The sequence below is a fragment of the Maylandia zebra genome, linkage group LG7 (genome assembly GCF_041146795.1).
Source record: "Maylandia zebra isolate NMK-2024a linkage group LG7, Mzebra_GT3a, whole genome shotgun sequence".
In the NCBI taxonomy this organism is placed as follows: domain Eukaryota; kingdom Metazoa; phylum Chordata; class Actinopteri; order Cichliformes; family Cichlidae; genus Maylandia; species Maylandia zebra.
Genome location: NC_135173.1, coordinates 14,289,782 through 14,350,729, shown reverse-complemented (window position 1 = coordinate 14,350,729; position 60,948 = coordinate 14,289,782). Strand labels below are relative to the sequence as shown.

Here is a 60,948-nt window from a genome sequence, read left to right as displayed (position 1 = left end):
GAAAAATTCAACTTTCACAAATTATTATGTTGGCCAAAGTCTTAGCCGTGTCTCTAATAAAACTTGTGTAAATTCTGTTGTTGTTGTTGTTTTACAACGACAGTTTTGGTAAATGAGCTTCCAGAACTTTATCTGCAACTTTATTTCTTACAATTTAAGTTGAAAGTGTCTTTCTGACAGATGTCTTTCTTTATCACAGAGGCTTTTTCGTCATCATATAGAAAAACCGTTAAACATCTAACTTCTTTACACTGACAGAAAGGGGAGTTTTACTCGTCTGTATGTGGCCTGCCATGTAAAATGATTCTGACACCTCTGGTCTAATGCACAGATTTCAAAGACATACTAAACATTTATTTAGCAATAAGAAGAATATGAATATGAAATAACAATGGTAAGGAGGTCTGTGTACAGAAATGGTTAGGATTCCTAAACAGTTCATGTAATGAATGTCTGCACTTCAATCACATCTTGCTTGTTTGATTTAAATTCCACTGCCATGGTGGACAAAAGCAAAATTACAGAAACTGTATCACTGTCCAAATATTTGCAAACTGGAGCTTATCTAAGGAGGCAGAGTACCCCCTCAACACATGTACGGGCAATTTAGAATCATCAATTAGTCCAACTGTGCATGTCTTTGGACTGTGAAAGGAAGCAACAAAGGGCAAAAGACAACCTGCACAAACTTCACAGGAAAAGCTCAGCCTGTACTGCTATGAGGCAGAAGTGCTAATCACCACAAAGAGTTTAAATTCCCCAAAACCTCTTTTTAAAAAACAGGTCTGGGTAGTGTTCATTTTCCTATCCAGGTAATCACCTGGAGATTTATATTCTTCCCTCGACCCTGTCACGATTTGTTTAATTGTCAAGTCTCAATATAACTTGTCTTTTGGGTATCAATTTACTTTTTTTTTTTTAATTTTAGGTTTTGTTTTGTGTCAGAAAGTAAAATAGATTCTGATACGGAACTAACGTACTCTCTCTTCCCTTTCCTCCTTCTTGGCTGCCTGCTCGGCTGCCGTACAATTTCCTGCTGTATTCGTGATTCAAGTCCCTGCGGTAAACCATCTAGATTTCTATCTTCCTTATTTTCCAGATGTCTTTTTAAATGCTTTAAACATTTACTTTAACTGTTAAAATCTCACCAGCTCTTTGCTCTGAACCTGCTTCTGCTCCCTCTCTTCACACCACATTTTGTTTCACACCTAATGGAGTACATCCCCAAAGTATTTCCAAACGTGTGCACACTGTAAATTTGTACAGCCTTTCAGATCATTTTCAAACGTCGTCCAGAGTATGTTTATTTAGAAACTTCACAACGCTGTGTTGAGACTTCTCAAACAAAAGGCTTTTGGAAACAATGTGATTTAACTCAGTGTCACAAATCCTAATGTGGCCCTGGAGAGGAGTGATCATTTTAAGTGATTTATTTTAAGATTTAATTAAACACAGCAGTGGAAAATGTCCAGTACAAGCACAGCTACAAACAACTTTTTAAATTATACAGAATATGTAAATAAATAAATAAATAAATAAACCCATCTACTTGTCCTACTAGGGATTAAGTTAGGAAACAAGAGGACACACAGATGTTCCCAGGTGTCACTACTACCCCCAGTGAGCATACTGGCTACCACTAATCCCATGAAGATGACAGAAGGACTAGGGTTTAAAATCACTAGGACAATATATTTAAAAAACAAAACAAAAATACAAACAAACCCTGGAGAACAAAAAATAAAAAAAATAATAAATTGAAAGGTAATTTATTTTAAATTAAATTCAAGAAAAGTACAAACACTTAAAACATAAATGGATAATAATCTGCACTCGACTGGAATTTCAAAAGGAAAACAAAGAACAATTCGAATCACTCACAGCATGAATATGCCTTCTCTTATACATAAACACACATGTCGAGTAGGCTAATTACCAAAACATTCAAGTACCCCACAGCTCAAGCAGCTACAGGTTTAGGATTTATGAGGAAGTACTGTACAAATAAAATCAAGCAATGGCTCATCTGGTACTTTGTTTATTTTTTCCTGCTCTTTTTTTAGGTTGTTTTGTCTTCTACTTCAAAGGGAAACCGCCACACCCAAATTATCACGGAATCATCTGTCGTGACTCTCAGACCAAAAGAGAACGTTTTAATTTTCATGTAACACACCAGCACCTACTACAGCAAGTGCAAACAACTCAGAAGTGACAAAATCACAAACCATACCATAGTGCACATGCATACCTTGGAGGATTGCACTGAATCACCCTCCAAGGCCTATCACACCACGCATGTCGCATTTCATTTGTTACCCAAGGAATTCACGCTATTCTGAGTAATGTCGACTCCCCGGGGACCTTGGAATTGCCATACACTACACTCTGAGATAATCATTTTCAGGGTGAAATGGGCATGCGAGTATTATTCTAAGCCTTGGCTTGTAGGGTCAGGTTAGCCATGGATTTGTGTTCAGTTCAGGGTAGGCGTTGAAGCGTGAACCGATGTCGGGTCTGTTGGATAACAGCGACCTCTGCTGGCAACGGATTGCAGTTACAGACAGGCGTTGTAAATTCATGTCAGGCAAAGTATCGTGCGTGCTTAGAAACTTTAAACAACATGACGCACATGTGAAAAGCTACATTTATGACATTTGCTTTCAGTTCTAAGAATTTCCTTAATCGGAATTTGTGTTTGTTTTCCAATAATTTCCTTCCTGAAGTCTTCCTGTGAGAAGAAGGACAGGAAAACTTGGGAGCCGAGGTCCTGAATGAAGATTTACTCTTATCAGAACAGAACAGAAACCAAAAACATGTTTGTTAGTCACCATATCTGTGACCTCAGACACCAATGCAGCACCAGCTTAGTCCTGTGATACCGTAAGTGTTTCTTAACATAGTCCTAAAGTAAAGCCTATCAGTGATGCTTAGCTGTAAGTCCTCTATAACACCACTTGACACATTTCTACAACTTGATGAGTGACTCAGAAAAGAACCCAGACATAAACAAAACATGAGTGCATGCAGATGGTTTACCAAAGGACAAACCTAGTTGTTAGATCAGGGATTATGTAAATTCTGTCTTAAGCAAAAGATTTAGTAAGCTTCATTATAATTATAGTAGCCTAAGACAGACAGAACAACATATGAACCATAAACAGTGGAAAGTACCATCTCCTTCTACAGTGTTAAATATTTGTGTAGACAGTGCAGATCAAAACAGTTAAAACCATGTGGCTGTAAATCAGAGCCCACAACAACATAGTGTGTCACTGGCTGAAAGGGCGTGTTTTCCTAGAATGAAACTGCAACAACAGGGTTTGGTCAGCAGAGTGTGGCCAAAAGACTGAGACCACTACTGTGAGAGCCAAGTTCAGAGTCAAGTGTTACACTATAATGGATGCTGTGTTATCTCAGATTTGGAGACAGGATGAGAGAAGCATAAACAACACTAGGTTTCCATGGAGTTTCTGGACTTCAATTAGTTAATCTGAAAGAAAATCTTACAACCTTATCGGACTCCACCCAAATTCCCATTTGTTTTTGTCTATGCACATACACTGTAGTGCCCCCCTTCCCCCAAAAAAATCTCTTTACATAAGCAGGATGTACTCTGTGCAGTCATTAAGAACGCTGAGACTAGATCTAGGTAAAAGACAGCTTAAGCTCAAGATCCTTGCTTTGTCATCTGCCCTCTTGTCATGCTGAAAGTTATTTACTGAGTACTCTGGCTGATTAAAACACAGCCTGCTAAGATTAAATAATAATATCTTACCTAATAGGATGACTCCTAGTGAACAGTAAATTGTCACACTCTTTTTATGATGAAGAAATCATTACAAGACATTAGCAGGTTTTCTTATCTCTTTAAATATTTTGTGAATAATGAAATAAATAATACTTTTCATATAAAAAAAACTTTTTTTTTTTAAACATTCGGGATTAAATAATTTAATACCGTACCAAAATACATGTGTGTAAGGCAACATGATGACACAAGCTGTAAAGAGACATTATGTTAAATTCATAGAATTAAAGCAACACAAGGCACAGCTTACTACATTCTGGTGTAAATAAAGTTTTAAGTGGTTTATTAGCTACATTATTGCTCTATAACACTCTTTATCAAGGGACTAAAGCAATAATTCAGGTAAGGAATCTGACTCCATCTCAGGCTACTGAGGCCAACTCTGTGTTCTTTAGAGGTTTTCTCTACAAGGTGATTGCAATAATTCATTTTAACAAAATATTATGTGCACAATATTATGGGGGCAGCAGCACTTGCTTAGGCTGCTGCCCCCGCGACCCGGCCTCGGATAAAGCGGATGAAGATGGATGGATTATGTGCACTATTTTATTTGTATTATAGTATAGGTCATGAAAAAAAGAAAAAAAGAAAAGTGCTATCAGTGCTATAATACTGTGTACAAAAATAAGATTTTTTTTTTTTCCCTTATGGAGGTACTCCATCTTTAACATCCTTTCCAGTATAATAATACGCCTCCTCTGCACTTCCCCAAACCGTCTCAGCCGAGCTGTCCATCTGATCGACTCATTTCTAATCCCAACAAAACAAAATCCCTACCACCTCCAGCTCGGCCTCCTGTCTTTTTTGTCACTGCCGCCGTCTTCAAACCGTACATCATAACAGGTCTCACTGCCATCTTGTAAACTTTCCCTTTCACTCTCGCTGTTATCCTTCTGTCACAAATCACCCCGACAATCGCTTCCATCCGCTCCACACTACATGCACTTGCTTCTTCTCCTCGTTTATGCATTACCCCTGCTGTGGATGAGCAATGCCAACTCATCCACCTTCACTATCCCTACTCTGCGCCGCGTCAGGAAAACACATACCCAATTTCAGTGAGTATGTGTTAAAAATTATAACACTACAAATAGGCCAACTTTTTGCATGTTTTGGAGTATTTTTGACATAACTGCTTTTAAATACTGAGAGAAGCCATTTCCCAATATGCAAAGCCAAATATTTTCATTGTGCATTTTTAAGATACCTTTCTGAGCACTGAGGCAAAAAGAAGGTGGAGACACATTCCTAAATTATCGGGTCAGCAGTGCAATGTCAAAACAGATAATTTACATTTTTTGGTTCTATATGGACCAGAGTGGAAAGAGCTCTCTTCCCTTCAGTTTGTATAAGACTTACAATTAAGCAGACTTACTGTTTAAAGATTGTCTGTGGCCCTTTGACTGGAAGCTTTCCCACTTACACTCATAGTTTAATAGTGTTGTTGACTTGAGATATACATTCATGTAAAGAGGAATTACCTCTGATTACTTTCTGTGCCTTCCATTTCATTGATTGTGTTAAAAGGAAGAAAGGTACTCAGCTAAAGTGTTTTATGTAAGATGCTCCGATGTTTTCAATCACCATTGGAGACCATTCAAGCTGTGCACTGCTGACCGGTTGTACTGCTTTCTTTTTTCTTTCCCCTTCCTGTTCAAGCCCCTCTTTGTGTTAGGTTCCGCTAAAGGCTTGACATGGATTTCCGTTAGTGCTGCATGAGTACAGAGGGCCTGACATTTTGACACTGCAAATTAAAAGTAGCGAGTAACAGAGAGTCAGTTCAAAAAGAAATTATTGCTACAAGCAGCGTGATCCATGTCATCTCTGGAATAAGAGCTGGTGCAGCGTTCCAGTTGTCAGGTATATTGCTTTTTGAGCACTTTTTTGGGTCTTGGTTCTCTATGAGCTCGTATGTTCCCACCACTTTGATGTAGTCTTTCTCTTCTGAAATACATCTGTACGTGCCATACTTCTCCTGTGACATGGAAGGAATGAGGTGCAGACAGTTGGTAAGCATCTGCAAACAAGGACTCTTTTGGCCTTTTTGCTCCCATGTATACTCAGCGTGGTAGGAGTCTATAGGACAGGACAGATAGAAAGGCACACCCTGGGGGACTGAATGAACTGTCCTCAAATGCACTGATGATAGTGGAGGTATCTCACGTTTGGTCCGGTTTCTTGGCTCTTGGAGAAAAGAAAGAAAGGGGGGGAAAAGGGAAAGAGAGCGATCAGAGAGATCAGACTAAATTTGTTCCTGGAGTCTACAGCAAGATGAATAAATGTCTCATCATTAGCTACCTTTAACTGTTAAACTGCATACGTTTGTTTTCCCATCCACGATATTCTGAATGCTCCCTCTGCAAAGACGAATAAAACACGTTTCAGTGAGTGATGTTTCTGCAAGATTTTTTCCCTCTTTGATTATCTGATTCATTTCTACAGCTGTTTCAGGTATTGTGCAAAACATAATAAAATGTGCCAGAGGGTCTTGGTAAGACTGCTGCTCGCACTTACGGGACAGTCGAGGTGCATCCATTGTTAGTCCAGGCACAGTATGGATCCCGGGCCAGAACACATTCTTCGCAAGACTTGCTGTACTCCTGACAACTCTGAAGGTTCACTGCAGTTATTCTCTCAGCAGACCCCACAATTAATGTTTTCTGAGCAAAGGAAGACAAAAATCTAAATTTACTTTAAACCTGAATGAAAAGATTTTCTTTTTGGGGAAATTGTAGACTCTATAGCCTGCTTATTGATAGATTTGGCTTTTCCTGGCGCAAGACAACTAATGCACACGAGGTGTTTGTCAGCTGAAAATAGCTGCATGTGAAGCACAAAAGCAATGACCTGACAGATAAAATGCGACGCTCTGCAAAAAGAAATAGCAACATCATGTTTCACTGAAGGTGGGCGCAGCTGAGAAAAACACTGATGCCAGAACGGCAAAGCACAGTGCTCTGCACTTAGTATGGCATTTTAAATGAACCCTACCTTTTTAGAGTCAAGCTTCATTGACTGTATGATTGAAGAGTTGGAGAGCTGCGTTTCAGATATGATAAAAGGTTCTGACCCAGACTCCAAGACTTTATGGATCTTCCCGGAATCTGTTGGAACAGGAATTTGATATTGTGTTATTTTTTGCAAGTGATATATCTGGCTAGGTATTTTTAGCTTATTGTTCCTAACAGATATTACAGACAATGCATTCTTAAAATGTAAGACAATTGAAAGGCAGTGAAGGCACTAATGACAAAACAAGATCCCAAGGACCCTGTGCTGTTGAACAATGACATACCAGTAGCTAGAAGCAGAATGTTATAAAATCTTTGGTCTGCAGCCTGAACTCTGTCCACGACTATCTTGGTGTAGTTGTTGGTGCTTATATAAAAAGGATCTGAGTCAACCCAGTCGGCCATTTCTGAGTGATCCTTCACAATATTGACTGTGTGACGTGGCAAAGCCTTGCTGTTCGTGGAACACTGAAAAATAAATGCAAAAATAGTCTGTATACTGCATGAAAGGCAAAAAAAATAGTCCAAAAACAAAGCACAGACAAACTTTTCCACATCGTAAATTACAGGGGTGGTTTTATTTACAAAATATAGCAACATGAACAGAGAAAGGACCGCGGTCGGTGTCAGCCCCTTTTTGAAACTTGCATTATGGTTGTGCCACAATGAGGGGAAACTGCAAATACAAAGGGCCTTCATTTGTTCCATTTAATCTCAGTGGATGTCAAATAAATAACCACAGTCTCTATGATGGAAACAATGAATGTGATGAAACAGTCCATGCACACAGCTGTTTCCATGTCTTTTTTTTTTTTTTTTTAAACCACAGGTCGTACTCATGCACATGATATAGAATAAACTGCTTAGACTGCATGTGAGCAAAACGAAAGTAGAAATGTAAAAATAAAACAATTTAGAGGAAGTTGTCTGTAAATTCTGTTTCTGTAAAGTAACATAGCAACATAATAAAGTTCTTACCGTTCCTGGCCTTGGTGTGGGAAGGTTGTCGTTGTAGCCCTTGAATTTGGAGTTCTCAAATATATTTTCAATCATTTTTATTGTATAGATGCAGACTGCTGTAGAATTCCTAGAGTGGATATAAGAAAGAAAGATTGCCAGAGTGTTCATCATAGGTTTAAATCATCTGTGAATTTGTTATTGCCTCAGCTCATGGGAGTGGAAGAAGGGCAACTCCCTTGAAAATGAGGACAAACAGTTGATTGTGGTGTCACTGTCATGTTTGCATGTTGCTTAGATATTAAAAATGAAGCATCTAACCAGTTGCTCGTGAAGAGGGCATAGACCCTGGTGTCTTGCCAGTTGTCTGCGTGCATCACATAAACATCTTGGAGGCGGTTAAAATACAGCGACTCCTTTGGAATTCCACACACAAGACGGGCCTTGAGAAAAGATGTCCACATGTTCTGGAAGAATCGTTTTGATCCGCCTTCATCCACCTGAAATATGATACCGACAGGACGAAACTCATTAATTCTGCTTCGGCTGAAGGTTATTCGATAGTTTCCATTACGTTGAGCTGTATTAGAAATGTGAAACGAGAACACCTGAACACTTTTAGGGCAAGTCTCGTTTTGCACAGATGTCAAAGTGAGGATCCCAAAAACAACATTTTAGCAAAATGAAAGCTTTTCGCGCTGGTTAATGTAAAGTAGATGAAGTCCAATTTTTTGGTATTGGTGGTGGGTCAAAGGTTTGTTTGCTTTTGCTTTGTTGTGCAAATGAATATTTTCTTGTGATGGTTTTAAACTAACATGACTAATGCAACATCCTGATATAAGAGGAAATACTGGGTGAGCATAACTACTGCTTCCATAAAAACATAAAGCCTAACATCAACATCAAGCACCTCTGAGCTGACAGACTTTAGTATCTTGTTTCCTCTTTATGGAAAATTATGCAGATTATTACGGTAAAAGAAACATGGCAAACCATCACAAAACAATATTAGAATTATTCACAATTGCTGCCTTTAATTTAGATTCAGTACAGCAGGCGGTGGTAAGCTGAGTTTTTAAGATCATCTCACAGGTTTTGTGTTTTTTTTTAGCTGTGTCATTTTAGGCAACTGTACTGTTGATGTGTCCAAAAAAACAAAAAAAAACTGAACTGACTGACTCAACCTTCCCTGTGCTGTGCTATTATCACACCCTCTCACACATACTGAGCCAATAATGCCTCTCCTTTATTTTAATGGGCATGATCGCATTTTGCCATTCATTATGAATATTGTTGTTCTAAAGCTTACAACATTATTACAACATTTCCCAACTGTGTGGCAAGTGAACTGAAACCCACTTCAAATTTGCTTCAAGTACTTTGGTATTGGACATACTCTGTCAGTGGCAGAGCCTTGTACTCATGCCAAACGCATTCGCAAAACTTTATCCAATTGTAGATCAAATTAGACTGAAGGCCAAGTTCAAAGGTGGGTGTGGTCCATCCTATGAGGACGGGGCACAAAGGGTCCCAGAATGAAGGGGCACAATCCACCTTCCAAAATGCTTGAAAAAGGTTTGCTTATGTAGTCACAGCAAGACTTTTGATTGTTCCTAATTCTTGAAAGTGAGATGAAGATGTTTTAGAGAATTTATCTGTACGCAAAGTTGAGTTTCATTGATGTTAGCTCAGCTTTTTTCACCATACCTTACAAACTCTGGCAATCCTAGATATCAGTGGGTCAGCCTCTCGGTTGTGGTCTGAGTTCTTCTCACGGAAAAAGACATAAATTTTCTCATTGTCTGGGTCGTCCTTCCGCTGCACCCATGACGCAGAGACGAATGTGGGCTCTGTGAAAACATGATAAAAAGATAAAAAAAAAAAAAAAAAGTGTTTACAGTGTAGCGCGAACTGAAAAAACCCCAAAACAAAACAGAAATCCTGCCACATCAAACTTGAACCAAAGCATAATTACCCTAAAATGAGGTGAGGAGTGAACAAGACAAACTTTTAAGTCAAACATATTCTGATTATACGACACCAATGTATTAAATTACAGTAGTTTTCCTCCATTATAAAATAAGAGCAGGTATTTATTTACCTGAGACCCAGCTGTCATACATCCAGACATTAGTCCTGTGGCCAGCTTGTCTTCTGAACTGCAATGTACTTCCATCAGCATCCAAAGGTGCTGCTGCATACAGATCCCCTTCTAAAAATAGCCGATACACCAAATTGACAGGGGCAAAAATGTTGAATTTTTGAATAATCAGTTACATTAATCTGCACACTGATAATTAAAACCTTGAAAACATGGTAACTACAAAAGCGGCGCGTAACATACCTACTGTGAGCGATAGGGAGTTCTGTGTGGAGATAAATGGAGAGATTCCTGTCCCGTCACGACTATCGAATATTTCAAGAGACTGATTGTTCACTGAAGGGCGCTGCAGGGTCACAGAGAGTCAACAGAACACAGTGACATTACTTCAAGAGAACTGTGATGGGAAACCACAAAACACCAGACACCCAGCACCTTCATTAAATTATAGATGAGGGCGCCCAATTAAAGTTTAACAAGAAGCACCAGAGCTCCACTCCTTAATTGGCTTTTCTCTGCTGCTAGTTTATGGAAACTAGTTTAGTTTCCATTAACTTGTCACAGAAGTGCAGAAAGTCACACACTTTTAGTCTACGGTTTAACACATTTAACACTTTTTAGAATCACTCACAAGTTGCCAGCACTCTGGTTTCTGTCCGTTCGTCCCGCAGACAAACAGGTTGTTCTGAAACTTCTCAATGACAGTGATAACATTTTCACAGGGGTCCTATGACACAGAGAGAACTTTGTTATGGAAACCGATTCTATATTTCATTTTCACAATGCATTTATTAGCACATCTCTGATCATTCTGTAATCACCGACCTCTTGGCATTCCTCTTGCCCCGTTGCATTCAGATGAAATTTCTGTCAACACATTGATTGTAGACAGATTAGCCATAACTTTAGCAACATTTCAAAAACATAAGAAGCATCTGAAACAATCACTAAGAAACTAATTACAACACTGTCCACTGAAATAGCTGTCTGATAGATTAATAAAAGGATAGACTAAAACCAGTTCCCTTAATTCAAATGTCTTCTTGATTCCCTTCAGCTTCTCTTCCCACAGCACGACATCCATTAGTGATATCAATGATAAGACCCATTTCTTCTCTTATGGTCAAGAATCATTTACTTATTAAAAATTTAACATTAAGATTAAAAAAAAAAAAAGTCATACTGAAATTTCTGGTTTATTACATGTTCTATTCTTAATGATTCTGTCGGTGCCATGAGCTCAGCACCTGGACCTCTTAATGAGCACTTTGAGGCTACAGTACAAGGTCTTGTATGGCAGACAGACGCTTATTAGGACTGTCACAACCATCTGTTGGTTTTAATGGCTACTGCTTAACCCCACAGGAATTGAGGGGGAAAAAGAAACACCACCAACAACATAATAAGAAAACATAAATAAAGAACATCGTTAGTTTACGATATGTTGCTCCAACCCACCTCTATGACGTGGAAGTCGTCCACATTGAGTTTCAATATAAAATCATTGCCTCCCAGGTACAGTTCATCTGAGCCCTCCTCATAGAACAACACACTGTGGTTCTGATTAATTTGGTATTCAAGCCCAACGCTTATATCTGGAGGGTGAAAAAGCATCTCATAATCACGCTTTAATCAGGAATTACGGCATTCTGCACTTACATCAAAACACGAGAAGATGAATCGGATTTGTCCTTGCAGTGTTTTTGACTAAAGTGAATAGGAAACACACACTAGAGCTTTCGTAATGTAATACTGCCACTGCGTCGATGTTAACGCAACCTACCTTTGCTTAGAAGTCGAGGAGTATTTTTGGACCCGAGAGTCGGTGTATCCTTCAAACCAGCAGAAAGAGCTGGCTGTAAATGCCCGACAAGCCAAAATAAAGAGAAAAGAAAACGCTTCATATTGCGCCTTAGCTGCTGAGCTGCACTACAATCCCTTTGCACCCTCAAAATCAATCTGCTCTACTCGCTCCATCCTCTTGACTATAAAAGCCTCGTGGGCGTGGCATGCTGTTCTGCCTTATATAAAACACAAGTCTTAGAAATATATGGATTGTTTCTTGTGTTAATTTAATATAAACATTTCTTCTTTATTCGTGGGGTTTGCGTCACCTATCATATTAAAAACCTCGTATAGATGACGTTATTTATTGCACTGGGCTGAGCCTGTAGCCCGAAAAAAAAAGTCGATTGGATAGTGATAGTCTTATACTGCAAGATCAGACTGACTGTAATCCTTTTAACACCGACTGCTTCACTATTAAATCCTTTCGTAAATCGACCTTACTGGAAGCGAAATTCTGGACACCCTTTAGGTCCATTGTTTTAAATGAACCTTCTTCCTCGTTACAAGATAAATAATGTCGAGGAAAAAATCTATCACCAAAAGTCATTTGTTTATATCACGTTTGAATGAAGTTTCTACGAGGATTACAGGTCTGTGGCATTGTAAATGCTGTTCAGGTAGTTTACCTGCAAGCAGCTCCCCTGCTTTGAAGCACAGTCAGCTGCGCGGGTCTAATGGCGTTCTCACGAGATCAAGATGTGAGATATGTTAACAACTTCTTTTTTATGGAGAAAGGAGAAAAATTGCCACAAACAGAACACCAATGCGTTCCCAGGCCAGCCGAGAGATATAATATGGAACACCTCACCAAGGAGGCGCCCAGGAGTCCTTGTCCCTTGTCAGATGCTCAAACCATCTCAACTGGCTCCTTTTGATGTGATGGAGCAGCGGCTGTAGTCTGAGCCCCTCCCGGATGGCAGGGGATCTCTAATGCTGGGCTTACACTGTTTTGAGCCGATTTTTGAGTTGTGCGACCGTTTTGGTGATCGGCCCAATTTTGGCCTTCATCGTGCAGTATACGTGGGGTAACGAGAAGCGATTAACACCTCACGACCAGCTCCCGATCATCAATCGCTTGGTCGTGAGGATTTCAAACACGACCGTCGTGAGGGTGTCGCCGCAGCCGCTCACACTGCGCACGCGCAAACACATAAACGTCGGTGAAAAAGTGCAGTGCAGCGTGTGAACTGGACACAAGCGATGGAGGCACAACTTGTAGAACTTTGGCAAGCTCATCCGAGCCTTTTTTTGATGTGGCCTCACAAAATCATCACGACCACAACAACCGTGAAAATAGTTTTATTTACATTGCTGCTCAATCACAGCTGCCTGATCAATGTTTTTCATTAGCAATTTATCAAAGGTGATGATGGTGGTGTGTGTGTGTGTCTGTGTGAGTGAAAGAGTGAATGAATAGTGGCATTGTAAAGCACTTTGGGTGCTTTGAAAAGCGCTATATAAATCCAATCCATTATTATTCTTTCACTCACACAGACACGCACACCACCACCATCAACTTTGCTAAATTGCCAATGAAAAACATTGATCAGGCAGCTGTGATTGAGCAGCAGTGTAAATCCAACTATTTTCACGGTTGTTGTGGTCGTGATAATTTTGTGAGGCCACACCGAAAAGGCTCGGATGAGCTTTCCAAAGTTCTACTAATTGTGCCTCCATCGCTTGTGTCCAGATCACACGCTACACTGCTGTGCTGCGCCGTCTTTTTCGCTGACATTTGTGTTTGCGCGTGCGCAGTGTGAGCGGCTGCGGTGACACCCTCACGACGGTCGCGAGGATTTCAAACAGGTTTGAAATCCTCGCGACCAAGCGATTGATGGTCGTGAGGTGTTAATCGCCTCTCGTTACCCCACGTATACTACACGATGCACGACGCACGATGAAGGCCAAAATCGGGCCGATCGCCAAAACGGTCGCACGACTCAAAAATCGGCTCAAAATGGGCCAAAAATCGCACAGTGAGGCCAGCCACCCTTTGGAGGAAGCCCATTTCCAGCGCTTTTATCCGCGATCTCGTTCTTTCGGTCACTACCCAAATATAAATAGTAAAGACATCAGGATAGATAGCAAAAAATAAAAGATATACAGTCTAGAGGAACATATACAAACTAAAGTAATATATACAAAACAACCACTTTGCTTACAAGCAAAGTGGTTGGAAGCACTTCAAAGGGACTTATGCGAGTGGCCTGAGTGATGAGGGTTACTCAGACCAGATTGGTGAGGTGGGCAGCGGTGGGTGTGGGGAGTGTTTGTTTATAGTCACAATGGCCCACCGGGAAAAGCTGTTAGTCAGTCTGGAGGTGTGGAATCTGAGTGACCTGAGGCGGTGACCAGAGGGCAGCGGGTCACACAGGTGGTATGCAGGGTGCAAGGGGTACCCTGTGATGGGTCTGGTTTTTCTGAGACAGGTGGAAATGATAATGGCCTATAGGGGTTGCAGAGGGCAGCCAATAATTTTTTTGGGTGGTGTTGACTACCCTCTGTGCAGGCTTCCTGTAAGCAGTAGTGGCCCCTGCATACCAAACACCCAGGCAGTAGGAGAACACTACTCCTTATATTTTAATGTTAAATCAAATACTTGCTGGGACCAACAGAGGTAGTAGATAGTGCAGTGGTAAGCAAGGAGGTTTTATACGGAAACTGATTGGTTGATGTTCACTTTTTAGAGGTACATTTTAAAAAGTTTTTTCTGCCTTTGCAAACTACACCTCTACCACCATCTCTGCAGAATTACCCCACACATTTTAATTAGGTGGTCCTTTTTGGAGTCTCTGGGTGGGTTTGCTCTCACTGGTTCCACAGACTAAAAACCAGCAATTAACTTGGAAATGCAAAGGGGAAAGCAAAATATCCTTTTAGAGTTCTTTAAAGTGTAAAAATAAGAAACAATGTAGAAAAATATCAAGAAAAACAAAAGTTACATCTGGCAGATCCTTTGAAACAGGAGAAAGGGCGCAGCAGCATGAAGTTATTTTGGATTAGCCTGTTCATTCCAGTAAAAAGCAGAGATTAATTTTTATATACAGTGAAACATGGAAGTACCCCAAATAGTTATTTTTGTATTTAATGTGGCCTAAAAGCTGTTTAAAGAATCATGTGTTTAAGTGTCAGGCAGGTTTTCCAGCTGTGGTATTTCTATATTTGCTTTTCAAGATGACCATGTGTCTTTTTCCAACATAACAACTTGAAGCTGCAGTTTTTTTTCGTTCTATCATTGTGGCTTTTTTTCTGTACCGGAACACAAACAAGATGCTTTATTGCATACGAACACATCCTTTTTTACATTTTCCAAATAAACTTATTTGTCTGAAATTGTAAATCTAACTTGTGGTTCCCTGAAGGGTGTCTCACAATAAAGCCCTGTGTTCAAAATGTCACCAACTCACTCATAGTTTTATTATATTCATATGCACAGAAAGAGGAGTTAGAGATTACACAGAGCATTGAGCTTAACAAGCAACAACATTTATGCCCCTTTCTGCAACGAAGCTCAGTTTTTAATCAGGTGGACAAACCGCACAGAGATCACAACGAGGGCACTGGGAAAACCTTCCACATTTCACTAATATTCACATTTCAGTTACACCCTGAACATTTTTCTCTTTTGTTTTACTGCTGCTTATTGTGTGCATTCATGACTATGTAAATATTTTGCTCAAGTCCTCTTAGCTCTGTAGAGGTTGTCCACAAATGCTGGAGTCTGTGTGATATAAACTGGTCATGCTTGCCGAATGTAGTTACCTTTTTCCTGTTGGTCATTGCAGTCTGGATAATCCACATAATTGTTGCTATAAGCCATTAAGGGACTGCCACACAATTCCTTAGTTGGCCCCATGTGTTCAACACATCAATAGCAAACACATATACACCTTCCAAAGCAACAAACCTGTTCTTTATTGATAATCTCTTACATTTATAATATTTATTTAATAATATTTCTTTAAGAGGAACCACACACAGCCCATAGAGACCTGCATTCACTCAAGGAGGCGTGTCCTGATTAAAATAAAAGAATGGTAAACCAATAATGGTTAATGAACTGGATTTACTGTCATCACAACCCTCCTGTTTCTACTGGATAACCTCTGATGATTGCACCTCTACAGGTTCAGCACCTTAGATTTTAATTGCTGATCATCACGCAGGTCACTTCAATATCCCTTAGACCAGGGGTCCCCAATCCCAGTCGACGAGGGCCGGTGTCCCTGCAGGTTTTAGATGTGTCCTTGATCCATCACAGCTGATTTAAATGGATAAATTACCTTCTCAACATGTCTTGAAGTTCTCCAGGGGCCTGGTAATGAACTAATCATGTGATTCAGGTGTGTTAACCCAGGGTGAGATCTAAAACCTGCAGGGACACCGGCCCTCGTGGACTGAGATTGGGGACCCCTGCCTTAGACTGATACCCTGCTATACCATATAAATAAGTTACTCAAATCTAACTTAATCAAACATATTTTTTCACTGTATTACATAAAAAATAAAGTAAAAAAAAATACAGGTTGTAAGGTATGTTTGTGTCTCATAAATGATATATTTGCCGTCTTCTTCGCGTCACAGCACATGACACTGGAACGTTCCGCATAGTTTTTCATACTTTTTAACAGACATATGACTATGAGGTGGCTGAGGTCTAGTGGTTTGTATTTTATTTTTAAAAACAAGACCATAAAAACTGGCATGAATCCCTGTGTGACCGGGGAGTTTTGGTTTAAAGTATTTAAATGAAACATTAAGAAAATGGATTTACTCAGATTTTGGATGCACAATTTACTGCAAATGTGTGTGAATTTGGCACTGAGAACACATTTTGTGCTAAATGTGGCTCTGCTGTGTTCTGTTAGAAGTGTTCATGTTTGGAATTGGGTGGGGCAGATGTTATCAGTAAGTAATCCAGGAGTGTACAACTCCAGGCTTCAAGGCCGGTGTCCTGCAGGTTTTAGACATCACCCTGGGTAAACACACCTGAATCAAATGATTAGTTCATCACCAGGCCTCTGAAGAACTTCAAGACATGTTGAGGAGGTAATTTGGCCATTTAAATCAGCTGTGTTGGATCAAGGACCCTTGAGGCCTGGAGTTGGACACCCCTGGAATTTTACAATAAGCCCCGTCCATTGGCCCTTCAATGCGGTAAAGACATCTTCTTTTTTATTATCTGTTTCTCCTGCTCCTCCTCATCTTTCTCCTTCACCACTGCTTTCTCAACTCAAGATTCATCTGATGAACTGACATCACGGCTCTAACACAAGACAATGTGCATAGATATGCTAATTTTTCCAGATATTGCCGTAATTACTTATTGTCAGCAGATTAGACATGTGATCCTCCCATCTACGGACAGCTGACAATCAGCCGGCTAAACCACAACAACAGCTGGTTAAGCTAACATTATGCAAGCTATAATGTTAGGCTCAAGTGTCCTAAAAGTCACACTCTCCCTATACATAAAAGTTACCCTCTGACAAGCAGTTTGATTACATTCTCACATTGTATGAGAGAACATCACAGAACTGGTTCTAAGAGAGTGTGTTGGAGAACTCACTATGACATTGACATCTCTCTTTCCCAAGCTGTGTTGCCTGTCTGTTTGTAAGAGGTCCATTATTTCCCCTGTGCCTAGAGACTCAGCTGTGAAAGGCATTACCAAGAATGGCTGATTTTATCCCACATTAAGGATTCGGTTGACATTATGTGGATCCACAACAGTATGAGTACACAAAGAGTTTTTTCTGATGCACTATCAGCTGTTATCAACCCTGCTCTAACTCATTTCCAAGAAGTACTGTTGGCAGAGAATCATGGGCTTATTTGTCTGATTAGAAACATAAAACATACTGCACAGGAAAAACTCCCTTTTAACAGGAAGAAACCTCCGGCAGAACCAGGCTCAGGGAGGGGCGGCCATCTGCTGCGATCACTTGGGGTGAGATAGGGAAGACAGGATAAAGACATGCTGTGGAAGAGAGACAGAGATTAATAACAAGTATGATTCAATGCAGAGAGGTCTGTTAACACATAGTGAGTGAGAAAGGTGACAGAAAAGTCTGGGCTCGGGAGAACCCGAGTGCCCTGGAGGGACTTTCCCTGCCGGATACACGATGGATGGGTGGCAGAGGATCGTGTGCCTGGCGGGACTGTCGATCGAGGACGCTGAAGATATCTACCTATTCGGAACCATGATGATCGGAGCTGGCTTGGCCCTGGCTTATCGGAGAATTAAGAGAGCGGAACCGGCTGTTCAAACCCCCACAAGGCTGCCCGCTGGGATTGGAACGACAGGTGCGACTTCTCAGAAAGGGCTCACTGAAGGCAGCATGGTTAAGAGCTTGGAGGCGCTTACGACTGCAGTGAATGCTCAGAATAACACCTTTGAGCGTATGTATGTTGGATTACATCAGGAAAGAATCAACTCAGAACAACATCTCTGGGCGGAAGCTGGATTACACCTCGGATCAGTTGGCTGCGGTCGTGAGGTCTCAGAATCTGCTATGTGAGCAAAAAAGAGTGACAAGACCACAGAATCGACAGCTAATAACATCACGGAGAAGCTCGCAGCTATTAACGGGAGATTGAGAGACCAGTGTTGGAGTGTTAAAAACAGCTTGAAATTCTCAATTACCATCATAATGCGGCTACCCCTTTGGTGCCAGCTGTGGGCTCAAGGCCGGAGCTCAAGGCTGGAGCTGAACAAAAACTCCCTGATAACGACTGTGTTGAGTCTGTTCCTTCCCATTCCCTACAAGGCCACCTGGGTTGGCTGGAAGACTGTTTACTTAGCCTGGCAGGGCGAAGGACACTGTCTCAGCTGAACTATGGACACGCACACACATACATATACTGATACTGATAAGCACTCACCGACGCATCACCCTCCCTACCCCGGATCCAACGCCACCTCCAACGCTTACCTCCCCCCATGATGTGGACATCGGGTCAGCTGGAGGCGCAGTCGAAAGATTGCAGCGGTCCCAGATCAGATGTACACACTGGAACTCTTTCCCATGTTGCTTGTCTGTGTTTATTGTGTTATGGTGTGTTGATACCTGTGCATTCCTGTATTATCCTTTTGTGTTGCACATTTCAATGTTTTTTTTTTCCTCGCTACCTGGCCTGACCTGTCTCCCCAATGTGATGTTTGTATTGTATGTACGGTCGGCAAGGTCTGTCATCTCGGTTGTGGGCAAAAGACTTGCAACTGACAAATAAAGGCTATCTCATCTCATCTCATCTCAAAAGGAAAAACTCAAAGCATCATGGGAGTCCTCCAGCAGCCTATGCCTATTGCAGCATAACTAAGGGAGGATTCAGGGTCACCTGATCCAGCCCTAACTATATGCTTTAGCAAAAAGGAAGGTTTTAAGCCTAATCTTAAAGGTAGAGATAGTGACTGTCTCATGAATCCAAACGGAAGACTGATTCCACAGAAGAGGGGCCTGAAAACTGAAAGCTCTGATTCCCATTCTGCTTTCAAATACTCTAAGAACAACAAGTAAGCCTGCAGTGCGAGAGCAAAGTGCTCTAATGGGGTGATATGGTACTACAAGGTCATTAAGATAAGATGGGGCCTGATTATTTAAGACCTTATGTGAGGAGCAGGATTTTGAATTCATCGATTTTTAGGACTTCCTGATAATAATGAATTACAGTAGTCCAGCCTAGAAGTAATAAATGCGTGAACTAGTTTTTCAGCATCACTCTGAGACAGGATATTTCTAATTTCAGGAAGTTTGCAGATGACACAGCTGTTGCTTATCTTATCTCCAACAAGTCTAGAATAGAATAGAATAGAATAGAATAGAATAGTCCTTTAATTGTCCCACAAGGGGAAATTTGGCTGCAACAGCAGCAAAAAACCACATATACAAACAGAACAGGACACGGAACCAAAACACACACAGTTTTCACAGAAATAATTTTTTTATATCATTATATCATGGACAATAGTAACAAAAACAAAGTACTGTACAGAGTCTATCTAAAGGAGAGAGATGGAAGAACTTGTTCTTGATCAGTGGGGTGAAGATGAAAGAGATGGTGGTAAATTTTAGGACGGGCTCACATGCCTCATTCCCTCCTTAGAGCAGAAGCTGTGGAGTTGGTGACCACAGTCAACTACCTGTGTACACATATGTCCAACAATTACTCACAAATACAGACAATATTATTAAGCTCACCAATGCTGGTGAGGCTGAAGCAGGATGTCATCGGTGCAGCTCTACTTTCTTTGTCGGATTGTGTGGTTGAAAGCATCCTAAACTCCTCTATGGTTAGAAACTGCGTAAGCCAATAAGAAAGTGCTGCAAAGAGTGGTTTAATCTGCCCCCCCCCCCCCCCCCCAAAGAAGGCTGCGTAGCCTCACACCTGTACAACAAGGCTGAGGTGCAGCTTTTTCCATGAGGCTGTGAGGTTAATGAACTTGGAACTAAAAAGAAAGACAGAGAAATTGTCCAGGGAGAAGAACTCTGCTGATGAAGATGTTCAGACAGGTAGAGATGAACATGAAGGTGTGCGTCATAACTTTATGAGGGTGGCATAGAAATCAAATAGGGTGGCAAAATCAAAGCCTTTTTAAACACATGTGCAGGTGTTACATATGGTTAAATTGATTCAAATGCAGTAAGTATAAACATGTTTCATATAAATATAGTCTGTAAGTTAATTATTTTCTGTAGCCCACATAATTAAACTTTTCAGTTACACTATACATTTTGATTTTCTGTAATGTACAACCTCCATAATAAATACAAACAGCATATCTGTCTGTCTGTCTGTTTACGTACCTATACGTACATATACGTATATGTATGTGTACCTATATGTATGTATACGTGTGTAGATATATGTATAGATATATGTATAGAGATAGATAGATATCATGATTCCGAATTTACTGGCCTGTCATTAAAATTTTCAAACCTTGAAGTCCACTCAACACAAGCTGAAATACAGAATCAACGGGGCTGCAGCTTGTTGCTATGTCAGCTTAATCGCATGCTGGTCATGTGATTTGGAGGTGTGGCACACAGAGTGATAATGACACTCACCTTCATTCCATCTTCAAACTGTTAATGCTATTTTATCTTAATAAATGGCACCATCATATGCAAAATTAGGGTGCCACGTGCCACCCCATTCCACCCCTCTAAATACGCCCCTGGTAATATCTGAATATGTGATCAGTTATAGCTGACTAATTTATGTTAACTGTGCACGCTTACGTGCTCTACCATGCGCATGCACGTGCATAAGCGTCACCTGCGTGTACTTTATGATATAGTACTAAACCTCTGATTAAATGAAAAAATAAATACGGACCTTACATCTAACCCACACTAAACTGTCTAACTCAGAAAGAGAGAGAATGGGAGAGTGAGAACAACCTGCAAAAAAAGGAGGAACAAGGGTGCTGCAGCCAGACCGTCACGTGACCTAAGACGTCGTCCAATTAGATGCAAAGAAAAAAAACTCGTCTTCCGGTTGTCTTCCTTCTTCAACAACCATGGTAAGCTCGTTCGCTCTTTATCTCATTATTTAATGCTGTCTAATTCATTGATAATTCTGTGAAATTGTCCGATTATATAGTCGCTTTACGTATTAACGCAATGACGGATAATTTACCTCAAAGGCGTCGAGGTTTAGTGCTGCTGCTAGTTAGCAAGCAGGCTAAGCCAGTAGCCCATTTTTTGAGCCTTCTGTGACTGTAAATACTGTAGTTTTTGCACAGTGTATGAACTTATGAGTGACCCTCTTTGTCCTAGCGGTTCCGTTTCTGTGGAGACTTAGACTGCCCAGATTGGGTACTTGCCGAAATCAGCACGTTAGCAAAAATTGTGAGTAAAAGAAACCATAAGAGATAAAGTTGTTACTGGCACCAGTTTATTGATTTTATTATTTTTTTTATAACGAATATATTTTCTATTCCATTAATGTAACAGTCAAGTGTCAAGATGAAGCTACTTTGTGCTCAAGTGCTGAAGGATTTGCTTGGAGAGGGCATTGATGTAAGTTGTTGGACATTTCTACAGGCTCGTCATATGTAGACTGTAGTTTTGAAACACACACACATCTGTGGTGTCTTCTCTCTTGCTTCATTTACAGTATGAAAAAGTCGGAAAGCTTACTGCAGATGCAAAGTTTGGTAAGTGTCTCTTGTGTTGTTTCTCTGAGAGAGATGCAACAATTACATTTCAAGGCGCTTAACATTTCTGTCTGCAGACATATGACTGGCTCTTTCTATTTAGATTTAAGATTCTAGAAGTTCCAACTTTATATTTTTATAATATTTGATCTTCGTGCATTTGATCAATCATAACATCTGCCTATCCTAACTGACCAGTAACCCTCCCTGTGGGAATACAAGTATTTGTTCACTTTATTCATTATTGTTGTTATTATTATTATTATTATTATTATTATTATTATTATTATTTATATTTATGTATTAACTGTAAAGATGTGTAATTACTATGTAAGATAATGTACTTAAAATGTGAAAATATGTACTTAAAGTATGAAAATATATAAAAAAGATATGTATATAAAATCTCCAAACTATGGATCACAACATTTTTAGGCAAATCTGGCATGATCGATCAGAAAATGTTACATGTATTTGATGATTTGAGATGGAAATTATTTATTTATTTATTTTTGTTAATGACGCAACATTTAACTGTTGTGGTAGTTAGGGGGGAATGATGGCTGGGGGTGGAGCTGGTTTGATTGCAGAGGCCAACCAAATGGCCTCTGCAGTTACTATGTAAGTTAATCTCTCATTTGAATCAGTTAGCTTGTTGAGTTCTATTATTTTGTTAAACACTATTTATAACTAGCGTTTCATTAAGTTGACTTTTTTATGAGCCCACTTATTTCTTAAAATAGTGTTAAAGCAACTCCAAAACGACACAGCAGACACAGTATTTGTGCAATAAACCATTGTTTGTGGAAAGCAATCTTGACCTATGGCTATTGTTTGAGCTTCCCTGGACAGGTCTAGCTACTCTGCCACTAACTCAGACTCCTCTCTCCACACACCCTCCCAAGATGCTAACGCATAAAATACAGGAGAGACCTAATTAGGTGATCACTGCCAGCCTCCTGTGGCACTGCCCCCTGATATTGCTGCATCACCCCTACCCTGCAACTGTTGCAAACCACACCCTGCCCGTACAAGCTTATTTCCATGAATGTGTATTTTTGATATTATTTTGAATCTTTTTGGGGGAGATATTGTAACCCAGATTTTGTAAATTACACATGTGCCTCTAAGTCTTTGGCTGCTTGGTCCTTGATAAAAAGGTTTTGTGACTATGCCTGTTAAAAAGCAGTAATCCTACCTCATTTAAATTTGAACATTGTCAGGTTCAGCTTCAGGTTAATTTCTCTGGAAGTAGTGCTGTGCAGCTTCTAACACTGTCTAAAAAAGCAGCAAAGTCCACCATATTAAAATATTGAATATCTTCTTAAACCTTAATTTCATATTAGAGAAGAGTACAAAGCTACAAAAAACAAACAAATCTGGTTGCTGGCCTGAAGCTGGTCTTGTTGGTGTGGAAATAAAGTTCTGAGCTTTCATAGTGTTGTTAGTAGTTGCTAAAAGGCATGATAGCACAACCCTGAGTTCACATCATTTGTGGTGAGTTTTCTTCTTCTGGGCCCTGAGAACATTACAGTAGAATAGTGTCTTAACAGTTTAAACATTTGGGGGTTGAATTCAGTGGCCAGGCCTCATTCTCATTCATTCTGTCGTTTGTGCTCCTGACTTGACGTGTGACCTTTGAGCTTGGAGCCTGCATGTTTTTTCTGTTGACACCGCTGATTAGACACATGGTAGTAGCCAGAGACCCAGATCGCATGACAAGTGATGATCTTGATGATAACAAATGGGTCAGTTTGACACAAGTCTGTTTTCTCACTGTGCCACTTTGTAGTTTATCATGAATGAGTGGCTGGACAGGTGAGTTATTAGAACAGGACTTCATGAAAGTCATTAAAACATAGCAAGAGCACTCAAAGGGGTTCATAAGTGCACAAGAATTGGCTTTAAAGCATTAAAATTCTTTTTTTATGGAAGAACAGAAATTGGTGATTACACATTGTAAATGCACTAAGTTGTGCGGCATTCCTGGTCTATCTAATTTGCCTTACACATAAGTCTTTAACACTGTTCAACTTAAACTTTGTTTTTTTGGGTTTTTTTTTACAATTTCTGTCAGATAAGCTGTTTTGTGTCAATAAACCATTTTGCAGAGAGCGGAGACATCAAAGCTAGTGTGGCAGTGCTCAGCTTTATTTTCTCCAGTGCAGCGAAGCATGATGTTGACAGTGAATCTCTATCCAGTGAGCTACAACAGCTTGGCCTGCCTAAAGGTAAGCCTGTGTGTTTGTGTCCAAAGGTTGGTGTAAAAATAAATGCAGTCTACAACTTGATATGCACCGATCTGTTCTCATGCCTGAATCTTTGCCAAGAGCAAGGACAGCCAAACTTTCTAACAAAAACACAAGTGACTAGTTTAATCTAATATCCTGGGGAAATGTCTCACATGGGGATAATGTGGAACAAGAGCAGCTAAATGTAGAGTTTATGTTACAGGATTTTAATATTTTATTTCTAGAGTATGAGCACAGAAGTATAATAGAGGAAGGATTTTAGAAACTCCTGTATTGCATTAGTTCAAAATCATTTATTGTGTTTTTTAACAAATGTCCTCAGGATGATGTCAGAGGATATTATAGTTATTAAATGGGTGTGTAAGGGATCATTTTTGCCAAGTGAAACTGGTATACTGAAAAATGAGAAGCTGTAATGTATTTCTGTAATTATTATTTTTTTAACGTGTGCATGTGTATGAATGCATGCTGATTGTTATCATTGTTTTTCATATTGTGAATTGATTTTTGACTTAGTGAACCAAAGACAGTTTTCCACTAACATGGACAGTAAAGTTAGTCTGTTCTATTGTTTCCTATTCATGGCCTGTTGTGTTGGTTCTTTCCTTTTTAACTACATTCTATGAATGTGGATTGACAATAAAAGAAAAAAGCAGTACATCATGAACAACAAAGGCGATGCTGATTTACAGACTGGGTGGTGCATTGCTGTATCAACAACTCTATAAAAGTGGTGTTAACACATTTGCCTTACACATGGACAATCCCCCTTTTGAGGTTGAGTGGAGACACAAGCTAGCACGCTTCCAGTGGTCCCTCCCTGCATAAATCACAGCTTTGTGTCAGGAAGGCCATCTGTGCCACATCAGTCCACCCTTTGGAAAATAAGAAGCCCAAAGTTTCACCATGATTTTTGTGTGTTTCATTATAAATAAAAATGACAGATGGCTTTCTGCCTGAGATTTTGAGATTGTATGTTATGTTTCAGAAATAGTAAAAGGTTTATTTTATTTGATAAATATGAAATACTTCTAAGGACTTTGTAACTGTTAGATTTTCTTTTTAGTCGTCTGGTAATGCATAATTAGTTCTTCAGCTAATCGTCAGCTGAAACACTCAAATTATTTTTTTCTACTCAATATTTCTTTAGAGCACACTACAGGGCTGTGCAAGTCCTACGAAGACAAGCATGTTGCACTGCGGGAGAAATTAAGAGAGACAAGCCTGAGATGTAAGTATTTCTGCCCTTCCTATTCAAGAAAGAAGAGAAAATTAATGATGGCTGCTGCTGGGAAGTTGATGACTGAGCACTGGCATTCTGCTTTGTGATCAGTGGGTCGACTGGACTCTGTTTCTTGGCGAGTGGACTACACTTTGAGCTCCAGTGAACTGAGGGAGGTGAATCAACCAACAATTCAACTTAAACTGCAGAGGCAAGGAGCAGAATCAGGTGCCCCAGAGACAACTGTGGTGTCTGTTTCTGCTGACAAGTTCAGAGTGATGCTTGCTGGTAAGTTCAGTATCTTTTAAAATACTTCCCTTTTTGTTGTCTTTTAATTTGCCAGACCTGTGATGTTATTTTTTTGTCTCTGTACTTTTTCAGAGCTCAAACAAGCCCAGGTTCTAATGAACTCACTACAATGAACAACAGACGTGACTTTCTGAAAATCGACGATAATGATGATTAACTGCCTAAAGTGCCATACTTACAAGTTGTACAGTGTTATGTATTCTTCCTAAAAAAATGTAATTCCTTGTGTCTCTCAACTGATATTTAGTTGTATTTTTCTACCATTTTAGTAAAAATTAGTAGAAATGTGTCCAGATTGTGTGATATTTGTTACTGAAGTAAAAAAATAATGATCATTGTTTAAAAAAAGATGTTGCTTGTATCACTCAACACATTTAATTATGTTAATTATTTGTGTTTTACCTCTGTATGCTTATAAATAAAAACAATGTAAAACGTATCCGTCAAAAAGTGATGGCCAAAAAAAACTGGATTGATTATAATGTAGGTACAATAACACAAGATACTTGTGACACATATGATTTATTTAATACATAACGCCTCCGTAAATCATGTTGATTACAGCCAATTTAACAATGTGATCAAAGATATTAGACATTTTAAAAAAGTTGGAAATCACTTCCTGGTTTCCGCAGCGCCTACAATTCCCATCATGCATCGGTTTATTTGCTAGGAAACCCAAGTCTAGTATTTTATTTTAGCCGTTTTAAGTGAATAATAACAGCTAAGAATGAAAACCAAACAAACACACGTACACATTAGACCAAAAATAAATGAGAAATTGTGGGTTTTGTCACAGTTGTGCAGGTCTCGCGACATTTTAATGACTGGCGCGTGGTGATTGTACAACTTGTTTTGTAACACTGTTGGTTACGCATGCGATAAAAGCATTGGTCAAATGTTTAGCTGCACGGTATTTCAGCACAAAGACATATCCTCTGTAAATTTATATCAGCAGCTGCTGCCGTGCAGACAGTAAACGCTACAAGCTGAGTGCACTTAACGCCGAGCTCCGTTTCCTGGTTTCGGTGAGTTATGTACTTCTAATTTGATAAAGATGCAGCATTGCCATTTTTTTTTTTACAACATGTTTTGGTTTATGCAAATACACAGAGCAGTATTTTGCTGTAATTGGATTAAGAGCATATTCAGGAGAACCTCAGGTTTGAAGTTTAATGTTAAAGCTTTGAGTTTTTTTTAGATGTGCATTGTGTTATTTTTTTGAACCCCAAAGCTGTATGTAAACATTTACAGTCATGATTGCAAGTGAGAAGGTTTTACCCATACTCCTGCACTCTATAGAGGACACAGGGTTCTGAAACATGCGTTATTTGGAAGTAATGTTATAAGCCTGGAAGTGACATTTTTTGACATAAGCTTTGACCTAATATTTGATGACAAGTTTTATTTCTGGAAGTTTCAGCCCAACCTTATTTGTTCAGCCAAAATGCCCGAGGGACCAGAGCTCCACCTGGCCAGCCTGTATGTGAACAGAATGTGTGAAGGAGTGCTGTTCAGGGGTCCCGTCATAAAGTCAGAGGTCAGCAAGAACCCTGATGTGCCCTTCACCTCTGAGGCCTATCGCATCACAGCTGCTTCCAGAGGGAAGGAAGTGAAGCTCACGCTGACGCCCATAAAGACAGATGAACCAAAACAGCGAGTGAAAGCGGGACAAGTGGAACATCCCATGGACATAGTCTTTCGCTTTGGGATGTCAGGCTATTTCCGCTTCACCAGCGAGGATGAGCTGCCCAAACATGCCCACTTGCGTTTTTATTCCAAAGAGAAGCCCTGCAGAGTACTTAGCTTTGTGGATCCTCGCAGGTTTGGGAGCTGGGAGCCCAACGGGACCTGGCAGCCTGGCAGAGGTCCCTGCGTTATGTTTGAGTACAAAAAATTCAGGTTAGTGATGCTGAGTGTCACTTGCGTCTTCTGCCTCAACGCAATACAGTAGCACGGCCACACTGATCAGTAAAAAAACATTTTCAGGGAGAATGTTGTGACACACGTGTCTGACCGAGCCTTTGACAGACCCATCTGTGAAGTCCTGCTCAATCAGAAGTACTTCAACGGTATTGGAAACTACCTGAGGGCTGAGATCCTTTTCAGGTGATGCGCAAAGACAACATTACATAGATTAGCATGAGGGCCGCACTCATACTGACCTAATTAGACAGTAGCATCTTATGAGGATGTACAGCAAGATCTTTGCACTTGACCGGTAAATTGTTATCTTATCACCAAATCTGAAGTAAGGTGCATATCTCTACCCCTCGAAAGATTTACTCTGCTCTACCATTTTTATTCTGACTGATGTGTAAACATTCATAAAAAAATCATACAGGATTTTTGAAACATTTTAATTTTACTAATACCCATTATACAGATAATTGAAGACCTTAACTATGGCAAATGGATTGTTTCATTAGTGATGACTGAAGGTAGAAACAGTAACAGTGATATCAATGGCTTAACTACACAAGGTTTTGTTGAATCAGAGAGCTAACAAGAGTGTTTTTGTTTCCTAAAAGAAAATACCTTCAGTACTGTTCTTTCCCTTTTTTTTTTCTAGGTCTAACATCCCTCCCTTTGTGGCTGCCAAAACTGTGCTGGAAGGTCTTGGGCCGGACGATTCATGTCAAAATGAGAATCCTGTGAAAAATGAGTCAGACACGAAGGTGAAAAAAGTGATTTTTTTTTTACATAACTTTCCCAAACCCTATGGCGTTATTTTTGTGACTCTATTCTGAGCTCACATAAAAAAAAATGTTGCAAGTACAAATGTTGCATTTTGAGGAGAAAATTATTTTGAGCAAAGAAAAGTTTAATTTGAGCGAAGAAAATTCATTGCTGCGTGAAAGAAATGTATTTCAGTGTTTGCTATTATCCATATACACACACACAATAACAGCCCTGTTGCCCAGTTGTTGGCATTTGCTGTTGCTCAGATCTCTGGTCTGTGTGCTGACAGGCATCTGCAGACCTGCTCTCAGTGTGTCGCTCCCACTCTCAACATCTCTGCTCCCTGTATGCTCAACTCTTTCTCTACACCAGGGGTGTCGAACTCCAGGCCTCAAGGGCCGGTGTCCTGCAGGTTTTAGATTTCACCCTTAGTCCACACACCTGAATCAAATGATTAGTTCATTACCAGGCCTCTGGAGAACTTCAAGACATGTTAAGGAGGTAATTTAGCCATTTAAATCAGCTGTGTTGGATCAAGGAATCACTAGAACCTGCAGGACACCGGCCCTCGAAGCCTGGAGTCCGACACCTGTGCTCTACACTTTATATATGTGCCACAAAATAAACCAATCACAGACTTGGATGCAGCTGCTGTTGTCTGTTCCCCTTGTCCGCACAGAGCTGGGTAAGAAAGCCTTTGTCCACTCTGCGCCTTTTTCGTGGAACATGTTACAGAAAGACTGGAAACTAACTGAATTGTTGTCTTTAAATGTTTTTAAAACTAAACTCAAAGGCCTACAGGCTGCCTCAATAATGTGTAATTGTTTTGTGTAATTTTAACTTTGTTTGTTCGTATGTATTTGTCTTGAAATGTGCTGCCTCTTGGCCAGGACTCCCTTGAAAAAGAGGTCTTTGATCTCAACGGGACATTCCTGGTTAAATAAAGGTTAAATAAAAAAAAAAATTCTGATAGGCTGTTTTGGTCTCCAATCAGCTCGCTAGCTACTGCATTCCAGAAACACTGTCCAAAGTGTAGCTAAACCCAGTGTAGTGGTTTGTTTTAACCTAGATTAAAAACAAAAATGGTCTTTATATTATATTCTAAAATAAAATAATTAAACATACTAACCAAAAATGATTTTAGCTACACTCTGGACAGTGTTTCTGGAATGCAGTAGCTAGCGAGCTGATTGGAGACCAAAACAGCCAATCAGAATTTCTGTATCCAAGTCTGTGATTGGTTGGTTCTGTGGTACATTTATAATGGTGTAGAGAAAGAGTTGAGTGTGGAGGAAGCAGACATGTTGACAACGGGAGCAACACACTGAGAGCAGGTCTGCAGATGTCTGTCAGCACACAGAGCATCTGAGCCAGAGCAAATGCCAACAACTGGGTGAGAAGGGCTGTTATTGTGTGTGGGTGTGTGTGTATATGAATAATAGAAAACAATGAAATGCATTTCTTTCACACAGGAATGAATTTTCTTCCCTCAAAATAATTTTCTCCTCAAAATGCAACATTTTTGCACTTGCAAAATTGTTTCCGTGCACTCAGAATAGAGGGACAAAAATAACGCCATAAAACCCAGACTCTTTCTCACAGTGTCTTTGTTTTATTCTTCTCAGAAGACATCGGTAAGAACAAAAAAGAAACTGATGACACACCAGACGGATGACTTGCTCAGTCTTTGTCATACAGTCCCTCTGGAAGTGGTGAACCTCGGTGGGTAGTCAAGTGTTTACAGTATGAGTTGCTCATGAGATGAACGCAGTGTTTAACAACTCGTGGTTTTTAGGTGGGAAAGGATATGATCCAGCCAGTGGGGACTTCTCCGACTTTGAGGCATGGCTGCAGTGCTACTATGTGGACGGGATGAAAACACTCCGGGACCATAATGGGAGAACAATATGGTTCAGAGTGAGTTTAAAGGAAATGCAACATAACAAAGCCAGATGATTTTATTTGTCACACAATTATGTGTCTACCTTTATAATTTTAGGGGGATCCAGGGCCCATGGCACCAAAAGGTAATGTTCTCAAGAAGTTTAGCAGCTCAGGTGAAATGTACATGAGAATGTCCATTAATTAATTTTTATTTATTTTTTAAGATTCAAAGTCACCCAAGGCAAAAAAGTGGGCAAAGAAAGATGATGACCATGATTACACAAACAAGAAAAAGGTGAGCATGAACTGTCTTTTGACCAACAGTGAGCTCCATGTTACTGTGCAAGAGTCTTGAGCCAACCCTCACTTTTTTTTTCTTTAACTTGCTTGCTAAAAGCAAGAGCAACAAGAAAACATCCAAAGAAGAGCTTTGAATGTTCCTCAGGAAGTCTGAAGAACTATTCCTGTAGACTTCTTAAAGAAACAACAAGAAAGCTTGCCTAAGAGAGTTCAGGCTGTGTTGAAGAATAAAGGTGGTCATACCAAAAAAAATAGAAACAAGGGGTGGCTCAAGACATTTGCACAGTCGTTTGTATCTAACATCAGTTTCATCTCACCAGGGGGCCAGAGAAAGGAAAGCAAGGATCAAACAGGAAGGTGGGATGAAAACGCCAAAGAAAGAAAAGGATGCAGGTCTAGAGGAAGCTGAATCAAAGAGAAGGAAACCTGGCGAGACGCATGAAGTAAATACACCCCAGCGTGAAACAAGGTCAAATGCACGTAGGAGAAAGACCAGTAGTGTGGGAGTGACTGCAGGTGCGCCCATGAGTAAAAATGAAAATATTTTACCTAGTGGGGAGAAATGAAAACTGATTTATCTCATAGCTGTCCTTGTTGCAGGGTCACAGAGACGAACCATGAGAACGACCAGGTAGGATGGTAAAAGAAGAGGCACCCCCACTTTGGACACTTATGTTTTATACTATTAAAAATCCTTTTTTATTAATAAAAAAAAGTTTCTTCAAAACTTGTTGTACAAATTGTTTATTAATTTGATACAAAATAATCAAATCAAATTACTTTTAAACGGCGTATAAACAGTACCAATCATATAAAGTGTCCTCGTAAACTGTTAGTAAAACAGCAGCCAATTCAATGTAATCTTTAGCTTTCATGTAATGTATAAGTGTTAATCCGTATTCCACTTCCATAAGGCTTAGTGAAATCCCACGTTATCACATGATCAGCAATAGTGAGACAATCTGAAAGGGATTGAAGTCCAGAGTGATTCCTTCTGATGTAACCGGTACTGGCTGGTTGGGGTCTTGCTTCTCCAGGAGGTCACAGCTAAAAGAGGAAAAGACAAAGCTTTACTCATACAACACAGGAAAAAGAAAAACCACCCAACTAAAATAGAAACACTTACACCCAAGCTTCCCTGACTGGAAGTGCGGTTCTCAGAGTTGCAGTCACGCTGCTCCCATGCGACTCGTAAAGGCGGACTACGAGCACCCCACCTCTGTCCTCAGCCTGTTGTGGTAAATGATTAAAAAGCGAATAAAATGAGAACATTGTTTTCAGGAAGGGCAGTCTAAAGTTCCCACGCAAGACGATACAGATCTGATTGTTCACTTTGATACCTGCTTTATTGTCTCCAGTACGACAGCTTGAGAGGTCACAGAAAAGGCACTCCAGGGCACAGTGTCGGGGCTGCACTGGATTAACCTCAGAGGGAAATTGAGGTTGTAGGCGCACTGGATGACAGAGGCTTCTTGGAAGGATCCTATACAAACAGCACAATATTACATTAGACACAAATAACTAAACGTACTGGGTTTAAGCTTAACTTATTACCTATTTCCAAGATCACATCAAAAGGAAAAAAAACAAAAAAACAGTATAACTTACTTGTGTGTGGCATGATTGCATATGTGAAGTGATGAATCCCCATATCAGCAGTGGCATCTGGGGCCTTGGGTGCTCTCAGTCTGAGATAAAGTGAGATGCAGGAGTTAAAATGTTGTATGCCTGAATTGTACTGCTTGTAGGAGTGTTGTAAATGAACAATGGGAACCTCACAGGGAAAGAGTCATTGTGTTCTTGTGCACAGAGTAGCCGTATTTGCAGTCGTTCAGCAGTGAGACTCCAAAATTGTGCTCTGACAAGTCGGCCCATTTGTGGCCCCAAACCTGAGAAAGGAAACGGATGACACAACGACATCCACGAGTAACACTTTTGTTACAACAGTGAAGTGTGACATAACAGTGAAAATTTGTGAATTTTAAGGTGAACACAGCTTTACAGTGTCGTACCTCGAATTTTGCCCAGTCCCACGAAGTGTTGCGATGAGTGGGTCTCTGCAAGTGGCCAAACTGGATCTCGTAGGTAGCATTGGGGCTGCGAACTCGCACAGGAAATTCAACCTTGAGAAACTTGTGAGATTCTGCCCACTGAACCTGAAATTGGAAGACGCAGCACGTTTTTTTGCTGAAAAATAAATCTTACATGCCTCAGTGCCACATTTCTGAAACATTACAGCCTACTTCTGTGCTGAACTTGATGTAAGGACACATGGCATCCATGATAATCTCCTGTGTGATTGTGCTCTTATCACTGATCCTCAGGGTGAAGCTGACACTGCCCCGCAGTCCGCCTGGTGACACCACATGAACTGGCTGCACCACCTCTGCCACTGGTTTCCTATTAAGTTTGTTTTTTCTGTTAGTTTTATGATACTGATATACTGAACAGTACTAAAATATTTGAACTTAAATGCATTTGACAGCAATGGCTGAAACCTTGTCTGGAGATGGTAGTCCATTACATCCCATGCGTCCCAGTACAGGGGGACATCGTCAAACATGACAAACTGGTTCCCAAGGCAACCATCAGAAATGCTTTCCCTGAAATCAACACAGTGGTGAGAAACTCACTGTTGCAAGTACAGTAGTAGACAATATGCACCTTTTACACGTCTTACCTGTTTGCGCTGATCAAACACAGCGATGCCAAAGTGCCCTCTCTGTTTATGGCTGTCTTTAAAAGACCATTCTCCATGACGACTGTGCCATCAGCCTACAATTTTACACAGTTAACTAAATCAAATGGCAAAATAGATGAAATTTATGCAATCATCTTTCTATATGTAGCACACACCTGAACGGTGACAGAAACCGGAGTCACTGGCGGTGTGTCTTTCACGGGAGACACACCGATGCTGGAAGCTCTCACCAGAGCTATAGTGCCACACATACCAGTGAACGTCAGATATGAAGTTTATTGTGTGAGGAGCACAATATAGATATACTGGAAATACACAACAAACCTAGACCACTTTTTTCAGCTCCCTCTTGAATCTGGACAACTTCAAGACGTTCCCAAGGCAGAGAATTGAACACGGCCATGGAGCTACCTTTTGCCACCAGGGCTTCACATGCGTCACGCAGAAGTGCAGCACCACCACTGCGGATATCTGAGACAGGATGTGTGAATCAGAATGTGAATACTTTATTAATCCCAGAGGAAATGATGGGGGCACAGCGCTCCAGGTCGGTAAGAACAGTAACTACCTAAACGAAATTAAATATTACAATATATTACAAAGTTACAAAAGCTCTAATAAATACAAATGGCTCAAATTAGAAATTTCCCAGCATATTATGCTAATTAAATAGTTAACATTGAAAACTTTCTGGAAACTGTAAATAAGCACTGCGCTGATTTAAGCTGCAATTAAAAGCTGTAAAAACTCACCTTCATAATATTTCAGAGCATCCTCCACCACCATCTCTATACAGCTGCCAGGAATCACGTCGTGAAACTGGTTTAGTAGAAGCAGCCTGCAAATGGGAAATTAACAACACATTTTCAACCTGCAGACACAAAGACTCACAGTGTTTAGTCCAATAAAGATTGTGTTTGAACCTCCAAAGCTCTTGCAGTTTCTCAGCAGGGTATGGAAACGTGTTGTTGCGGTACAGCGCCAAGCTGCTGGCTATCTCAATATCATGAAGCAGCGTCTCACACTGGCGGTTTCCTCTTTTTATCTAAACAAAAAAAAAAAAAAAAAAAAAAAAAGGCAGGCAATTAAAATGACATACAGCAATCAAACACATGAAATATTTTTGAACTGAAGCATAATTTTATAGATGTAAGGTATAAACTTTGCATGAATCACTGTACTAAGCAGGATTACGTTCTGTTCTACAGGTAATAGTTCTTAAATCCCTTTATATACTCTTGTGTATCTTATCTAGCTTCTCTATCATAATAATTAACTATTCCTTATAAATATATTAAACAATCATGACTGTATAGTGATCTAAGCAGCTTCCCACACAGTCTACCTAATTGTCAAAGCCGCTATCCTATGTAAACCTACTGTAAGAATATATATATATACACATATAAAAATTTTTTATTACAAATAGTATTACTGTGGTCACTCCCTGTTTTCCATCTGTTTTCTTTTCCACACAGATGAACAAGTTGTGGACTATATAATGACGACTATAACTATTATTCTACCTGTGCCTGTGTGGTGTATGTTCCATTGTGTAGCTCCAGAAAGAGCTCCCCCGTCCACGTGCACAGCAGAGCTGAGTCAGCCTGCAGCCGAGTGAAAAGCTCATCAGGAGTGGACATCTGGACTCTGGAGAGATGAGCACGAGCTATGACATCTCTGGTTAAAGCTTTGTTAGTTATTATGACGCAAATACTGAATGACTCATTGACTCTATTGAAATTTAATCTACTGTACTATTTTGTAAAAATAACACAATGACATAGCTAGACATAACTCATCCTTTTTATTTCCTTTTTTTTTTTACTTAAACAAGCTTGAATCAGCCTGATTTACACACCCTTCCCTTTAAAAACTCCTGGAAATGACAAAAGAAGAGTTATGACTAAATCGATCAAGAGAAGTGTTTCTGGATCATTTCTGGGCCTTGGTCATTGTTATCAATGAATTACATGTTAATGTAAGAGACAGGAACTGACTTAGGAAGTCCATTTGTGTCCTGAACAAGGCGCAGTCTGTCTAGCATGAGCTGTGTGGGTCCGCCACCACCGTCGCCAAAACCAAAGAGTGCTGCGCTGTGATTGGCTCTGCCCTTGTCTTTGTTATTTTTCAGAGTTTTTACCAGCTGTGGGCAGAGAAAGATCCCCCTGAATTAAATCTTTCATGAGAACAGACTCAGCATTCACCGTGTTTTGGATACTTTAATCTAACTTACATCTTCGACCTTGCCTTTCATTTCGTAGGAATTTCCAGGTGGGAAGTGAGTTAAAACTGTCGAGCCATCCAGGCCTTCCCAGAAAAACGTGTTGTGCTTTGAGAAAGAGAAATAAAGACTGAAAATTAAAACCTTCAACTGTTTTTACAAACATGCACTGTGGGAGATGTGCACTTACAGGAAAGGTGTTGACCAAATTCCAGCTTAGCTTCTGGGTCAAAAAGTTGGAAATGCCACAGCCCTGCATTATTTGCGGAAGCTGAGCAGAGTAGCCAAACGTATCAGGAAGCCAGAACTGTGGGACATTTAAAAAAATTCACATTAAATCAAATCAAAACAAAATCAAAAAGCCTCAAGAAATGTAGCTGATAAGCTGCCAGAAAGGTTAACTCTTATGAGTTCATACCTCTTTGCAATACCTCCCAAACTCTTTGTTAAAGAAACGCTGGCCCTCCAGGAACTGCCGGACCATGGACTCACCCGAAGGCAGATTTCCATCCTAACAGGCAAATATGTCAAATATATCAAGGCAGTTTACATGATATATAGTATTGCCTTTACTTTTAAGATGAAGTTTACCATTTCCACCCACGTGCCTCCAACTGGAATGAACTGTCCTTTCTTCACATAGTGTTGAATTGAGGAGAAGAGTCCAGGGTACCAGCTCTTTACCCACTGGAACTGCTGGGCCTGCACAAAAACAAAACAGTCAAAACTGGAGGGGACTGCTCAGATATTCAGAAGTGTTACGAGACATGTAAAGCTATGTTAGTGTGAAATTACCTGAGAGCAGGTAAAGACGAACTCTGGGTTCTTCTCCATTAAACGAATCACTGTCACCCAACTTCGGCCACATTTTCTAATGGTCTCCTCATAGGGCCACAGCCAGGCTATGGGTAAAGAATCATAATTATTGTTAGTATTTGAACTTAACTGACTATTAGATTTTCACATTTTGTATATTGAAAAATAATACAAAATCTATACTACCTATGGAAATCTATTTCTTACATTTTTTTTCATCCATTTCACAGTACTGTTACTGATGTTGCATAAATGCTTGTTATCCACCTGGATTATAATTTGTAAATGTGGTCTGACTGTGTATTCTCTGTCTCTACCCGAAGGTGGTGCTGTTCACCCTGTCTTTGTGAGTTTCCCCAGTGTGCTGAGTTTCAGAGGACAACTGATGACTGGCCAAAAAACTGATTACATAGATTTTTTCAGCTGTTTCCTTATTCACAAGCAGCCAGATCAGCAGATAAACAATACTTTCCTCCTCCATATTTACTTGCTCCTAACAAGACCGTGGCTTCAGTGGAAAAGTCAGTATTATGATTTCCATGTTAGAGTCTGTTTTTAAATGCAATGCTGCCTGAGAGCCTGAAGACCATCACATTCATTATTGTTTAATGACCTCATTATGACTTTTGGTCTTGTCCACAGATTTTGTCTGATGCTTTGAATCCTTTGACAATATTATGCGCCGTACATGACGAGATATTTAAGCTCTTTGCAATTTTACGCTGAGGAACATTATTCTGAAATCGTTCCACAAATTGTAGACGCAGATTTCTTGCAGATGGTTGAGCCTCCAAGATGCTCTGCTTATACTTAGTCGTGTTACTGACCTGTTGCCAATTTACCTAAATATTTCAAAATTGCTCTTCCAGCTGTTTCTTTTTAGTACCGCTTACTTTTCCAGCCTTTTCCTGGCCCCAATCCTAATTTATTCGAGACATGCTGCTACTATAAAGTTCATTAATAAAATACAGGTTTACAAGATTTGCGAACCATTGAATTCTGTTTTTATCTACATTTAAACAGTATTTTGACTGTTTTGGAAATAGAGTTGTAGTTTTATTACAGCAGATCCACATCAACACCGGCCATCACATTTTAAGCAGCATATTGTAAGTGGCATTGACATTTTCCATCCACGTTAAAGTATAGTGATTACTACTTAAGGTGAGGAGAGCAGTGCCGACTTGAGATCTGTCGTATATATTGAAAATATCTGCTGTGAATAGTCCTGGGCTCTATTCCAGGAAGGCAGTAGAATAAGCTCTGAGTTTAAGAATAAACTCTGAGTGGATGAACTCTTTCCAAGTCTTTAATAAATGTAAAGTTTTATCAGTAAAGGCAAACATGTTATAAGAAATGTCTCAGCTGTTATAGATATTAATTAGTTTTGTGAGGATGAGTCGTTTTAAATAAAAATCACAGATCATGTTGGGGAAAAATAAAGCCATAACATTTCCAGGCAGGACGAGCTGGGAAATGACCGGAGCCGAAGTGGATGTAGGCCTGATCCAGAGCCGTTACAGAGCCAATGATGCCTTCAGATGAATCCTGGGAATCATCTGAAGGCTTAAATTTCAGACACCATACTTTTCAAAATGTTAACACCATTTAATGTCTGAATCTCAATATGTGAGCAAATTTCAACATGAAATCCTCAGAGTGCGATCAAACTCTCTGCAGGCTGCATTGCTCATCTTCAATCAAATGTTCACATCATCTCTAAAATTCCAGCGGTCATACATATTTTCAGTAAGTGCAACTGATTACAAACACGACAAATGACTGAGTGAGTTGTGCCTCTAAAGCTTTATGCACATCATTGTTAAACTGCGACTGCTACAGTAACATACAGTAAATGTCTGCGGTACAAGGAGACTGACTATCTGACACCATTAATGTCCACAGAGTTAGACTCATAGACACACAGATTTTATTCTGAGCTGATTATAAATCTGTTACATAATTAGCCTCTCCGACCTCATATACTGAAGACTGAATGACCTTAAAATCACTATGGTTAAGTATACGAAATAGCATTTAGGTGTTTGTAAAAATGTAAACTTCTGCAGTTTAATTCACTCCGCTACAGTTTGGCACCATGAATGACGAAATGAATCAGTGTCAGCCAGCTGGGTCAGCTGGTTCTGAGTCTGTTACCTTGGTAACTGACTCATTATTGAAATGACCTCTCTTTCTGGAAAAGAAAACCTGAGTTTCCCTCATCTTACGTCGAGTTGTTAGTTAAACCTGCTTTGTGGAATAGAGCCCTAGTTTCTGAATCGCTGCAACCCCCCCTGAATTCTTTCTTCTCATAGTCTGGATTGTTTTGTTTGTTACTTTGGCAGAGCTCACCCTACAATTTTCATTGCATTTTGGACTGCAGTGGAACTGGTCATCTTTGGGAAAAGAGCGACACTTTGTCTGGCCAGGTGGACTCAACTAGGACTTAATCAAACCTAAAATAAAAACATTACCCGAGTCTATGTGGCAGTGACCCATTGCATGGACAGTATGCTGGCTTTCTCCATTCCGCTGGTTGAAGAAGGTGCCTGCCAGACTATGTACTTTAGCAAAAGAACTGGGGTCAGAGGGGTCACAGAGGTTCACCATCTCATTGACGGTGAAGAGCGCCTGGTAGCCTCGCTGCTCTTCCTCTCCAAGCTCCTGTGAAGAAGAGTACAGAATGTCATGTTTGGCTTACAATGTTTTTTTAAGTAATGTATCATCATGCACTATTTTTGGTTGATAGTACCTTTACAATGTCAACAAGCATCTCAAAGTCTGTCAGCAGCTCTCTTACATCCCCGTTGAATACAACTAGCTCAGCTTTCTGTACAGAAAACTTCCGGTTTGGATCTGGAGGTGCAATCTGAGAGCCCTGACCAGCTCCAAAAAGCCCGTTGCAGGCCATTTCCACATACAGGGTGAGACTAAACAGAGACACAGATATGCGTAAATTTGGGGTTAAAGCTGTCTAAAAGATGTGGTTGCTGCTGATTCAGCAAAAATAAGATCAGATCAACTCACCTGTGCGGCTCCTCATCCTGCAGACACTCAGAGAGGATGTAGCTCGTCTTTTCACCTTCTTTAGTCAGGCCCTACAAATACAAACAGCATGAATAAGGTGGAGGTTAAGCCGAATATTTCTGCACTTTTGCCTTTAAATAAATTTGCCGCTGCGTTACCTGAACTGGCTGCTCGTCTCTCCAAACCATTGCTTCTCCATCACTTTCCCACAGAAGATGAACCGCTTTTCCTCTCCAGGACTCTGGGATTTTCAGAGTGACTTTAAACCAGCAAGTCCACCACCTTCAACAATCATCATACTTGAATTAGTGGCAAGATCAGAGGGAATAATAAATCCCAGAGTGATAAAAATCTGTTAATCTTACTTACGTTGGTCCAAAGGTATCGCCAACTTTACATGGGTCAAAGATCTGTTTGGAAGCTTCTGCGAACGTGATCCGCTTAGGGGTGAGGAAACAGGCAAGTGATTCCAGGGGGCAAGAGTCTCCATAAAGCCTGGGAAGACCAAACCATTTAAAATTCATAGAAATCCATAATCATAAATCATAATCTCCATTTCCACGTTGAAGCTTTAAAATACCTTCATACTGAGACTCTAAAATCAGAAAGTCCTTTCATACTGGCTGTGTGACTGATGAAAATATCAGTTAAACTACAGCAGCCTTTTTTGTGGTAAAGTCACATTTTGAATTTTTATAATAAAGAAAAGTAGAAAAAAAGTGCATTTCACTTAAAGGAAGTTGTACTCTAATGCATCATAACTACTGGGACACTTAACGCAATGTTGCCTGCAATATGTATTGCATACATGCTTTCCACAGTTATTAAGAAAACAACTCTCTGTATAAATGCAATGGGCTAAATAAATTGCATTTTCCCCTCGCAGTATTTTGCAGTCACGGAGACTCACGCTGACGTATAAGGTAACAGAAAGCAAAAACTTTATCTCTGCTGTACTACATCGTTAAATTCGGATTCTCCACGTCAGTGCAGCTGAATGAAAGAAACCTTACCGTCCTCTCAGATTGCAGTCAGTGAAGTAAATATCCGAGATGAATTTCTCTGCTCTCTCGAGGAGAGTGCGCCTGTTCTTCAGCACAGGCAGGTGATACATAACGACAAAAGCAACCAAACGCTCGCAGACTTGCAGCTGCAGCACCGAGAACAGCTAGACTTGAAGTGAAAAATTAGCTCAATTCTTCACACGAGACCCCGGAAGTAATAAGGTTTTATTATTGCACTTGAAGGAATTATCCGCTAGATGTCACTATTGTCCAAAAAGAAAAACCCCGACAGTAACGAACACGTTTTATTCTTTAAGAAATCACGAAAGGCAGATTGACTCAAAAATGTAAGACAGATTGTATTTGAACATTTTTAATGATGAGTTTTGTCTGCATTTGTTGTACACAAAAAACTGTATAGCTCACTATGACAAACATACCATTTGCCACATCTTGACACATGTAATGGTGCATTTATTTTTAAAATCCCAAACAAAACAAAACAGTATAACAAGAATAAAATTTGATGAGCAGACAAAATAAATAAACGAGTAACAATTACAAGAAAAAATATATTAATGTGTTAAAGACCTGGCACACGGAGGGAGCATTTTATTGTGACAAAACGAATCACCTCATGCTTATTTTGCTTTAAGATTGTACTTCTCATTTACACAGGCTTTTTAATCAGTCTAAACATTCTGATATAATTTCCAGTTCATCCATCACCTCCACACATTACAGCTTTCACCAGACAAACACGCTTTAACCAGGGATTAACAGCTCCACATGGTCATTACTACTGCAGGAAGATGGAACTGACTACGTCTGTAAAATACACAAAGCAATAACTCATCTCAAATTATACAAAAGAATGGCATAAAGAAAGGCTAAGGGAAACCTGATGAGGATAACATGTTAACTTTCCAGCAGTCCTGTGGTTAACTGTACAGCCTACAGGCCAACTAAGAAGCTATCAGGAGTGCTGGGGAGTTAGTCTTGTGATCCGACTGCCGGACAGAGGGTTAGGGGTCAGCCCACGAGTGGCTGGAAACACAAAAGCCTTTTTTTCCTCAACATTTTTCACAATGAAGGAGCTGTGTTTGAATGAAGCTAAGCACCCTTTTATTATGAAATCCATAAAGCAACTGTAAGTACAGGGTTGTTGGAATTGTGGTATAGCCCATCCCTCTAGGGCCATCCTATCATCAGAGATGTCTGTCAAATCCTATCCCCCTATTGTTTGAACTGTGGTTGGGCTTTCCACCATGCCAGGACAGCCCTAGGGAATGGGTGCCATGATTTGACTTGACCTGAGATTTTCACCAGTTCAGCTCTTGGCTCTTGCCTGGTAGACTCTGTGTGAAGCTCTCCTTAGGAAACACACCACATCATGTCAGATAAATAAAGTGGAATTAAAGAGGACAGCTGTTCCTCTTGCATGCAGTTTAAAACATCCAGCATGAAGGCCTACCATCTTCTGCCTGCCACAACACAGCAAAAGGACTCCAGATTGTGGCTTGAGAGAAAAAAGTACTTCCCAAAACCCTAGAGCCACACGCAAACTTTATCATGTGATGTGATTAAACCTTGCATGCCTTTATAAATCTCCAAAGTGACCCATGGGGCAAAAAATAAATAAAGCGAGTGATGCAAAGGGACAAAAGTCTTAAGGATGTTGAAGTTTCTGAGCTCCTTTGAAGTGTGATTCAGAACAAGGAGTTATACTCTTGAGCCATACTCGTCCTTGTCTCCAGTATTGTATCCAACATGCATGCCTTTGTCTCGTCCAGCAGCAACTCTAAAAAAAAAACAAAACAACAGGTGATACTGTGCTTTAAAGAAACACAGTTATAGTTAGCAGTGAGGTGTAAGAAATGATGGGGGGAGCATTTAGACAAAGATGTAACGTTAAACACCTTTCAATCCCTTCCAGGATGTAATTTGGAATGAGACTGTGACATAGCCTTTCATCTCCAAAAGTATGCATTTATGTGTTTTGGAAGGCATTGTCAGCACTGCTGAGCCTCACAACAATAAGGTCTTTGGTTTGAACATCCTGGATAGTTGCAGGCTGTGTGGCGTTTGCATGCTCTTCCTGTGTGTGGATAGATTTTCCCAAGATACTGCACCTTAGATTAATTGGTGATTTGAGGTACAGAAAGTGATTAAAAACACAAAGAATAAAGTGCTGTATGAACATATTTAAGTTTCACTTTAACTGCTTGAGTGGTCAGCAAGAAAAGTGCTGTAGATACGTCGGTCCATTTCTCCCCTCTGGTTAATACTAACCTATCCTTACATATTTAAACTAACATTGTTTTCCATATCTAAAAGTATGAATGCAGTAGTATACTCACATATCACTCCTCACCAGTGTGGAAGTTATCAGAATTTAAAAACAACTATAACATTACTTCCTCTAGACATAAAATTCTACATGCTTGTTTTTCTAGGTCAATTATTTTCATATATTTGTAACTATGTATCACAAGAATTACATAATAAGTTACAAAGTAACCCCATAAACATTGTCTAGTGTCCTACTAGTTGTTTATAGAAAACCATAACTGCACAAAAATGGGTTTATGATTCATGTGTTGTCACACTGCCAAGGAGTGACTAAGAGTGGCACAAGTGAATGCACACACGTTTCCCACCTATAAAATCCATTTAACGAGGGCACAACCACTATCAACTCCTGGACTTTTAAACTCTATATTTGATTGTCAGTTAAAGCAATCTGTCTCAATGTGTCAAATTTACATAGTCTTGTGTACTTTGTATTCCAGGCTCCATATCCAGTCATATAAAAAGCCAGTCAAATTCTTGTTGTACTTAGATATTTAGACTTCCTTAAAAAGTGTGGGGCAAACCAGGTTTGAGCGCCTTGACAACATTGTTCAAGGAATGGAAATAATCAAGCAGAGCAGATGTGGTTTAGTTAAAAAACAAAATGCATACAATAAGTTATTGTTCAGCAAGGGATGTTTTCTGTGATTTTGCCCTTTACCTACCTTTTTTGCCTTAATATGCAGCACATCAAGGTGACAATGAAAACAAGTCCCAGTGTACAGCTCACCAGTATGGGAACCAGTAAACCTGCAGAGCAGCATAAATATATATTTTGTCATAAGTGGCGATTATTGTTAAATAACAATTTCTAATGGGGTATGTTTATATTTCAGAGGCCTAAATATAAACTTGAATTTTCATGTGACATATCATAAATGAACAGAAATCAATACTTAGTAAGTCTTAATAATAAGGCTTTACTTTTAGACTTAGATGTGTTTAGTGATCTAAGAAATACTTAAATAATTAATAAATTATTATTATAAACCTTCATGTTATGTATTGTGGCTTAACATGATTATACATGTCTGTTTAAAAATAGTTTACTGAGCCTAAAGCAACGTACCAGTGTTTATCCAAGAGAGGTCGTCTGAGTAACAGAGAGAGAGAGAGAGAGAGAGAGAGAAATAGTGAAAATGCATTTTAACAGATTTTAACTCAGATAAGGAAAATAGTGAAAGGACGACCCATGACTGATAATAGAGGGAAAATAATTACATTTCAGTAATTTTCATAGGAGAAACAGACACTCATATGACACAAACATTGGAATTTTTGTTCCTCTCAAATTTCTCCCGCAGCCCATTGACCCATTTGAAAAAATGTATATAATGTATAAATGAATTATCTGTGAATGATGGTGAGACAGGTGTAATGGTGAAGATGCAAGGAATAGAGAAGGTGGATGAATATAAATACCTGGGGTCAGCCAGACAAAAAGCAATGGGTGATCTACAAAAGAGGTGGAGAACAGAGTGCAGGCAGCGTGGTGGAGTGGGTGGAGACAAGTGTCTGAGATGATTTGTGACACAAGGATGCAAGATTGAGAGGGAAGCTTTACAAAAATAGTATTGAGATCTGCCATGATGTATTGTATGGAAACAGTGGTATCCTTAAAAAGACAGAGGGCAGAGCTGGACGTGGCTGAGTTGAAGATGGTAAAATTCACTAGGAGTGACCAGGATGGGTAGGATTACAAATAATTCCATCAGAGGGACAGCTCAGGTTGAGTGGTTTGGAGACAAAGTCAGAGAGAGACAGCTGAGATGGCTTGGACATGTGTAGAGGAGGGATAGTGGATATATTTGACAATGGATGCTGAAGATGCCAGACAGGAGGAAAGGAGAACGACCATAGAGAATATTCATGGATGTGGTGGAGGAGGACATATAGAGGGTGTGTAGTGGTTCCCTTTTGGGACCAGATGAAGGAAAAAGAAGAAATCATCTGTGCTGTGACGTGGATCAAGTCAGAATTTTAAATACACAAGTGCAGTCTAAAACTTTATCTTAACTATAGTTAACCCTCAACATTTTTAATTTGACTACTTCTTTAATCCTCCTCTATATAGTTAAGGTGCAGAATCTACAAAGTACACACTTCTTTTTCGTGGCATGCAAAATAAACATAATGTAGTCTAATAACTTGCTGTCATTTCTCCTATTTAAGCATTAAATTCTGTTCATAGATGTGCAACTGAAAACCTTTAATGCTTTATTATTTTATATAAATATAGAAGCGAAATGTAAAAAGCTTCCATTACCCTGCAAAGATCTAAAAATCATGTTAGCTCAAAATAAATTCTTTTGGTTTAGCCACATTTCTACATTGTGTATGACAATAATTACTAGCATGGCTCCAGAATTACCATACTATAGGACTGAGCTTGGCATCCAGTAAAACACTTTAAATGGTCCTTGGCATCTCCCACTCGTACAAGTTGACACGTAAAGATTTTCACACAGGAAACTTGTCATTTTTTATAGTTTATTGAAAAGCATTGCTTAGCCAGGCAAATGTGGGCAAAGATACCAAAAGTACTAACAAATTAAAAAAAAAATTTTCAGAGCAAAAATATACACACTGAGATAGTCCTATCATTATACTGAGGACAGTCACTGCTGGGCACTGGTTTTGCATCCGATTGATTTTGTGCAAAAAACAAACAAACAAAATCTGTGACAAAGAAAAACTGTTAACGTTTCTGAAAACTACAAATATGTGCACACACAGGAAAGTAAAATTGTAATATCACGTACATAAAGCATAAACTGGTTAAAAGAATGCAGGGCGTGGCTTGGAAATTTGGCTGTCAGTGTGGGACACACAACTGATGTCTGCTACAGAAAGTCACACTGAGTTTCAACAATGCCAGGCATCTCTCTAGTCTTCCCACTCCATAGGCAAAAGCCAAGGATGTGGATAACCCTGGCTTTGTGGTTTCCTGGAAACTGTAGCAGTGGAATGACCATTATATTGTGTCATTGGCACGTCTTTCTCCAATGCTGTGGAAGTCTTTCTTTGATTCATCATGGCTTTAGTCAGGGAATGATTTAACTCAGTAGCCTCGTCTGTTGGCCGTCCCTGGAGAATATACCTGATGGTAGGGAGAGCTAAGTCTGATCTGCACTCTAGGTAGCTTTTTAGGTTAAGCTCAGGGAAAACTGCATCTCTAAGAGCCTGAACCATCTGATTCTCAGCATGGGACTGTTTGAGCTGGTGGGAAACTCTCTGCTCCAGTGAGACGTAGCTCAGTGTGTTTTCTGCTAGCCTGAGTTTTCCCACATGGCGGTTGGCCTGGCTTTTCTTCCCAAGGGATGGATTCAGCGTTTGTTGTTTGGATTTGGCCAGTCTCTCATTCTGCTGGGTTTTGAGGTCTTTCTTCTTGCCAGCATGGTGTTTCTCTGAGCCACTTGGTAGGAGCTTGTACAGGTCTTCATCAGCCAGGTCTCCTAAGTCGCCAACCAGTAGCTGCTGTATGATTTGCTTTCTTGTTAACGGAGATGTAACTGTAAGAGTACCATGCAGTCTTCTGCCTGCATCAGACACAGAGCCAATGTTGTTAAACATCCCCGCAAGCTGGATGCTCATTTGGACGATGATGGATCTTCAAGCCCACCATGCAACAGCGCTGCTCATAGCGATACAGTAAAAGCTCAAGCTGCTGTCTGCTAGCTAGCGCTTCTGAGAAGCTCATAGCATGGGATTTCACACTGCCATGTCACAGCACGTCTCATTAGGAAAGCATAGCTCTGCGTGGAAAGCTTTGAGGAAACCATGCACATTCATACCACACAATATGGACCTAAATACCATACATTGCGGTACACCAGGCAACCACATAAAAGTCAGGCTTTAGGGACAAATTTAAGGGCTGCAGATGTTTTCAGCATGTCAGAGGAGTGGTTAAATCAACATGTCTTAAAAGATGGCGTACTTCCAGACAAGCTCATCAAGCTCAATCAAATTTAAAAATGATCAGCATCAAATCTAAGCCACAAGCAGGTTACACCATACAAGCCAAAGCCAGCATGACAGCTGTAATCTCTGCAGCAGAATAAAAGCCCTCAATTCATTCAAATGTGTCTTTCAGCCTTTTTTTAAAGCAGCACAGCAGCCATGTCGCTTATGTGACCTTTTCACCCATGCTCAGGTAATAAAGCAAGCCATGTTTGTAGACCATACTTACGTTCTTTGAAAGATGCCAAGACGAGCCGATTGTCAACAGGTTGCGTTTTCCTGTAGTTGTTACTCAGCGACATAGAGGCTGAGTCCTGGGCATTCGAGGAGTAGAGCGTTGCTGCTAGGGTCAGAAACTAAATAAAGCACAGCAAAACAAAAGCAAGTTTAGCACAAAGGCTTTTCCACACCAATAAAGTTTAAAAGACGCCACACACACACATCTTAAAAAATTTTTTGCAACTGCTTTCTTATTCTAATATTAAACCTGGTTAAAAGTCACTTCAGCTGCTGAAGCACCTGTTGGCGAGAAACTGTTATAGGATTCCTGAACACCGTCCACAGGACACTCGGATAGCACGGAGGAGTCGTCAGTGAGCCGTCGTAGCGATAATACTCATCCAAACGCGTAGGCAGCAAAGCTCTGATGTTGAAAGCAGGCACCTTCACTTTCTGATCTGACAGTCGGAATGACAAAACAGAAATCAGCTGTTGGGTGACATTAATGTAAAATCCATGACTGTCATATGAATGATTCACACCTCAAACTTAGATAAAGAATCACAAACACAGCTTATGTTTTGCATAGGCTTATGTTTACTCCACATTAGTACTTAGAAAAAACTAGTACTCAGGTCTTACCTCTGTATATAATACGATTTATGAACTTCAGAATGTGCTCAAAAGCTGGATTGAACATCCCAACCTTTATAGAAACACAAATAATGAAATAGTTAGGTCTACTTTACAGAAGAAAACAAAATTACAGAACATTATCCACAAGGTCTCACCTCAACCAGCACACCCAGCACAGCCAGGCCATCAGATTTGTCCACGGCGGTGGAAATATTGGGATACTTATCTGAATTGTAATGCACTACATGCAACTGTGAACAAAAAGAACAATATGTCAAGATCCTGTGGAGAAAAACACAAAACAAGAAGGTATTTTATGTAAATCACTCTCATTTTTATAACTCACGCCATCTGTGACATAGTACTAATAGCAGCGATTTGGTGGGGTCATGGAAAAAGTGACACATACACTGCCAGATTGTTATGTACACCACTGCATCACTGCAACAGCCCTGTGATAAACCTTAAAGTACCTTAAGACTACTACCCTGTGTTCAGACTATTACTTAGTTTCGGGCGAGCATGGAGGTTGGTATATCATGTCATTATAACGTCTCTGCTCTCCATGTTATCTCCTTTTTATTTAAATGACAACTGTTATTAGTGTACACTTATAATAGCTGTTCAATGCAGAGAGTAGATGTTAGTTGGATTGAACATAAGTGGAGGTATTCAGAAAGCATTGAATGCAATCTTCTGTGGAAGAAAATACCAAAAGAAAATATTTTACACCAGCTTTCAGAACGTTATTCTATATTCTGTACAACCCAAAGGCTTCTTAGCCCTTCTGACCAAATAGTTTTATTTACAGACTTTGCTCTGTCTTGAGAATTAAGGAAGACCTTTTCACCATTTCAGGAAAATGTTCAATTTCCCATCATGCCATGCCTCCAAAACAACATGTCATCAAGGAACTGTGGTTCTGGAGTCTGGAGAGACTTGAAAAGACGCATGTTTTCGAGATGTCCACACAGAAACTCAGGTCAAACCACAGCACCTTAAATGTGGCTGCACAGCAGCTGGAGCGTGGTCACATAAAATGAACACAGGTTGCAGTCGTTTCAGTCTGCCCACTGTAATCCAAATAATTCCAAATTATATACAACAGTATCCCATTTTCACCTACTTTACTTTAAACTTGACTTTCAAATCGTCTTCTTTACCTGAAGTGCCAAAGTAAATAAATGAAACTATTGTGTGAAACCTGTTTACAGGGCTTCACACGTTAAATAGCACAGACAGCCGCTCATTTAGCGAAGTGGTTTAAAACCACAGTATATAATAGCCTGGTACATACAATCCCCTAAAACCCTTTTGAGTAAGAGACTACATACCATCTAGCAATGAACATTCTGATACCGACCGATGTCTTTTTTCTGACTTTTAGAATATGCAACTAAATGCCAAATATGCTGATTTGATGATTGTAAACCAATGATTTATTTTGGTAAAAGAATCCTCTATGTTCTCTGTAATATTAGCAGTGAGGGTTTAGAGTTAAAGTTTTTATGCATATAATTTCAATTTACACTTGATTGCACATCGAAATAGGCAGCACGTAGAAGCAACACATTCGACAGATGGGTGTGAGCTACATATTTGCAGCAGTCTCAACAAACCACAACAGTGACATGCGAATGCTTTTCATATTTCATATTTAGCAACATCATCTTTGAAGGGTGTCAGTGGCTTCGATTCCCCTGCCAGTCAAATGTCACACGTTTCAGTCACAAAGTATTAATGCTTTGCTTGAAGCCAGAGTTGTCACTTCTAAGTACAGATAAGGGTAAAACTTATTTAAATAAGCAGACACAGATAATCATATCTTTAAATCCTGACAGAAGAAATATTGTGTGATGTTTAATAACCTCACTCCACTCTCTCATTTAAATATTATAACTTCTGTTTCAGTTCTGTTTACTTCAGTTTACTTTGTTAGTCCTCCTCATCCATATTAATTGAAGGTTGCTTTTCTCATTCAATTCAGTTCAATTCAATTTTATTTCTACAGCGCCAAATCACAACAACAGTCACCTCAAGGCGCTTTATATTCTAAGGTAGACTCTACAATAATCCCCACATTGACTATGGAAAGTCAGAGTCAGTGAGTCTCTGTGCTGGAATCATTCTAGGACTAAAGGTAGTCACCTACAAAGAAAAACATACTGTTTATTCATACATGCCAGAGGGATGAGGTGAGGTGAGGTGAGGTGAGGTGAGGCAAGAAGCTACCTCTCAACTGAGAGTGTTGAGCTGGCAGGAAGACCAGTAGCAAAGAAAAGGCAGAAGTGAATCAGTAGCTAAAAGTTGGTAGAGTCAAGGAGAAAGTGAGATAGGCTACTGCTTGGTCATGACTGATGAGAAAGCTGCATCTTAGTCATATCACTTGCAGTTGATATTAAGATGGTACAGCTTATCGCCTAACACCATTCATCCTAACAGGAAATGAATGAGTTGATGAACCAACCAGAACGAATATCTGACATGTACATGTAGAAAGTTGCAAAGATATTGAAATACTTTAGGACAACTACCTTGAATTTGTACTTAAGTGTAGCACTGTAGTGCACTACCATCTCTGAAAAGTGCAGTTTGCATTGTTTACCTCTGCAGCATACTGCTTACTGTTCACCGTATGCTCAGAACCTGCAGGCCGACTGGGGGAGCCCCAGTGGAAATGGAGTTGAGCCGCAGTGTATCGGTTACGTAGGCTGGAGATGGACATCGTGGGGGACAATGAAAGCTGCACTGTGAATCAAAGCAAATGAAAGCACACATCAACATAAAGAGTCATGACTGCACCAGTAAACACTGGGGCATCACAAAACATGAGCTTTATCTAAACTGAGGAAGTCAGCATGCCAAATCCCCAACCCCCCACCCTTCCCTATCCCCACTGTCTTGTTCTGTCATAGTGGTGTAGCTGCTTTTAAGACCATTTATAGCCGGGTGACGCAAAGTGCATTTCGCATGATCGTCAGTGCATGACGAATGCTTGCACATGAAAACGCTTTGTCAGCCCATTTGGAATACACGTCACACTGATGATGCCACTCAGTTTGTGGTGTTGAGGCTCACCAGGTATGCACACATAAGCATTTCTGTGTTATTTGCATTCTGTGTGCAGAAAGCAGTTTTGTTATGCAGATATAACAGCAATGCATCCTTGCCAACATTCGGAAGGCATGACATGCATCCTCAGCTATACATGATTGTCACAAAAATTCCTAATGGAGCAGTTTGTACATGATGTTTGAGGGAACATGACAGAAGCGTATCTAACTAGTTTTGCAGCGCACAGTTTATTGCATAGTTTCACTTCACTTCGCTATGTTCTAAATAAATATTGCACATTAAATTTAAGCTGGTTTCCTTCATTAAGATGCGTCAGTCCAAGCAGAGGCGGATCAGATGAGTAGTCTTTGGTCATATTTTCCCAGGCAGTTAAGATAATAAGAGGTTGATTATAGAAAATTGTTGTGGCAAATGAAGAAAAAAGATCTGCCTATCATTTTCCTAAGTTTGGCCCAGAAAATAGGTCTCCACATTTATGTGTGGACATTTTAATGAATGCATAGACAAGCACATCACTTTGATTTGAAAAACTTTTAGATTTCAGGCCAAACAAAGCATGGCATACTTAAATATTTGCTTAGTTTGATACACACTGTCTTACTTGTGATGAGTGTAAGTACACATTACATCTTACATCGTATTGCGCGTCTTACATATTCTTTGGATAACACTGTTGATGTATACTCACCAGAGTGTCCATTGTTTCCAAGAGTGAGCTGCTCATTTGGAGACAGGTTGTAGTTCTGAACCTCAATTGGACGTAAAGTGGGATCGAACCTTAGCAGATCTGACTTCAAGTCTATTGGTGACTGTAGCGCTCCACCACAATACGGATAATGCTGGGACCAGTGGTCCTGTCCTTGGGGTCCTGCAACAACATTAACATTATTACATTATGCAATTTTTGAATCTGAATTTACCTATCTGAATCTGAATACCTAGATTTCAATTTTAAAAGTGTGGATTCACCAGAAAACATTAGCATGGACATTTTTCAGAAACTAAACTGTTTAATGTTATCAGGCAAACATCTCACAGTGTGAGGCTAAACAGTGGGTGGCTCCAAAGAGGGCTAGAGTTTGTTTTAGTGTGTAATAGATGTTTTATCTTTGGTCCAAATGACTTATTATTATCTATAAACAAGATGGTGGGAGGAAGCCTACGACTCTGCTCATGCGCTTTTTTTGAAGCAGTGAGAAAAGAGAACCAGCCTGCTGCTTGCAGGCAGCGCCACGCAGTGAGAATGCCGTCTCTCTCCAAATGAGAGGTTTCTATAAAGTGCAAGACACCGAAAATGGCCACATTTACAATTGAGTCATACGGTTTACAAAGCGACCTCAGTTTTTTTTGTCAGGGGGTTAACTCTCAAAAATGTTTCCTCCAAGGCCACGAGGCACAGTGTGCTTTAAAATAATACAGAAATTGGGAAACAATTATTTTTTAAAAATGGACTGAGAAGAAAAACAGGAAGCTGTTGAATGTGCATTTTCATTGCGTGATGTTTTAAGTGTAAGCGTCTATGCACTGAGCTTTTCAAACAACAAGTCAGGCTAATAGTTTGCAATGAATGGACTTCATCAAATTTGAAATGTCACATTTGTGACAAAATGGAAGAAGCTGTGCGTATGCTCTCATCTTGGCAGCACAATTGCTGCTAATTCATTATCTGTTTAGCATTCATCAAAAGATTCACCATTCACCATATGCCAGCTGACCATGGTTAAATATAAAAGATTGCCCCCAACCTCCCTCTCAGACAAATGTGGATTGACTGTATAAGACATGCCAGAAGTCGTCAACCAAAGTAGCAAAATCACTGAATACTTGTTTGATGAAAAGCTCCAAGTTCAATCTAGGCAAACCGTCTCTAACTAAGAAGAAAATTGTTCTTATTTTACTTTTTCTGTTACTCACTATTCATAACATTTGTGTTTTACTTTGATGCTGGGTGCCCTTTAATATAGGATGTTTAGTGGCCCTTGGTGGTCCCTAGGCAGTACTTGGTAGAACATAGATGACTGTGGGTAATTTCTACGTAAAAGAAATTTTAAAATAGAAGATTTTAACAAACTTTTCTAAGCAATCCTCTAAACATCACACTGGTAGCAGAGCAGGGCGAGAGGAATACAACAGACATTGTTAATCTCATTTATTTTATTCTCGTGCAAAGACTCATTGTATGTCCTTTGCCAGAGGGTGGAGTGTTGAGGTGGAGATAATTTATATGACTCAGCTGTAGCACCACCACCAACAGAAAGTGCTACCAGTAGACAGACTGCTGACTACTATAATGTGGAATTTAGTATTTAATCTATGTTATTCTATGTTATCTATTTTTGTATATTTATATATTGTGCATATTTCAGGATGAAGCACCAAGAAGCACTGTCACAGTGCACCGTACTGACATATAAGGTCAGTCATTATCCTAATTAAGAACAGATACATTCTAATCAAACTATATTAATCATGACTACAAATTACTGACCAGAGAAGTGGGTATTTTCTTATTCAGCCCAAAGGAACCAGAGGTAAAGAATCCCTCCACCGTTTGGGTAACTTTTAAAGGTAATAGAGGACTTGATCAGTGATTTTTTCCCCCAAAGATTGCTTAAGATTTTTCCAGAAAACAAAAACAAAAAAAATGTCAAGACAGATTATATACATTTCCATTGCTTCACCTGCAAAGATTTTGCTTTAGCATTCAGACATTTTTTTTGCTGTAAAATAACGACGAGAGGTTTTAGTAAGAGTAGTTTATGTAAGAGATAGACATGATTCAAGAAGTCCCTCTCCATGAAGCTTAAGGCACCAGACAAAGGCAGCCAGCCACTTATGAAATGTTATAATTGTAGAGTCCGACTTTGTTCATCACAGACAAAAGTGGTGACTGTGCATGGTGTTTACCACACTGTCATCGCTTTTGTCTTCCTGTTTGACACTGTGACTTAAAACACTGATGAAGAGCCAAAAAGAAAATGCTTTATGTCAGTTCTTACTGGATAGGCAAAGCCAAAAAAAACAAAACCCCCCATCAACAACAACTTTATTATATCATATAAACTTTTTATATTTTATTTACCATATATATATTACAAATTGTGTGTGAAATATTGTCACACTTACCATCATATGTCCATTTGGCACCTAAACAAGACAGAAAGAAAGCACTTGTAGAACAAGAGTTTACGGTACATACAAATGGTAAAATTTCAAAGCCAACTTTTGATGAATTAAAAACGATCACGAATCAAACTACACACAAAAGAAACACAAAAGAAAAAGTAAAAAAGAAAAACTTCTTGATCTCCGTCACTAAGCATGCAGCTGGATTGAGACACCTGCTTTAAAGCATCATTTTCTACCCACACACACAGAAAATCTTAGCAATGCATGGTAAGATTTCTATGTATTTATTTCTTTACTGTAGGAGCGCTTACCATGCACTGCGCTGAATAAAGTCAGCTGAAGGGAAACGATGACAGCGCGAGTCAGAAAGTGCATCTTGATCGCCTCAGACCTCCCTCGCAGTCTGCTGTCAACCCGGTGCGGAGCAAGAGCTTGAAGCACCGAAGCCCCAGCCTTCAAACCGGCCGGCTTTTTATACTCATGCCGTCAGCTTCTCTGTAGCTTGCGCTGACGTCAGAGCAACAACATAACCAGCCTCCACAGTCATTTGGTCACGGTCCGGATTGTGACAGAAACGACCGCATATAAGTACAGTCAGTCATTTAGGTTACCGAGTCCGATGTACCAGCAGACAAAAGATACAGACCTACACACTCCAAACACACTCCTAACATCTGTATTTGCTAACAGTTTAAAAAAAAAAATACAACTACTAGACTGTAATCCCTAACAGTTGTTCTAGCTCATAACTAATAAGCTCATAACCAAAGATGGGCAGTAACGCGTTACATGTAACCCGTTACTGTAATCTGATTACTTTTTTCAGGTAACGAGTAAAGTAAGGGATTACTATTGCAAAAAGGGTAATTAGATTACCGTTACTTTCCCGTAGGAACGCTGCGTTACTGCGTTACTAAAACCGTGATTTTTTTTGCGAGAATGTCTCATGACAGTGACATAAGCCAGTGCCACGTTCGTGACAACAGCTGTGTGCAGATCAACAATGGATCATATATGGAGTGCAGAGAGAGTATGAGCGTGCAGCGTTTAAAGCGTGGAAGTACTGACCTTACTTTGAGTTTGATTCCGTAAAAAGTGACAAAAACATTAGTGTCCGCTGTGCGTGGGAAGAAAACTTCTTTTTACAGCGAAAAAACCCCTAAACTTCCAAACAAGCACCGACGAAGTAATGGGAAACTCACAGAGAAACTCGCAGATTCTTCCACTGACTGCGGCACACCTGCACCAGGGTAAACCTCCGCCTACCCTACTCCTGCTTTACAGGTGAAAATAGAGCAACAGGACCGCTGAGTCTTTGACTTTATTTATTTTCTGCTGTGTTTTACTTGCATCGATTTGAAAGACTGAGTGTAAACACAAAAAAAAATATTTTATTTTATGTGCTGGAATGTGCAGAAAATAGGTTTAAATATTAAACAAATTTCTTCCAGTCAGAGAATGTTGCAGATAATTACATTTTTGCTTGATGCATAAAGTTAAAAGATTAAAACTAATAAAACAAGTTTTAAAAAGAGACTTTTCCATTTGATTACATTTTGTATGATGGATTATGCAGAAAAAGTAGAATTGGGCTGAAAGATCTATCGCTTTATCACCTATTCAGGTTGTAAATCGTGTTTTTAAAAAGTAACTAAGTAATTAATTACTTTTGAAAATAAGTAATCAGTAAAGTAACGGGATTACTTTTGGGGGGAAGTAATTGGTAATTAGTTACTGATTACTTTTTTCAAGTAACTTGACCAACACTGCTCATAACACTCAAATGTCGTTTTGTAGTTGAGCAAACTATAAAGTATTGAGCTCTGTTGGCTTTTATGCAGCTTTAATTGAATAGGGCTCAATATTTTTTAGCTAATTTTTTTGGAACGCTCAAAAAGTTTAAGAAGCATATATTAGTGACGTTCTGGTGGGTGGAGTCTTGTCGCTCCTTCAGGAAAGCTGAGTCAGCCATCTTGAATTTACCTTGATGCGGGGAAGATTTGGCCAGCCCGTGTGGATTAAGAGTCCCCAACTTCAACCCACCACGACCACCACCTTATTTTTTTTCATCAACTGCCCTAAATTTGGTAAGTCTAACGCATTTTTGTTTTGTTTAAATTTAATTTCGATAAACATTCTTTTTTTATTTTTTACTGGAAATATATTCGTCCTTCGTGCACTTCCTGTGTATACGGAAGAGGATTAGGGCCACTGGAAAAAAAAAAAAAGAATTCTGACTTTAATCTCAGAATTCTGACTTTATTCTCAGAATTCTGACTTTTTTCTCAGAATTCTGACTTTTTTCTCAGAATTCTGAGATTAAAGTCAGAATTCTTTTTTTTTTTTTCCAGTGGCCCTAATCCTCTTCCGTATGTGTACCTGCGTGAAGATGTCTCCACGTTATTCAGGACTTGTGATGTAAGTGTACTGGCCTCAGCATCAACCATATGACATCACTCAGAACTCAAGGAGAACCAGGGTGTATATCAGGAAGGAGGTTCAACACAGTCCTCATCTGACTTGTTTTCTCCCATATATCAACTATTGTTGAATAAGATTGCAAGAAGATTGTTACGCATAAACCAGAAAACATGAAAATAGTTGAAAGTTTTTATCTGCAGATTTTTTTTGTATAATAATCTATCTCCCTTTTTAAAATTCAAGTGTTCTATTTTTTTGGAGGTGCCATGTTGTGGTCAGAGAAATGTTTGGTAAATAACAAAAACAAATATCTTGGCATATATTTATTATTGAAAACATTTATTTAAACATATGTTTTGAAACCAAACCCAAATTAAGATTATTGTAATGCATCATGATGTATCGCAATATCAAATTAAATCGTTGACATTATAATCCTAAAAGAAACGTGTGACTTATGAAGATTCACACCTCTAATCAATAGCATGATTTGTGTCCTTGTGGGGCTGAACTCATTCTTGTATTATTTTTGTTTTGCAGTCAGCAGATGGTCCAGAACTCACTGACACTCCTGTGGCTCTGCTGACAGTTGTCACGGATGACACTACTGATTCGGCTCTCTTCAGTCCCGAAAGCATCTGCATTGTCGTTGAGGATGAAATACTTGTGAATGGTCCCACAAATCTGGCTGACTCATTTCTCCTGCTCTTTGGGTACATCTATGCACTAGACCTACAATACCAAAAGAAACTTGAGCTTACATTCACATTTATCCAGAAGGTTGTGATGTGCCTTGAGGACAAAAAACCACTGAAAGGGCGTCTACTGATGCTGAAGAATGATTTGTTCAATGAGTGAATCACTCAGAATGGACTACTTGTTGAGCTGAGTATTGAGGAAGCTTTTTTGTTTTGTTTTTTTCACCGACCCATCCTTAAAATTCAGGGAAATTAAGGACGCATTTGAGGGCCGCATTTCGAGCAGCCTTTGAATTGGGAAAGCCTTCTCTTGTCGCTGTGACGTAATCGGCCTTAAAACCCCAAATCCGGTCATTGGCACTTCCTGGCTTGTGTAGTTACTAGGTAACAAAAGCTCAACACTGCCCCTAGTGTCCTGGAGCACTTCCGTTGTGTTTTGGAATTTGCAAGTGTTTTTGAGTTTGCAAGTGTTTTGGAGTTTGTACGTGTTTTGGAGTTTGCAAGTGTTTTTTAGTTTGTACTTGTTTTGGATTTTGCAAGTGTTTTGGAGTTTGTACGTGTTTTGGACTTTGCATGTGTTTTTGACTTTGCATGTGTTTTGGAGTTTGCAAGTGTTTTGGATTTTGCAAGTGTTTTCGAGTTTGTACGTGTTTTGGAGTTTGCAAGTGTTTTTTAGTTTGTACGTGTTTTGGATTTTGCAAGTGTTTTCGAGTTTGTACGTGTTTTGGAGTTTGCATGTGTTTTTTAGTTTGCAAGTGTTTTGGATTTTGCAAGTGTTTTGGAGTTTGTACGTGTTTTGGAGTTTGCAAGTGTTTTTTAGTTTGTACGTGTTTTGGATTTTGCAAGTGTTTTGGAGTTTGGACGTGTTTTGGAGTTTGCATGTGTTTTTGAGTTTGCAAGTGTTTTGGATTTTGCAAGTGTTTTGGAGTTTGTACATGTTTTGGATTTTGCAAGTGTTTTTTAGTTTGCAAGTGTTTTGGATTTTGCAAGTGTTTTTTAGTTTGCAAGTGTTTTGGATTTTGCAAGTGTTTTGGAGTGTGTACGTGTTTTGGATTTTGCAAGTGTTTTGGAGTTTGTACGTGTTTTGGACTTTGCATGTGTTTTTTAGTTTGTACGTGTTTTGGATTTTGCAAGTGTTTTGGAGTTTGTATGTGTTTTGGAGTTTGCAAGTGTTTTTTAGTTTGTACGTGTTTTGGATTTTGCAAGTGTTTTGGAGTGTGTACGTGTTTTGGAGTTTGCATGTGGTTTTTAGTTTGCAAGTGTTTTGGATTTTGCAAGTGTTTTGGAGTTTGTACGTATTTTGGAGTTTGCATGTGTTTTTTGGATTTTGCAAGTGTTTTGGATCTTGCAAGTGTTTTGGAGTTTGTACGTGTTTTGGACTTTGCATGTGTTTTTTAGTTTGCAAGTGTTTTGGATTTTGCAAGTGTTTTGGAGTTTGTACGTGCGTTGTCTCTAGGGGCCACCGTATCTTTTTCCATATTATTCAAAACTGTTTTTTAAGTGTTATGTAATTAATGATAGTAGTTACAAAAATATTTTTTTAAGTTAATCATTTAAAATATTAAGTAGCTGATTTTCTTCATTATCATCATAATTTTAGCTTTTTCTTGTTTTTATTATTGTACTAGCTTTTAAGAATTGAATGAATTCAACATTTTTAAGCAATTAACTTTTTTTATTGTTTGTACAGTTTGTACAATTTATATTTTACTTTAGGCAATTCAACACCTTATAGTTAAACAGTGAAAATAAACCAGAAATCCACTTAGAAAACATTTGTACTAAGTGTTCAGTAAATGTTAACTTTCAGTGTTCAAACTTTCATGCAGTAAACACATTTAAGATTAATTTTACACATACAGGACTCAAAATGGTTAACAATTTTTGAAACAGAGTCAACATGTTTAACATAATGCTGGTTCATTCATCAGCACATCTCTTTGAGGATTAAATGCAGGATAAGTTTTAAGGACAGGGTTGTACAACAACTGTCAAGACACATTTCTTGAATATAATATCAAAAATAACTAGATAGAAAAAAATTAGTGTCTTCTATTTTTTATCAACACTATCATTTTTTCCCAGTGGACTTCCAAATACAAAGTAACACAATCTGAATAAAATTTCTTAGTGCTCAAAACAAGTGACATCTTTAGAACATACTGTTCTTGAGACTTGTTACTTTTGCACTGGCTCTCAGTCCATCAAGATCAAGCAACAGCTTCTGAAAGACTTCGAAAGCATATTTCAGTTCCTTGCAATAGCTCAGATTGAGAGCATATATTATGCCCATGAGTAACGCACAGCAACTTGGGATATCCGGGCCCTCCAGGATTTTTGTTCCTTCTACCACAATGGTTGCAGTCTTGTGGTCAGATCCAGGGGTATACCGGTCACCGATGATGGCAATTTTCATCACCTGCCTTTCTAGGTTGGCCTCAAATTCTTCTGTGTCCTTGTAAAGCACATTTAAAAAATAGGTTAGTTGATTATAGATTAGACTTTTATCCTTGCTGAATCGTAATAATTCAGAAGATCAGTGCACACAAACAAACACACACACACACACACACACACACTGACCCAAATAGGATGTATCAATAAGCATGAGACAAAATTATGGTATCATAAGACAAATCAATAAAAACACAGCCCGCTTTTTGTTTTGATTTTTTTTAACCACACAACATGAACAACATTTTCTATGACCAGTTTGACCTGCTCTACCTAAATCGATTTCTAACATGGGATTTACTTGCTTAATGTGAGGTTCACTTGTGTAGGCCTAAAGACAGCATTCTAGTTTGTTTTTAAGAAAACTAAACAACAGTATGCCAGGTTTGGTCATCAATTTAGAATGTAAAACTAAGGAAAACAATAAACTGAAATCGAACATATACATAATTATTAGCTTTGACATATTGGATTAGCTGAAATGATTAAGTGAAACGCTACAATCATTAGTTGAATTGTTCAAGGAGCCTTTTGCCATGCCCAACACCTAAGCTGAATGAGTCACTTGTGAAAACCTGGACCAGTTAAATACTCTGTTATAGGAAACTGCAGACTTCACCAAAATTATCTTTAAAAGAAACCTGTTGTTTTTAAAGCATTTAAGATCAACTTGCTTTAAACTGATAATCCACCACATTCATCATTTAATTGTTTTTAATTTTATTCTGTAATGTTGGAGTCATGTTTCTGCTTATTTACTGTTGCATTCAAAAATATTTGTGTATGAGTATGTTTATTTATTTATTTTTTTACTTTGTGCATTAGGATTAAGATTGTAATCAGAAAATCAAATATAGAACATATGGGGAGTGATATGAGTGTATTATGTATGAAATGTAAGAAAAATTTTTGTTACCTGTGTCGCATCAAATAATGCAGGCCAACGCTCCATGAAGTTCCTGATAGCGGGTGCCTCATATACGATTTCTTGCATGCGAAGAGAGAATGTCTTACCCATTTTCCCTGCAATCACCTGGCAATTATCCCTTTTCATCACTTCACACAAGAGGTCCACTCTTTCCTTCTCCAAACTTCCACTTGTTTCCCCTTGAGGATGTGGAGGTAGGTAATTTACTTTCGCCTTTTTAGGCTTTTTAAAATTTTTAGCAGGAGCCTGCTCATGTGCTGGTTTCCTCTTGAGTGAGTTCACCACAATTTCCGGGCAGCCAGTACCTCGAAGATTGGATCTGAAGTTGTTCATTTTATATTTGAGGCGCTGAATCCATCCATAACATCCATGAAAAGAACCTGGTTCTTTGAGGCAGGGATGTTTTTTAGTTGTGCACTTGATGGATAAGCAGTGTACTCAAAAATAGCCTCAGCTAAACTTCCAAGGATGTCTGGAAGTAGTGTGATGAGATCTTTAGTACCAAAAACAGTCCCAGAACAACTGAAGTTTTGATTGCCGGACTGCAGCAGAATCTCCGTACTGGTAGAGAAACGAGGGATTGGAAATTCTATGGGCCATCCATTTGATCGCTGGACTGGTATTTCTGTCTCTAATTCTGAAGAGACAGGCAATGTGTCATGTGACAATGCAGATGAGCAGGCATCATCAGAAAATTGAAGAGGATCATCAGCAAGGCTTGTAAAGGATCTGTCTACATCTGTTAAGGTCAGAGTTACTGTA

General features: G+C 39.5%; 5 protein-coding genes across 8 annotated transcripts; 2 read left to right on the top strand and 3 right to left on the bottom strand.

Moving 5' to 3' along the window:
• Positions 1-2,022: 2,022 nt before the first annotated feature.
• On the bottom strand, positions 2,023-11,874 carry sema7a (semaphorin 7A (JohnMiltonHagen blood group)). The gene is made up of 14 exons (XM_004553106.3): positions 11,661-11,874; positions 11,336-11,472; positions 10,703-10,744; positions 10,509-10,604; positions 10,121-10,223; positions 9,878-9,988; positions 9,484-9,626; positions 8,098-8,276; positions 7,798-7,906; positions 7,104-7,287; positions 6,800-6,912; positions 6,323-6,468; positions 6,107-6,165; positions 2,023-5,992 (listed from the first exon to the last, which is right to left on the bottom strand). Exons 1-14 carry the CDS (start codon positions 11,779-11,781, stop codon positions 5,589-5,591), a joined length of 1,947 nt encoding a protein of 648 aa, XP_004553163.3. The 5' UTR covers positions 11,782-11,874; the 3' UTR covers positions 2,023-5,588.
• Positions 11,875-21,108: 9,234 nt separating this feature from the next.
• On the top strand, positions 21,109-26,112 carry commd4 (COMM domain containing 4). The gene is made up of 8 exons (XM_004553107.2): positions 21,109-21,254; positions 21,511-21,582; positions 21,688-21,753; positions 21,851-21,890; positions 24,002-24,121; positions 25,293-25,373; positions 25,476-25,652; positions 25,746-26,112. The coding sequence occupies exons 1-8, from the start codon at positions 21,252-21,254 to the stop codon at positions 25,784-25,786; spliced, it is 600 nt and encodes a 199-aa protein (XP_004553164.1). The 5' UTR covers positions 21,109-21,251; the 3' UTR covers positions 25,787-26,112.
• A 232-nt stretch (positions 26,113-26,344) lies between these two features.
• Positions 26,345-31,266, top strand: neil1 (nei-like DNA glycosylase 1). Of its 4 annotated transcripts, none has more exons than XM_014407927.4 (10): positions 26,345-26,701; positions 27,097-27,575; positions 27,663-27,782; positions 28,246-28,351; positions 29,984-30,077; positions 30,151-30,272; positions 30,355-30,382; positions 30,464-30,534; positions 30,860-31,055; positions 31,140-31,266. In XM_014407927.4, the coding sequence occupies exons 2-10, from the start codon at positions 27,121-27,123 to the stop codon at positions 31,172-31,174; spliced, it is 1,227 nt and encodes a 408-aa protein (XP_014263413.2). In that variant the 5' UTR covers positions 26,345-26,701; positions 27,097-27,120; the 3' UTR covers positions 31,175-31,266. The 4 variants fall into 4 exon arrangements, with proteins under 4 accessions (XP_014263413.2, XP_014263412.2, XP_076741920.1 ...); XM_014407926.4 differs by having other exon boundaries at positions 26,348-26,701; positions 27,116-27,575; positions 29,981-30,077; XM_076885805.1 differs by having other exon boundaries at positions 26,348-26,701; positions 27,091-27,575; positions 29,981-30,077.
• A 1-nt stretch (position 31,267) lies between these two features.
• On the bottom strand, positions 31,268-40,522 carry man2c1 (mannosidase, alpha, class 2C, member 1). The gene is made up of 26 exons (XM_004553108.4): positions 40,321-40,522; positions 39,677-39,802; positions 39,466-39,589; positions 39,308-39,378; positions 39,033-39,210; positions 38,755-38,944; positions 36,260-36,366; positions 36,056-36,166; positions 35,883-35,975; positions 35,655-35,771; positions 35,477-35,572; positions 35,241-35,386; positions 34,767-34,890; positions 34,164-34,285; positions 33,993-34,078; positions 33,565-33,711; positions 33,396-33,475; positions 33,220-33,314; positions 33,038-33,142; positions 32,783-32,939; positions 32,552-32,695; positions 32,319-32,428; positions 32,148-32,227; positions 31,880-32,022; positions 31,666-31,769; positions 31,268-31,586 (listed from the first exon to the last, which is right to left on the bottom strand). The coding sequence occupies exons 1-26, from the start codon at positions 40,419-40,421 to the stop codon at positions 31,475-31,477; spliced, it is 3,069 nt and encodes a 1,022-aa protein (XP_004553165.3). The 5' UTR covers positions 40,422-40,522; the 3' UTR covers positions 31,268-31,474.
• A 4,614-nt stretch (positions 40,523-45,136) lies between these two features.
• On the bottom strand, positions 45,137-54,143 carry ca12 (carbonic anhydrase XII). The gene is made up of 9 exons (XM_004553109.5): positions 53,997-54,143; positions 53,683-53,703; positions 51,245-51,424; positions 50,087-50,229; positions 47,637-47,732; positions 47,488-47,551; positions 47,146-47,303; positions 46,856-46,982; positions 45,137-46,202 (listed from the first exon to the last, which is right to left on the bottom strand). The coding sequence occupies exons 1-9, from the start codon at positions 54,058-54,060 to the stop codon at positions 45,550-45,552; spliced, it is 1,506 nt and encodes a 501-aa protein (XP_004553166.3). The 5' UTR covers positions 54,061-54,143; the 3' UTR covers positions 45,137-45,549.
• Between the last annotated feature and the right edge of the window lie 6,805 nt (positions 54,144-60,948).

Coding starts and splice junctions, on each gene's coding strand:
- neil1 (XM_014407926.4), top strand. CDS start 27,121: ATGCCCGAGGGACCAGAGCTCCACCTGGCCAGCCTGTATGTGAACAGA. Junction 28,352..29,980: donor AAAATGAGTCAGACACGAAG/GTGAAAAAAGTG, acceptor TATTCTTCTCAG/AAGACATCGGTAAGAACAAA. Junction 31,056..31,139: donor TAGTGTGGGAGTGACTGCAG/GTGCGCCCATGA, acceptor TCCTTGTTGCAG/GGTCACAGAGACGAACCATG.
- commd4 (XM_004553107.2), top strand. Junction 25,374..25,475: donor AAGAGAGACAAGCCTGAGAT/GTAAGTATTTCT, acceptor CTTTGTGATCAG/TGGGTCGACTGGACTCTGTT. Junction 25,653..25,745: donor GTTCAGAGTGATGCTTGCTG/GTAAGTTCAGTA, acceptor GTACTTTTTCAG/AGCTCAAACAAGCCCAGGTT.
- sema7a (XM_004553106.3), bottom strand. CDS start 11,781: ATGAAGCGTTTTCTTTTCTCTTTATTTTGGCTTGTCGGGCATTTACAG. Junction 6,913..7,103: donor CATTCTGCTTCTAGCTACTG/GTATGTCATTGT, acceptor CTGTTCCAACAG/ATTCCGGGAAGATCCATAAA. Junction 6,469..6,799: donor TGAAGCTTGACTCTAAAAAG/GTAGGGTTCATT, acceptor TCCTTTGCTCAG/AAAACATTAATTGTGGGGTC.
- man2c1 (XM_004553108.4), bottom strand. CDS start 40,421: ATGTATCACCTGCCTGTGCTGAAGAACAGGCGCACTCTCCTCGAGAGA. Junction 35,573..35,654: donor ATTTGGTCAACACCTTTCCT/GTAAGTGCACAT, acceptor TCTTTCTCAAAG/CACAACACGTTTTTCTGGGA. Junction 32,429..32,551: donor GGGACTGGGCAAAATTCGAG/GTACGACACTGT, acceptor TTCCTTTCTCAG/GTTTGGGGCCACAAATGGGC.
- ca12 (XM_004553109.5), bottom strand. CDS start 54,060: ATGCACTTTCTGACTCGCGCTGTCATCGTTTCCCTTCAGCTGACTTTA. Junction 53,704..53,996: donor TTTATTCAGCGCAGTGCATG/GTAAGCGCTCCT, acceptor TGTCTTGTTTAG/GTGCCAAATGGACATATGAT. Junction 47,552..47,636: donor TGCTGGGTGTGCTGGTTGAG/GTGAGACCTTGT, acceptor GTTTCTATAAAG/GTTGGGATGTTCAATCCAGC.